The sequence below is a fragment of the Ranitomeya imitator genome, chromosome 7 (assembly GCF_032444005.1).
Source record: "Ranitomeya imitator isolate aRanImi1 chromosome 7, aRanImi1.pri, whole genome shotgun sequence".
NCBI classification, from domain to species: Eukaryota; Metazoa; Chordata; class Amphibia; order Anura; family Dendrobatidae; genus Ranitomeya; species Ranitomeya imitator.
In genome coordinates this window covers 195,420,083-195,492,171 of record NC_091288.1, presented here as the reverse complement: position 1 = coordinate 195,492,171, position 72,089 = coordinate 195,420,083, and the positions used below count along the sequence as shown (strand labels likewise).

At 44.6% G+C, this 72,089-nt stretch overlaps 2 protein-coding genes and 1 non-coding gene across 3 annotated transcripts; 2 read left to right on the top strand and 1 right to left on the bottom strand.

Moving 5' to 3' along the window:
* The first annotated feature begins 28,342 nt into the window (after nt 1–28,342).
* Nucleotides 28,343–31,269, top strand: PSMG3 (proteasome assembly chaperone 3). Its single transcript, XM_069734322.1, has 3 exons — nt 28,343–28,460; nt 29,548–29,779; nt 30,965–31,269. The coding sequence occupies exons 2-3, from the start codon at nt 29,549–29,551 to the stop codon at nt 31,115–31,117; spliced, it is 384 nt and encodes a 127-aa protein (XP_069590423.1). The 5' UTR covers nt 28,343–28,460; nt 29,548; the 3' UTR covers nt 31,118–31,269.
* Nucleotides 31,270–37,464: 6,195 nt separating this feature from the next.
* Nucleotides 37,465–66,580, top strand: TMEM184A (transmembrane protein 184A). Its single transcript, XM_069734321.1, has 9 exons — nt 37,465–37,646; nt 54,899–55,157; nt 57,383–57,548; nt 58,119–58,209; nt 58,298–58,373; nt 60,995–61,086; nt 62,612–62,781; nt 63,399–63,596; nt 65,207–66,580. The coding sequence occupies exons 2-9, from the start codon at nt 54,900–54,902 to the stop codon at nt 65,452–65,454; spliced, it is 1,299 nt and encodes a 432-aa protein (XP_069590422.1). The 5' UTR covers nt 37,465–37,646; nt 54,899; the 3' UTR covers nt 65,455–66,580.
* TRNAV-UAC (transfer RNA valine (anticodon UAC)) lies at nt 59,623–59,695 on the bottom strand. The gene has a single exon. It is a non-coding gene; the product is annotated as a tRNA-Val (tRNA).
* Nucleotides 66,581–72,089: the final 5,509 nt, after the last annotated feature.

Below are 72,089 nucleotides of genomic sequence, written 5' to 3'. Positions count from 1 at the left end.
AAGGGCCCAGGAAGGGGGACATTTAAAAAAAAAAGAGCACAGGATCGGGGCATAATACCATGAAGGAGCTCAGGATGAGGGACATTATACCCGGATGGGGAACATTATTACCAAAAGTGGCTCAGGATGGGTGACACTATACCAGGATGGGGGACATACAGTATATTACTTGAAGGGGCAAAGAATGGCGACATTACACCAGGATGGGGACATTATTACTGGAAGAGGCCCATGATGGAGTACATTATACCAGGAGGAGGCGTAGGATGGGGGACATACACTACTCACAAAACGTTAGGGATATTTACCTTTCGGGTGAAATTTCAGGAGTATTCTAAAATGCACTCTAACCTGTTCAGGTGAAATTAATATGACCATGTCTAAACTTTTGGATGCACATGTCTAACTGTTCAATATCTCAGTACTTTTGGCACAACTTGCTGTTGTTTAACAAGGAGCCTAATGGTAAAATTCACAACAGGTGTTTGATCCATGAATAACTCAATAAATGTTGGTCTTCAATTAGAATTGGTATTTAAACAGTTCTACACATCATGCATTTCACATTTTGACATCATGAGACCAAGATATGGCCAAGTGGACATCTTTTGGCCACATCCTACACGGTTGACTGCTTCACTGTGAACAATGCACTTTGGAACTGGATGATGAATGCAACACAACTCCAGGCATATTTAAGGGAGGTGAGAGGCACCCAAGTGTCACGTCAGACCATTCAAAATCATTTACATCAATGGGGTCTGTGTGGTAGATGACCTGCAAGGGTACCTGACAAGGCCACCATCGTCTTGCATGGGTCAGGGAGCATCTACGCTGGCCAAGGGACTAATGAGCCTAAGTGCTGTTCACTGATGAAAGTCGATTCAGGCTGAGCTGAAATGATGGCCGCCAACGGTGTTGGAAATGTCAAGGAGAGCGTTATGCCACTGTCATCACCAGACGAGCCTTTGGTGGTGGTGGTGGTGGTGGTGTTACAGTGTGGGCTGGTGTGTCTAGTCAATACAGAACTACCCTACACTTTGTGAAGGGTACAGTGAAAAGCCTCTACTACTTGAATAACATCATTAATCTAGTCATTGTGCCTCTATATGAACAACACAGACCTAATTTAATCTTTATGGACCATGCCATCAAGGTCCAAACATTCGGGAACAGCTGCTGGAAACTGTGGTACCTGAAACGGAGTGGCCTGCACCTTTTCCAGACCTGTATCCCATAGAAAACCCATGGGATCAGCTGAGTCATCATGTATGGGTTCGTAACTCTGTACCCCAGAACCTCAATGACTTGAAGACCGCCCCTTCAAGAAGAGTGGAATGCCACGCCTCAGATGGCAATAACTTGATTTGTGAACAGCATGAGATGTCATTGTCAAGCTGTAATTGATGATCAAGGCCACATGACAAGTTATTGAGACATTGACATTTTGGGGGGTATACCCACCACCGTTTTTGTCTTTTGTTTCAATAAATTGTTTGAGATGAGGAAATCTCCATTACATTGCATTCTTCTACTTAAATGCCCTACTTTCATAATACAGGATCACTGTAGTGTGAACTTTTTATGTTTTCCATAAATTTCAACCAAAAACCAAAAAACCCTAACTGTTTGTAAGTAGTGTACAATAGTGGCAGGGGCCTGGATAGAGTCATTAGGACACATTATTGCACGAAGGCTCACAGGATAGGGGTTCATAATCAGATGGGGCTCAGGATGAAGGACATTATACTAAGAATGAGTGACATTAATACAGTAATGGGGACATTACTACTGTCACAGTAATACCGCGACAGAGTTGGGTCAGATGATTGCAGAGTCTGGTTACACGATCTCCTTCACTAATTAGAACTGCTTCGCCTTCCTATTAAACAGTGCAGGTTTCCTTGCAGTTATGGCAAGGATTAATCAGATCAGTTGATCTCCTGCAGCTCTCCATCCTGAATTGTGTCAGCTGTTCTGTGTTGGTCACTCCCCTCTGATACATATGTTCATCACTGGCACTTGGGAATTGCCAGTGCTAGTTCTGCTTCATGGTTTGGTGGTGAAGAAGAAAGATCAGTGTTTGGAGTTGGCGGTTGGACCGGTTTTCTAGAGATTGCTGTGTGGAGTTGGTTTGCGTGCTTTTCCTTTTCCTCTCACATTTGGTTTCTCCCTCCTATAACTCCTCTGTTACCGACTTTTGTCTTTTGTGAGTGTATTTGTGTGATTGTAGTTTTCTTTTTTCCCTGTCATTTAACCCTGTTTATCTGGTTAGTGTTTTCCTATACACTTCAGCCTCACTGGCTGGGGGAATGATCAGATAAGGGTTAAGTTAGGGACATAGTTAGGTATGAGAACCCGGCGTCTCCACCTTCAGGAGTTATCCGGGAGACAGGGATAGACTAGGGAGCCCCTAGTTTGAGGGATTGTGTAGTTGCCCACAGTCCCTTGACACTATGTGACAATTACATTGTGAGGGGGCAACATGTATGTCTTTATAGGATCTAGGGCCCATGCATCTGACCAACATGCAGGTAGTGGCCCACGTCCAAATTTTTCCCCTGGCCCATAAGACTCTAGTTATGCCACTGTCCTTGTAGTCTCAGAATGACTGGTCACCTATGTAAGGCACAGGTTCTAAGCATTAGAGACTGCTTGTGCCGCTCTGAAACTGGATTACTGGATCCGGGACAGCTACTTCCCCCTCTACATTCCTCCCATGCTGCAGAGGCCACGTTGATAAGGAGAGTGCTCAGTTCGACGGAGCGGCACAACTGTGGTGCTGGTCTGAACCGTCAATCTTCAGGCTTCAGGAGCGCACTACTCTCAGAAAAACAGGAAGTAGGAGATCGTTGAGCGGTGCGCTCTTGAAAAAGTCAAGATAACCCCTGTATATAGCAATACAGACACAGCAGAGCTGATCTGTCATCTCTGATATAAAAATGTATGTAAAATACAGGTTACATATAATTATATGATAATTCACCTCCACTACATCTTACAAACATGGCACTGCTACATTGAGCCATGCTTTTGGCAATCTACGAATAAAATACAGCCATCTTCAGCATCACGCAGGGCTGACGATTGCAGAAAAGCGGCCAATGATTTTCACATTGTTGCTCTGCCAGGACATCCCTGTGAATAGAAAGGCTAATAGGCCTCTGCGCGCGTTTCTTTCCACAATCAACAAGCAACTCAAAATCACAAGGAGGGAAAGGTCACCATATCTAATTGCCCAAATAAATCTCACTTCGTCAGAAGCCTGCGGAGGATGGGGGTCCCCCTCCATAAGGAGATAACGTCACTCCGATGGAGACTATTTCATAAACACTAATTTGGAAGCCATGCTTGTGAAGTGACACTTAGCAATGGTTGGCACAGATATCGGAGATACATCCAATTAAATTAACCTCCAACTGATCAACACAACTAAACAAATTATGCCAGGGTCTGAAAGAGATTAAGGAGGCTGTGGATCTGGCCAGAAACGTTTGGCGCAAAGCTTAATTCCTTATAACAAGTTTTAGCCTAATCTCCAGTGTCGCTCTTTAGCTCTGGGGCCAAATTCTCTCCAGATCCTCTTCTGGTTCCTGGGAGCAGAGGATCACTTTGCATTAGGGAGGATGGCACGGCCTGCAGATATAAGGCAAGAAGCAAATAATTGCACACAGCGAGGAGAATTCGAGACAAGACCTCTGCCAGATGGAAACCAGTGCCCGATCCAATTCCAGCGGTTTAGCGCTGGATCCAGGTGTTTTGCAGCAATGTGTGACATTCATTTGGCAAACTTTACTAAAAGGCATTTATTGGAGCGGAGGAGGAAATGTGCAGCCGTCACTTGTTTCAGTAAATTAACATTCGCCTGCTTGTCGCTTTCATTAGACGAGAAGACGCAATGTTCATTAGCTGGGATGCAACCTGCGAGTCTGCAGCTGCTGTATGACTGCCTGACCCAGAACATGCTGCGACACCATGTGGAGATTTGCTAAGCAAAAGGCACCAAATAAAAGGAGGACATGCTATGCACCAATTATATGTGCTGTAGCTGAACCTAATACACAAGATAAAAAAGAGAGATCTGCAAGACTTCTGCCAGAGAATGCAGTGCTGACAGTCACCACTAGGTAGAACTGGCACTGATATTTATGGGGAGCGCTCTGCTGGTAGTACTACTTATTGGGATCACTCTGCTGTTAGTGTCATTTATCGGGAGCACTATTCTGGTAGTGTCATTTATGGTGACTGCTCTGCTGGTAGTGTTATTTATGGGGAGTGCTCTGCTGGTAGTACTACTTATTGGTAGCGCTCTGCTGTTAGTGTCATTTATCGGGAGCACTATTCTGGTAGTGTCATTTATGACGAGCGCTCTGCTTGTTGTTTTATTTATGGGGAGCGCTCTGCTGCTAGGGTTATTTATGGGGAATGCTCTGTTGGGAGTGATATTTATGGGGAGCGCTCTGCTGCTAGCGTTATTTATGGGGAGCGCTCTGCTGGTAGTACTACTTATGGGGAGCGCTCTGCTGTTAGTGTCATTTATCGGGAGCACTTTTCTGGTAGTGTTATTTATGGGGAGCGCTCTGCTGGTAGTGACATTTATCGGGAGCACTTTTCTGGTAGTGTTATTTATGGTGAGCGCTCTGCTGGTAGTGTTATTTATGGGGAGCGTTCTGCTGGTAGTGACATTTATGGGGATGGCTCTGCTGGTAGTGTCATTTATGGGGAGCACTCTGCTGGTAGTGTCATTTATGGCTAGTGCTCTGCTGGTAGTGTTATTTATGGGGAGCACTGTGCTGGTAGTATTACTTATGGGGAGGACTCTGCTGGTTGTGTTATTTATGGGGAGCGTTCTACTGGTAGTGACATTTATGGGGATGGCTCTGCTGGTAGTGTCATTTATGGGGAGCACTCTGCTGGTAGTGTCATTTATGGCTAGTGCTCTGCTGGTAGTGTTATTTATGGGGAGCACTGTGCTGGTAGTATTACTTATGGGGAGGACTCTGCTGGTTGTGTTATTTATGGGGAGGACTCTTCTGGTAGTATTATTTATTGGGAGGACTCTTCTTGTAGTGTTTTTATGGGGAGCGCTCTGCTGGTAGTGTTATTTATGGGGAGTGTTCTGCTGGTAGTATTATTTACAGGGAGAGCTCTGCTGGTAGTGTTATTTATGGGGAGTAGTCTGCTGTTAGTGTCATTTACACTCTGCAGGCACTGTTTATGTGAAGCACTCTGCAGGCACTGTTTATGGCGAACACTCTGCAAGTACTGTTTATGGGGTGTACTCTGTAGGCACTGTTTATGGGGATCAATCTGTAGGCACTGTTTATGGAGTGTACTCAGTAAACATTGTTCATGGAAAGCACTCTGCAGGCACTGTTTAATGGGTACACTCTGAAAGTACTATTAATTGGTGCATTCTATTGACACTGTTTATGGAAAGTGCTCTGCAGGTAGTGTTTATAAGGAGCGCTCTTCAGACAGTATTATTTATGGATTTCAGCATTGTGCTGCTATTTTTAATCAAGAGCACTCTGCTTGTATTTATGGGGGCCACACTCCTGACATTAATGTGGAGAACCTTGCAGGAATTATTTATGGAGTAACATTCTTCTGAAGCCGTTTATGGGGCAGCCATCTAGCACACTTACTGGATTGATATTCAGCTGCTACTGTTTATAGAGAGTCACTTTGCAATACATGCAATTGACCATGCAACACACTATAAACAGTGGCACAGAAATATTATTATCCCTGATTATGTATGATCTTAGCTTACATTTTCATATACATAGTGTATATACTGAATATACACATATGTATATGTACATGGATTGAGCAGCTATCTCTATGTGAAGAAGAAGAAGCAACTTCAGATATTACATGGAATGGTCGCGCTACGAGAGCTTCAAGTACAGTTTTCACTTGTGTAAAGTCTTTAATCCACCGTTCATATCTTTCGCTATGTAGCTCCAGCACATGGGAATAGCATCACTCATCACAGTCTCGTCTCCTTTATCTCTTGCCCTACAGCCATTGTTGGACTACAATCCCAATCACTCGTGGGATGATGGATGGTGTAACTCAACGATGTCCAGAAGCGAAAAGTCTGATGATTTTTTTCACTATATATAAGTCTTAATGTAGGAGCGATGATCTGTGCCGGGGGCTGGGGGTGGTCATCTTCACATTAAGCTCTTCTACATTCAAGTGGTAGAGAGGTCGTCAGGTGGACCTGGTCCCTAATGCACAATCTGTAACTGTGTACTATAAGATTCATTGGTAACTCTGGTCTCCTCATAAGGTTTCATCTGTGGTTTTCACGGAAAGGACTCGCACCTATGATTTTCCATGGGGCTGAGCACATGAAAAATCGAGGAGACGTGTCTGATTTTGATCCAAGGGTCGGATCAAAATTGGCAATGCAGGTCTAAGAATCCATGAAATTAAGAAATTATATCGTATGATGACATCTGAGTGAGGTCCAATTTTCATGGATATTCCTGGAACGCCCGCCATGGCCATGGGGTACTCTGTACCGAGTCCAGTACTTAAGGGGACATGACACAGCGGCGACCTGGTCCGTGGCCCTGGGCGCTCATGTAAAAGGAATATTGATTAAAGTTTATGTTCGTGACGCCACCTGTGGTATTCGGTCAGTAGGGACCGACAATGCTTGAAGGGGTCCTCTGGGGTGATGGTATGGCAGCTGGATGGTATAACTTCCCACAGGTGAAGTTGGGTGCCCAGGGCTCCCAGTGTATAGATGACAATGGTGAGTGGTTCAGTAAAGAACGGAGGACACAGGTTTGCAGTCTCTTTACCTGATTTACTGAAGCTTCAGGCAACCGCGGTCCAGGGCACCAGATCACAGGGCAGGCAGGGTCCGGCCTGCTTGGAAGCGAATCCAGAGTCCCCTTTGCCAGGTGGAGATGAAAGCCTTCCTCAAAGCACGGTGGTGTTGTAGTCCCTTACTGCCTATGGCTTCTGATAAGGTTCTCACAGTTCTTCTCTGTCCCCCATATAGGATAGGACACAACCCGTATGACAGGTGAAGCAAGGCTTTTTACATGGTCTCTATCATGACCCGGGCCCTATAAGTATCACTGTGCCTCCTGGGTGTAAAGGTGGACAGGTAACTTGAAGTTCAGCTGTCCTGCCAATTTCAGCTATGCCACTTAGAATTCAGCATGGCCTCGGTCTTGTGGCTACCGGAATCTGCGCCAGCCAGGGAGGTAGCCAAATCACTGCTCTGCTCCCCTGATGTCACTCTCCTGTGCCTTTTCTCTCCTGCACACTTTCCACAAGCTTGTTCGTTCTTTCTAAGTTCTCTTTTCTCCAGGAGCTGTAGTACCTCTGACTACATGGCCCCTTCAGACCTTCTGACACTCTATGTCTGTCTGCTCTCTTCTCTGTTCTCTGACAGTCTGCTCACTAACTCACTGACCCTTTCCCTCCAGACCAGAATGTATTAATGTATCTATAGGGGAGTTCACCCTAAACCAGGTTTAGAGCTTCCCCTTCTGGCCTGGAGTGCGAACGTGTTGTGTGGTATGTGATTACCTGGTGAAAGATATCCTTCATCGCTTCCAAGCATGACATCACTCTCCCCGAGGGGAAATCAATGCCATTGTGACGACCAGGACCCTGGGGCGTCACATTCACATAGAAGAAGGTGGACACATTTTTGTTTCCCACATACAAAAAAATGGATCACAGTCAGACCAAACTCTGATCAAAATAATTGGTCCATTTTTCTCGTACATAAGACAAAAAAGACGTCTGAATGAGGTCTTAAGTGTATGTGCTTCCTCAGTCCTTGCATAATAAAATGATGGGATACACTTTATGTCTTGATTCGTCACCATTTTCAAGATCACTGCTTGCTGCCCAATGAATGGGAACATGCTTTTATCACCCTGAGAAGAGCACATACTTCTCACCGCTGAGGTATTGCTAAAGCATTTTACAATATGCGATAATAATCCTAGTGGTATGCTACTGATACATTGTAACAGGGCTGCAGCTCACAGAGGATTATATACTACAGTTACAGGTATAAAACCCTAAGTTAAGAGATGGATTAAGTCTTGAAGAGTTTTCAGCCTCTGGATGTAAGCAACAATATTTCTGTTTACTCTCAGGTAGCAGAGATTTTGGAACTTTCAATATATAAAAAATATTCGATATTTACTAAATATCAAATCCTTTGACCTTTCCTGGTGCCCGATGCAGGAACACATCATCCACACGAAGCAAGAAGGAGGAAGCGCTGGATCAAGAACATCGGCACCCCTCGGACCGGACCACCCCGCAGGTGAGTATCATAAGTTATTTTTCTTCTCTTGCAGGTCGGGTTGGGGGTTATATACAGCATTATAGAATGTCGTATATCAGGCCTGAAAGGTGATGGACGTATCTCATATCGGCCAAACCCAGTGACAGGTTCCCTTTAAAGTTGACAGATCGATATAAATGAGATCAGCGAGGGTCCTACTGATGAGATCCCCTCTGGTTGCGAGATAGGGGACTTGTGTCTGTTCTCCCCTGGCCAAAAAGAATGGAGTGGCTGGGTCTGCATACATCGCTCCGCTCCATTCACCTCTACTGGGTCTTGTAGCCAAAGCATAACCAGGGTTAGGATGATCAGTGTGGGGTCCTAGCGGTGGCATCCACACAAAGCTGATATTGTCACCTGTCATACAGAAAAATTAAAATCCCATAAGACATCTCCAGAGAGGAGACAGCTCACCCTCACATTGAACATATGGGATTAATTATGGCTGGGAAATAAAGTAATTATAACTAGGGGAAAGAAAAACTAATTATAACCGAGGAAGAGAGAAACTAATTATAATTGGGGAAGTGAGAGAGAAAGAGCTGACAGTTCCATCTCCATTGAAGTAAGGGCCTCATGCAGTGACCAGGTAATTACAGCAGGAAGGTTTGCTGGGAAGAAGACTCCACGGCTGAAATTTGTTGATGCAGTGATGTGGAAGTCTTCCAAATCTTTCTTTGATCAAAGTACAGATTGCAGACCGGCTGGAACCAGTGGTCAGTGATAAATATTGCTGATTGCATTGATCTAATATTTATGGGAGATATATTTTCAGCATTGTAGTCATTCTAACCCCTCCAATTGAATAATGGACCCATGAATGATGCTATCCATGCCATGTTTCATTTCTATAAACAGATAAAATCGCGATAAGAAACATGAAAATATCTACCACCTGGGACCTCCAGGGGTAAAGACATTCTTAAAACTAGGGATCTCATAAAATTCTAACATATTTAGCACATGCCACAACCAGCCCCCATTTGAGCTTACCAAGGGTAGGTATGTGGGCATAACCAGTGTCAGACTGAAGAATATTGGGCCCACCAGAGGATTTGATTCTGAGGGCCCACCTTTCTCCCCCACTGAAGAGCCCCATAGCAACTGCAAGGTTTGCACTATGAACTCTCCTGAAGGAGAAGCCAGGGCCCACCGGAGAATTCTCGGGTTCTCTGGTGGACCAGTCCAACCCTGGGAGTTGAGCTAATAAAAATCAGTTTGATTGTCTGTCATTGCTCATTCTAGAAGACATAGTTTGTTGTGAGAGTGTTCCACTTTCCTAATCGGAGCACTTCCCTTCATAAAGATAAGAGCCGTTCCTGCAACTTCAAGTTTATTAATTTTATTTTGTTATCCCTTTTACTGCATGTACTTGTATATACTGTATTATTTTGTTCCCATTATCTTTGCATATTTTTTTCTAAACCCTGCCTAACTTTCTGCATTAAATATATAACATTTAATAAGATATGTGTGACCCCCACCCTGCTGTTATATGTGACATCACCTATCCAGTAGACAAGGGATAATATATTTTGACTCGGAATACCCCTTTAAGTCAACAGATCCTGAACATTTTAAAGGGATCCATTTAAAGTCTTTACTGCTATATAGTAACATAGTAACATAGTTAGTAAGGCCGAAAAAAGACATTTGTCCATCCAGTTCAGCCTATGTTCCATCATAATAAATCCCCAAAACCTCAGTTTAAAGGATGAGAATTTTTACCTGCCTGATTCTCACCCTCGATGGCCCGGTATCTATGTAATACCTAAATTCCCCTGTGGTGGCGCTGTGGAGGAAGTAAACCTTTTTTGAGTAGATCACTGATCTCTAGGGGATCCCTTATGAGAGGGAATTGTTACTTAGACAATTAGTAAGGGATCAGGAATGAGATGTCTTACAGACTCTGTCTGCAGTCCCGCCCTGCTTCGGTGGATTATTACTCCGTCTCCAGGACACAGTTATGTGATTGCTGGCGACATATGCAGTGATTGATTGACTGATTGATTCGCCTGGTAAAGTCACCCCTCAAGGACTGGTTGGGGACAATGGATTCCGCCGCGCTCCGAATCCCCGAGGTAATGTTACCCTTTCAGATCAACCAGAATTAATCAAATCCAACTTTCTCTGAATATTCCTTGTATCTATCCAGTGCAAGAATGAGCAGCCCGAGGCAGCCGAATCTGGAGCGCGAAGATGTATTATAGATCTACACGCGGAGGGACCAAGCCATGACACTAAAAAGGGGGCACCCCAGCATTAATCTGATACATGAAATGTGACCCCGTTATACATCCACTCACTACCCTGGATTAACTGCCCTGGATTAACCCTTCATTTCAAAATGTGTATGGTTTTATTACAGTTTTCACAGTAGCCTGAAAACCTGCTGTAACCATACATTATACCTGCCATTTCTTCCAAAGCGTCTGGAACATTGATAGCTGTAAAACCCCCTTAACTATAAAGCTTACAGATATATGCAAGCCAAATTCAAGATAAGATGATTAGGTTGTCCTTGTCCTAGAACTTTCAGTGATCAGCTCTGAGCCATCAGCAAGTGTTCACATTTCTTGCAGTGCCCCCATAGGACATATGAAGTATTGCATGAAGCATTTACAAACTGAATGTCCCTCAGCTGTCCCTGCTCCAGGCATCGGACTTTGCGTCCTTCACTTGCTGCTGCGCCTGGCTGCCTCTGCTTCTATGGTAAACCATGAATAGTAATTGATTGAATTGCTCCAGTTCGTCTTAACACATCATTTTTTTTTATTTCAAAGATATTTTTTATTTACAGAAATATGGCACTGCCATGGGTACGGCCTGTGCTCCCTCAAATGCAAACCTCTTCCTAGGATACTGGAAGCGGGGATTGTTTGGTGATCTATGGCACAGGTAGCCGAACATGCGCAGTGCTGGCTAAGGTATGTTGATGATCTTTTGATAATATGGAAAGGGACTGCAACTGAACTTGAGCAATTCATGGACCGACTCAATGAAAATCATTTTAATACTAAATTGACTTTTCATTAGAGTGCTGATAAAATTGATTTCCTGAAAATTACTATTGAGGTAGATGAACATCGTTATGTACAGACAGACATTTACAGGAAATCAACGTCTGTAAGTGCGTTATTACTGTTAGGGATGTCCCTGTTGGTCAATTCCTCAGAATGAAGGGGCTATGCTCATCAGATATCAAATTTGAAAACCAGGCTAAAGATCTCACGACTAGTTTCATGGAGAGGGGGTATACTAAAAGGTGCATACAAGAGAGAGCGAGGTCCACTCCCAAAAGCAAATTGTTGCAGTCAACAACAAAATGGAAAGATGGTCAGGGTCAACTTAGGTTCATTACTACTTATAACCAAGTTTGGGAAACCATGATATCTGTTCTGGAAAGGCATTGGTCCATGCCATTAACCGAATCGTCCTTACTTCCCGTGTATTAATTGCTCCTCTCGTCACGCAAAAACATTGAAAAAGCCTTAAAGATATTCTCATTGAAATCCACTATGTCCCACCACAATCCAATCCATTCGAATCTATGGGACACATAAGTGGGTGTAAACCATATGGCCACTGTCTGGCCTGCACCAATGTCTCTCACAGCACTGACTTCTCAAATGCATCTGGCAATCGCCAACATAAAATTAATCAATATATCTCATGTGGTAGTTCCAACATGATATATTACACAACTTGTAGTTGCGGAAATATATACGTGGGACTTACATCTAGGGAACTGAGAATGAGTGTTAGGGAGCATGTGAGAAACGGTGCGGTAAGGACGGTGGCCGACACAACGCTACTAAAAACAGTGCCACGTCATTTTAAAATACACCATAAGAGTAATCCCAGAACCGTCATGGTGCGTGGCGTGGACATCACTCATGGTGGAGTATGTGGTGGCAATATTACAAAGCTTCTTGCTCAAAGGACACAAAGTGGATCGTGGAATTGGGAACAATGGCCTGAATGGTCATGGTGAGACTTTGAGTTTCGCCTCCATACTAATCAAGATGGGAATGTATGGATCGTGATCAAATTGCTCGCATTTGTACTATATATATATCCATGTTGTCTCATTGATCCATCTACGTGAGAGCTCTTGGTGTGCGCATGTGTGCCATACTGCTCCGTACCCCCCTATTGCTCCTGGCTTCTGTATAGGGTCTGTGCATGCACGGGAACCTTGGAAACATGTCCTGGTTTCCTCGCCATGCGCGGTCCATCTTATATCTTTGCTGCACTTTCTTCCATTGGGACCTACAATCTTGTCACATTATATAACTTTTCATTCATCTGTCACTCAGGTATTGTTTTTTGTTTGTTGTCCTTTTTTAATCACCTGTGGGTGTTTTATAGGATTGTAAATTAAAGTGTATATCTTTTTTGCCCAAAACTAATTTCTTTCTTATTGCTATATATTTCGTGGTAAACCAGCTTGCACCTCCGAGCAGTGGGGTCCAACTTAATCTCCTGGAATCAGCCATGATGAAAGGAGAAATCAGATAAAGTGTCAGTCATTCAGCGAAGAGCCGACAAAGAGGAGTAATAACCATGGGGCGCAATAAACACAAGTACCAGCAAGACCCAACCAAAGCGAACACATTATAATGAGAAATGCCACAAAGAGCCCAATACTGTGGCACTGTCATAGTCATCAGACATGGGGCAACATAAAGGGAAAGGGCGAAATCAACACAAGTGCCAGCGAGACCCAACCGTCAGTCACTGTACAGGAGGAGGAGGTGAGCTGTGACATCATCTATTGTGAATGGTGGATCCTGTGTTATCTACTGTATATAGAGGTGTTATCAGTCATTGTACAGGAGGGGGAGGGGGTGAGCTGTGACATCTCCTATTGTGAATGGTGGATCCTGTGTTATCTACTGTATATAGGTGTTATCAGTCATTGTACAGGAGGAGGAGGTGAGCTGTGACATCACCTATTGTGAATGGTGGATCCTGTGTTATCTACTGTATATAGAGGTGTTATCAGTCATTGTACAGGAGGGGGAGGGGGTGAGCTGTGACATCTCCTATTGCGAATGGTGGATCCTGTGTTATCTACTGTATATAGGTGTTATCAGTCATTGTACAGGAGGAGGAGGTGAGCTGTGACATCACCTATTGTGAATGGTGGATCCTGTGTGATCTACTGTATAATATAGAGGTGTTATCAGTCATTATACAGGAGGAGGAGGTGAGCTGTGACATCACCTATTGTGAATGGTGGACCCTGTGTTATTTACTGTATATAGAGGTGTTATCAGTCATTGTACAGGAGGAGGAGGTGAGCTGTGACATCATCTATTGTGAATGGTGGATCCTGTATGATCTACTGTATAATATAGAGGTGTTATCAGTCATAATACAGGAGGAGGAGGTGAGCTGTGACATCACCTATTGTGAATGGTGGATCCTGTTCCCTACTGTATATAGAGGTGTTATCAGTCATTGTACAGGAGGAGGAGGAGGTGAGCTGTGACATCACCTATTGTGAATGGTGGATCCTGTGTTATCTACTGTATATAGAGGAGTTATCAGTCATTGGACAGGAGAAGGAGGTGAGCTGTGACATCACCTATTGTGAATGGTGGACCCTGTGTTATCTACTGTATATAGAGGTGTTATCAGTCATTGTACAGGAGGAGGAGGTGAGCTGTGACATCACCTATTGTGAATGGTGGACCCTGTGTTATCTACTGTATATAGAGGTGTTATCAGTCATTGTACAGGAGGAGGAGGTGAGCTGTGACATCACCTATTGTGAATGGTGGATCCTGTGTTATCTACTGTATATAGAGGTGTTATCAGTCATTGTACAGGAGGAGGAGGTGAGCTGTGACCTCACCTATTGTGAATGGTGGATCCTGTTACCTACTGTATATAGAGGTGTTATCAGTCATTGTACAGGAGGAGGAGGCGGTGAGCTGTGATATCACAAATTGTGAATGTTGGATCCTGTGTTATCTACTGTATATAGAGGTGTTATCAGTCATTGTGCAGGAGGAGGAGGTGAGCTGTGACATCACCTACTGTGAATGATGGATCCTGTGCTATCTACTGTATATAGAGGTGTTATCAGTCATTGTACAGGAGGAGGAGGTGAGCTGTGATATCACCTATTGTGAATGGTGGATCCTGTGTTATTTACTGTATACAGAGGTGTTATCTTTCATTGAAATCCTGTATGTGAAGATGAGTTTGATTTTCACAAACTGTTAGATAGAAGTTGGAAAACCTTTTTATTCCCACATATAAGAAAAAATTAAGAAAATTGGACCAAAGTCTGATTAAAATCACTGATGAAACTCAGTCCAAAGTCCTCGTACATGAAAAAAAATGAGGGCAGAATAAGCCATTATACAGATGTTAAACCACCTTGTATGAAAAAGTATCAGCTCTGCCTGTTCGAGCAGAATAGTATTTACGTCACTATATAGCACCCACCTGCTCACAGCGCTGTATACAGATATGGTACCTAACAATCCCTATCTCAGAAACACACTGTGGCCAATTTCATTGGCAGCTGGCATTGTTATTTACTGTCCTCAATATCAATCATGGGCGGGGGGTCACATATTCTGAATGCCCATTGTGGATTGATCTTTATTCTACATGACATATAAGCTGCCCAGATACCCTGGGTAATATAAAAATCACCTTATATTCAGAAACAGATGAGGGCAACTAGTCTGTGCTCTCACTAATATTCTCTACCTGCCTGCAATCTAAGACCACGCGGAATTATTGATTGCATCCACATGACACCCGCGGGCTGTCAGATCATCTAATAGAAGGAAACCCAATGCTGATTTCTATTATGGTGCTCTTCTGCCATCTAGTGGTAAACTTATGGAATGCAATAAAATTACACAGCTGCAGTTTTAAGTTTCAGGTTCCCAAATCAGACCTCATACTTTGCACTGACGAGGGGCAATACCCCAAAACACCACATCTGCAAATTGGGATTTTGGTTTGGCTTTAATCCTAAGTCATATCGCAAGGCTCGTTAAAGGCTAGATAATGACTTGTATGAGTGCTACTTCCAATAGGTGGCAATAGAGTTTAAGTCCTCTTCCTCTCTGAAGAGACAATTTGCATATTTAAGTTTCATGTTGACATTTTTCACATTGAACCAGACACATGATGTAATAGTGGCTGCAGAGCAGAATAAAATATTTGTTTGTTACGGAGATATCATCAATCAAATTATTTGGCACCTAATTAGTTAACTTTTTTAAGTCCAAGGGGGTGTTATCAGTCAGTTTTCACTGGGGGTGTGTCCTTCTTCTCCCTATATGATGCTGACCAATCCTAAGCAAGCAACAACACTCAAAGGAAAGAAGAACACGCCCTCACCATAGCTTAGAGTAGATCTGTCACAGTTCCACCCCTCAGTGTGTCTGCGATGCAGTTACTGACCGCTCGGCCATCCAATCCGGTACAGGGGTGTGTGTGCTGAAGCTGTCAGTACTTTGATTGACAGCTTGGCCATCCAATCCGGTACAGGGGTGTGCTGAGCTGTCAGTGTGTTGATTGACAGCTTGACTATCCAACCTGTCATTGGGAGGCGTCAGCTTTCTCCAAGTGTTCACTACCCGGGTGATTGCCATGCTACTTAACTGAGGTGCTTCTCCCAGACCTCTGCCATGAGTTCTGTATGCTTGATCTGTTGCTGCCTGACCTTGGACTTCGTTCTGACCATCCGACTGTTTAACCCCTTCTGCTTTGATCTGTTATCCTCCTGGTATTCTGACCTCAGAATATTACCTGACCACATTTTTGTCCTTTCCTTCTGTTTATGATGTACTCTCCTGGCTCCTGACCTAGGACTCATTGACCATTCTGACTCACGGCTTGGCTTGGCCGTGAGAAGTGATTAGCGTCACAAGATCTCTCAGTGTGTGAGATGTAAGGATACAGCTCTCATCTCCTGGTCTAACCTCCTGCATGAATCAATGTGGTGGAGGGGCAGCACAGCTGAAATGAGTGGTGTCATATTACAAACCCTTTAAACAGCTCTCCTGATTACTGAGTGTATCAGTAATTACAATTGTGTCTCAAGCAACTTATACTTGTTCTGCAGTGAAAGCTTTCATTACATCTCACACAGGAGTAACCTGTCTGTTCTGACCTACTCCTGTGTGAGATGTAATGAGACTCCGCTCTCCTCTCAATGCAAAATTATTAGCAGTTGAGCACAACAGACATAAATGGGATTACTGACACATTTCCAAACATGCAGTGTGGGGGATGTGCAGTACAGCTGAGCTGAGAGAGCTAGAAGGGGAGTTGATAGAAGGGTTTGTAATGTTAAAAACAGCTAACATAGAAAAAACTCAGAAAAAATACATACCATGAGATACGGCCTTCCCAAAACCCTGTCTGATGACAAATGCACACTAAGCAGGATGCAGCAGGCCTCCACTGATAAAGGCTAGGGGCGGCACAGGTGCAAACTACTTGATAAAAACAGCCACCCCAACCAAACATTACCCCTGCAATGTTTGGTTGGGGTGGCTGTTTTTATCAAGTAGTTTGCACCTGTGCCGCCCCTAGCCTTTATCAGTGGAGGCCTGCTGCATCCTGCTTAGTGTGCATTTGTCATCAGACAGGGTTTTGGGAAGGCCGTATCTCATGGTTTGTGATGTTACACATCTAAACACAGCTGTGCTACCCTTCCATCTCCTTCCCTTCTGGGACCTTATCTGAAAGGGGTTAGTCATCTGTGCTTTCTAATCATGTAGGAGGTTAGACCAGGAGATCAGGGCTGTATCCTTACATCTTATACACTGATAAATATGCTTTATATTATGGTGAGGGGGTGTTGTTCTTTGAGTGTTAATGCCTGTTTCTGATTGGTCAGAATCACATTGAAATCTATCTGTTAACATGTTAACACATTCTTGGGCTTAAAAAATGTTAACTCATTTGGTGCCAAATACCTTGATTGCTAATATCTCAGTAACAGAGAGGTGAAATAATAAATACATAATTTTACTCTGTTCTGCAATTATCTCTGGTGTCCCGAACAACATGATAAATGTTGATAGATATATGTGGTCCACATACTTGTGCTAACAGCACTTGTGCTGACCTTTATGGGGTGTGAAGAGTAACACTGATCTGATAATACTGGCCTATTCTAAGTATCAATAATCTAAGCCTCAAGGCACTGAGTCAAAAATTACTGCTGGCAGATTGCTGCTATTTATTCTGTAAAATTGTGAATGCAGCTGTTGGCTGCTGTTGATGATGAGTATTATTATTATTATTATGATACATTTTTATAGCTCCATTTATTCCATGGCACTTTACATGTGAATGGGGCAAATTTAGACAAGTACAATAAACATGAGTAAAACAAGGCACACACAAGTACAGGAGGAGAGAGGACCCTGCCCGCGAGGGCTCACAGTCTACAGGGGATGGGTGAGGATACAGTAGGAGAGGGTAGAGCTGGTCATACGGGGGTTCAGTAGACTGAGGATCACTGCAGGTTGTAGGCTTGTCGGAAGAGGTGGGTCTTCGGGTTCCTTTTGAAGGTTTTCGTGGTAGGCGAGAGCTTGATTTGTTGGGGTAGAGAATTCCAGAGTATGGGGGAAGCACGGGAGGAGTCTTGGATGCGGTTGTGGGAGGAAGAGATGAGAGAGGAGTAGAGAAGGAGATCATGAGACGTATAAGATAGAGTAAAGAAATATTAGATCATTTTCACTTATCCAATATTCTCATAGTGTTCTATCCATTATAAACAAGTACTCATTATAGTCTATGGGCATACTCACATGTCCAGCTTTTTTTATAGTTAAATTGTCCCTATCCGTGTGGCATCATAATGCTGTCCAGTGTCCACTGTTCAGTGTCAAATAGGTAGAAGTTGGAAAATGTTGATCTTTTTCAATCCTTTCAAACAAAAACCCCCTTTAATGGTAAAAATGTACATCGTAACCAAAAAAATGAAAAAAATTGTTTAAAAACCATTGACCTAAATGTATCCATATAAGGGAATAGATATGATTTCTCATTGCCGTTCTTGAAGAGAAACACTTCTCATGAACCAGACACCTAAATAAACACTTGAAGAAAAGCTATAATATCTGACGGTATCACAAAATGTGTCAACTTAAGGAAACTAAATTTTAAAATGCACTCCTCTTAATATATTGCAACCATCATATTATACGGCACTGTGTACTTACAATTGCTCATTTTTCCCTTCTTCCCAGTTAATTATTTTCTTTTCTATTAGGTCTATGACATCATGTGAGTACAAATAGACTAGCTGAATCCTTCTAAGCTCTATGTAGAAACAGGAAGCCTCTCTTCCCTGCATGAGTCATCATCAGAACTACCAATTCTACATCACGTGATATAGAGCTAATGGAAAAGAGATTAATTAGCTGGGTAGAAAAGCAAAATGAGCAATTGCAAGTACACTGAGATATACAATGTGATGATTGCAATATACTGTATTAAGAGGGAAAAAACTTTCAAAAAAGTTTCCTGAATAAATGAGATTCCATGCTGCCATCAGGACACTATGTAGGTCTGTTACTGTTTTACAAATTGTATTTCTTGCATCAATGAAGTGACTCCGGATCGGTGCTTTATGTACCTGATTTAAATGCATGGAGTAATTCAATTCCCCTGTGTTACACCCTTCCCAATTTGCTGTCCAGGAAGGAGGCAACCACGTCCAGTCCAGCGTTCAGTTGTCCCTTGTCAGCATATATGTCTGTTCACAAATTGTTACTTAGATAGGGCATATATATTTGTTAGCACTTTACATTGTCCGGTGCTGGACAAGGACCATTGCTGACTTTTAGAGGCTCCTAAAGGAGACTTGTGTCTCTTTATTAAACTGTCGCTTCCCTTACATTTTCTAAATTTTGGTCGAAAAAAAATGGTGATTGGGTATTGGCCGGTTTCTGTACATTTTAAGCAGCTCTAAGAGTCTGGGTTAGCCACTAGAGGGGGCATTGTAGCCCACTGAGATTAGAGATAGGAACTCAGGAACAGTAACAGTTAACTTAGGAGGGGACAACTGTGGGTAAGACAGGAAGATTTCCTGGTCTTGGGTCAGTCAGGCTAGAGAGCCCAGGCAGGTCAACTGTGCCTGGGGGCACCCAGCTAAGCAGTGGGCTACGTAACGTTAAGTGTGGAGCCCAGTTGTCCAGGACAGCAAAAATGAGAGCAGAGGTGATAGCAGAAGTCACCGTGTTAGGGCTAGCGGAACGCACCAAATAATTAGAGAAAAGGAATAAGGTGCGTTCGCAGCCCGGGGTCCACCGTGCAGAGATGGTACCTGCTGCTAAGCAATGACGGACTATATGGCGGTACAATGAGGATATACATGGATTAGCTTCACCCTGTGTGAAAGAAGCGAACCCTGTTGCGTCACAGGGCCGCAGTACTGCACGTAACAAAACTAATAATAAAATAGCACGAGAGTGCGAACTGTGCCGTACTGGCGGACGCCACTAACCACCCAGACTTGGGCTAAAGAAGCGCTCTATTGGCGCGTGGCGCCATACTGGCGGTCACAGCAGTAGACGCTGTTTCGTGTGTTAATGCTGTGAGTTCAGCCGGGCGCTAGATTGCAGCCATACACCTTACGCGAACAGTCATACACAAGGGATGGGTTTTTTAAGCGACGACTTGCACTCATCAACACACACACGATTACAATTGTATACTAGCGCATGGCCGTGCGGCCATGCAAACCTTTTATAGCTGCAGTATGTACAAGACCTTCCTAGAAGGACCAATGAGAGGCTGCCACAGAAGTTGAGCACCTTCAGGACCTTCCTGGAGGACCAATGGGATCTGCTGCAGTTTCTGAGCATGTGACCCTCGATCTCCAACGGGAGATCTTGCCCTGAGCATGCTCAGAAGGGGAAAAGCAGGACTTAGTCCCAAAAGCGTCTGCTCACCGCTGCCCAGCACTGGCTTCAATGGCAGAAGCAGGAAAAGCAGCAGTAACCCTTTGCACAGAGTGAGAATGAGCAAGACGCTGGGACCGACGTCTCCGCTGAGCAGGCTCCACTGCGGCTGATGCAGAATGAGAGACTGCAGCAGACATGGTTCGAGATTCCCCCTGTGCAGCGGCGGGAACTCGACTCCTAACACACCACAGAACAGAAATGCAGGTCGCTCCAAAATGTGGCAGCTTTCAACTTGGGCAGATGCCCTTATGTCTAGCACGAAACAGACAAGGGAACACCTGATCGTCTGATCGTAGCGAAGCTGAACAGGGAGTATGCTGCAGTACCGGTCAAGACGAGACAAACCGGGTACAACTTAAAGGACATAGGGAAGAGCACAGGGAAAGCGAAGGATGTGAACTGTGCAGAACTCTGTGTTGATGCTGTAACTTATGTGTAAGTGCTGCGATTGGAAACAAGCAAACTTCTACATTTTAAGTTGGAATTGGAGTTTGTCTCTTTATGTGAAGAAGTGTCCCTGCATCTAAGGGAGGCCTCTGAGAACCAGGCAAGTGAGACAGTGGGACTGTATATATGTGATGTGGGTGGTCGGGGCACGCTAAAGCAGACACCTATGTGGGCCATGACAACGACCCTGGCCGCCGCTCACAATACAGCTCTTATTCATATCCATAGATTGTCAGTTACTGCAGAGCATAACAGCCGTCCGGAGGCAAGAGCAAGACACGTTCTCTGTAACCACACTGACCACGAGGATCATGGACAAAGAACACCCCTATATTCCTTAGTATTCTACAAGACACCATATCAAAATGTTTTGTTTTTGGGATTTTTGTGCACTTTTTTCTTAGCTGGACAACATCATAATTTAGACCACAAATTCTCTCCCATTGGCAACAGACTTGTCTCTCATCTCCCGTCTCACAATCAGTGAAATTACCCTCTAGGGCTATGTTTCTACAATGTTATTTGGTGAGATTTTGATGCTGTAGATTTCCTGCAGAATTTCATTCTTCAAATGATTAGGCTATTAGTGTTTCTTTGTTGCCTTTTGAGTGTTTTTTACATGCTTTTATTGCATTTTTTTTCAGTTTCGCTCTTGCTTCTTCTTGAATATAATTTTTTAATTAAAATTACTTTGTTTTGTAAACTTCCTGTTTGCTGTGAACTTTGATAATGCTTTATTGATAATGTTATGTGTGCATGTGGATTACAACCATTTTTTTGCTGCTGAAATGTAATAAAAACTCATATGATTTTTTTTATATGCGAATATTCGGCATCTCATTAAAGTGTATTGGGAAATCCCACAAATAAAACACATATAATTCGTAAGATTTCAAAAATTAAACACACCTCAATTTTTGTAGTAGTAAAAAAAGTAAACAAGTCCAAGAACAGTAAAGGACCCAGCTTCCAGAATATAATTTTTTAATTTAATCCATTAAAAAAGTGAAAAAATATACAAACTTTGCAAAAGGTTGAAGTGAACACTTTCTATAAAAACCAACGCGTTTCAAATTTTACAACATTCTTAGTCCTGGTTCGAAATGCGTCGGTTTTTATGAAGGGTATTCAGAAAGTGAAATCTCTGTTCCCCTGTACTTTACACACTCTCCCCTGCTCCAGGGCTGAATCTCTGGTGCCACCCATGGTATCTGTTATTGTCTGCAGCGCTGACTTCACATTGGCAGCGCTGCAGACAATTAGTGAGCTCAACAGCTTATGATGTCAACTTAAGCAGAGTCACTGAGCTAAGTTACTGACTGCAGCGCTGTCATCGATGTAATGATGAAGTCAGTAAGGATTTACAGCACTTTTACATGGCGATATTTTGCTTCAGTATTTGTAGACTCCAGGAGTGGATCTGCAGCGCCCCAGAGACCTGGTCGTTGCAGTATGACACTCTGCCACTAAGGGGAGTGATGGTACGTCTGATGGCACTAAGGAGTTCTCCTGACCAGGTATCACCAGAACACATTACACTTCACACTCCGGCCACTAGGGGGAGAAAAAGGCTTTATTTATTGGGCCACTCCTCACATTGGTAAAACTAGGGGCTGGGGAGGAAGTTAGTCAGAAGCTGACTGGGTTGGATTCAGGCAACATCCCATGGCAGGGGGTGTTGCAGGGAGAAGGCACAGGGGGGTCCCTGTCAGGCGTGGGAACCTGGCAGGTGCCTAGCGAACAGAACAGAACGTTACGGAGCCGCGCCTGCACCTCTTGCGGCGGCATCCTAAGAGAGAGACACGAAGGGAAGGATATTGTGGAACAGTGTAAACGAGATCAAGCACAAAGGAGAGCCAGTAGGAGTCGTGCCGAGAGACAGAGGCAACATCCTACTGAGGCGCGTAGTCGGTGGCCGGAACACCGCAGGAGTAACTGACTTCAGGCCTTACTTCAAACTCCGCCGGACAGTTGATTATAGGTTGGCTGTCTACCTTACTACACCTACGAAGACATAGGGGGCAACGCGTGAAGAGGGGCGTCTCTAGGGTCCCGGAAGAGCTCCGAGCCTTCCCGTCATACGGGTGGCGTCCTAGCCATAACATACCTGGGGGATGTTAGAAACTAGTAACATCTGGAACCAAAGAACGAGAGAGCTGTAGAGAAGGAACGAACGAGAACAGCAGTTGTGAGGACTATTCCGAATGCTCAGCAGGGTAGGACTACAACACACAGGCGCTAGTGGTAGGCAACGATTTCCATCTGCGAAGGAAACTGGATGTGTCCATCGGACCGGCCGGTCTCTGAGAGCCCTGTTAAACGTACTCTGGATTGAGGACCCTGAAGCCTTCAGTAAAGAGGTAAAGAGACTGCAACCTTGTGTCCTCGTTATTGACTGTACCTCACACCATCACCATCCACCTTACTGGGAAACCCTGGGGACATACTTCACCTGTGGGAAGGTATACCATCCAGCTGCCATTTCATCACCCCAGCGGACCCCATAGCAGCGTCGGTCACCCTGACCGAACACCACAGGTGGCGTCACGAACCCCTGACAGACTATATCTCCACCTTTATTGGACGCCCCTTAGCAGGGTCGCGGACCGGGTCTAGCCACCGTGATAGCCTCAGAACCGAACCAGAGAGGCCCGGTACCGAGAACCCGTGGCCCTGTGTCTGGGGGCGCTCCAGATCCAAAACACAGAAGAGGTGAAAGTCATTCAGTTATTATTTTTCTCAGTGTTTGCTCCTGTCTGTTTTTTTTAAGCTGACAAATACTGATGTAAAATACTGGCCAAAATACTCACTTTGTGAATGAGGCGAGGAAGCTGCTTGTAATCCTGCTGTAATACAAGTTCTTATTCCAATGATGATTGCACACTTGCTTGTCTTCTCTGCTCCATGATATTCAGCAGAGCAGGAGCAACACCTGGGGCAAAACTGTGACCGGCAGATGTCCGGCGCTATGACACAGTGACATGTGATGGACCCCAACTCCCAAACAAAATGAATCACACAGACGCACACAAAATAAATACACAAAGCATTGTAATTAGGTGTCAAACTTTCTCAATTTTATTTACATTCACATGACACCAAAAATGGCACAACCCCTGACTCACGAAGAGTCACCCTCCAGCACTCAGGAGAGGAAAAAACCCCCTGTGGTGGAAACCTCTAGGAAGCCATGGCTGGGGGATCGCCGTTCCCTTGGGCTTAGAGAGTTAGTGCCGATATATAACAAATGTAACAAGTTTTAACATTTGAACATTTTACCAGATTTACAGAGAACGACATAACAAATATAGACTATAAATGTGATAAACCGGATGTGGGAGAGATCTGGCTGCGATATCGGTCACCACATTGGTTGTTAGACCCAATTTAGTTGATCTGATTGCCCAGATGGATGAACCATTTCTTCCTTACAGATCCAGGTCCACCTCTCATAAATTTAGACTACTGGTTACCGGGATTGATCATAATGGATAACCCGTAATAGGAGAAATACCCCCTCCCCCTTCTCCCATCCCAATTTATCACCCATTAAAGTCATAGGTGCTTCCATGAACTCCCAAAGGAGAGCAGCTCTTTGTAGAGGGTAACAGAAGGGGATCCAGTGCTGGGCACCCCCCTCGGTTACCATCCCATGCCCTGTGGGTGTCTAAAGCAGACAAACCCCTTCCCTGCTAGAACCTCCAAATTTCACCAAGGTCGGCACATTACGTGGGGTGGTCAAGCTCAACGTCCTCAGGCGCATCACTAATGGCGCCGATTGTGGCAGCATGGCCTTCTATTATGGAATCTTCTTTATCACACTTGTTTATGACCTCATAACAGATGTCATGGTTACTGCAGGGGCTATTACTGAGGCAGGACTCAAGTATTAACCCTTTTATCATTGGTCATTCACTTCATTATAGAGGCAAATAACTGCACTTGTTACCAAGCAGGCGCCTATCATTATGGCTTCCCTTAGGCACCATAAGAAGTACAGATTAAACGTGCAAGTAGTGTTGAGCGATACCGTCCGCTATTTGAAAGTATCGGTATCGGATGGTATCGGCCGATAACCGAAAAATATCGGATATCGCCGATACCGATATCCGATACCAATACAAGTCCATGGGACACAAATATCGGAAGGTATCCTGTAATGGATCCCAGGGTCTGAAGGAGAGGAAACTCTCCTTCAGGCCCTGGGATCCATATTCATGTGTAAAATAAAGAATAAAAATAAAAAAATATTGATATACTTACCCTCTGACGCGCCCTGGTCGTCACCGCTGCAACCGCCTTGCTTTCATTCCGAAGAATGAGCGCGTAAAGGGCCTTCGATGACGTCGCGGCTTGTGATTGGTCGCTGAGCGTTCATGTGACTTTTTTTCCAAAGTCCATAAAATAATAAAAAGAAATCTATACATGTTGGATACTGTAGTAACCATGCTGACCTGAAGAATTGTGTTCCCTGCTATTTTGTTACGACACAACTGATGTGACCAAAATTGAACTGCCCTAAAAACGATGCCGCTTTTTCACCATTTCATCATAGTTGAAATTTGATTAACCTTTTTCCTGTACATTATATGGTAAAATGCACGATGTATTTGAAAACTACAACTAGTCTCACAGAAAACAAGCCCTTACACAGGTAGGAAAAATGAAAAAGAAAAAAAAGTTATGGCTCTGGGAAGAAGGGAAGGAAAAAATGAAATAGCAAAAATGAAAATTGGTCACATCCTTAAGGGGATAAAGAAGTGATGACCCTTAGGAGATAATCCACTTATCAGCTCCCAGGTCCTAAAGGCAAATCAATGGTCATTTGCTATTGATTTCCGGGAACAGAAATTTCTGAGACGTCCCCAAGGAGATCAATCTCCACAGAGCCCTGGGGATAGTCTGAGACAGCAATGTGATCTCTTTCAATGCTAGACTACAAGACCTTTTATAATACTCACCTACAGGGCGGTCAGGTCTGCTGGGCATCGCTGTCTTTGCCCGGCGCCTCCCTTCTTCCTGGGATGCCGTCCTCTTTCTTGCTTCGTGTGGATGATGCGTCCTGCGTCATCCATACAGTCTCCTCGGCACAGCGCTCCGGCGCAGACGTAGTTCTCTTCCCTGTCGAGGGTAAAGTACTGCAGTGCGCATGCGCCGGGAAAGGTTAAAGAATGTTGGAGCATGCACACTGCAGAACAGAAGTAGGCCTGTAAAGGAGCGCGATCCCGGGATGAATGTGTGGATGATGTAGGGATGTGTCATACATAAGAAACCACAGAAGGAAGACGGCATCGCAAGAAGAGACGAGGCACCGGACCTAACCCTCATCATACCCGATTGCCCCATAGGTGAGTATCATAAAAGGTCTTTTTCTTGTTTTGCAGGCAAGATTAGTCGCAGATATACAGCATATTAGAATGCTGTGTATCAGGGCTGAAAGGTATTGGCCTTACCTCATATGGGACAAACCTGGTGACAGATAGAGATGAGTGAACCTTTTGACGTTCGGTTCTGTTTGGCAGACATTTAAATGTTCGCCGACTTGTTCGACTAATGGTTTGACGAACGTAACCTAACGTCAAAAGCCATGCCTCCCCTCCCGCACCTTTTCAGGCACATGACAGCTAATCTGATCAGCTGACATGTGCCCCTAACAGCCGCAGGTGGAATCGCGATCCACCCGTGGCTATTAACATGTTAAATGCCACTGTCGAATTCCGACAGCAGCATTTACCATTCACGTGCCGGAAGCGCATCACAAACCACGACCATCGGTGCCTCTGTCACATTACCGTGGGGCGCTGATGAGTTGGCATGACAACCCGGGGTCTGCCGGAGACCCATGTGATTGTGATTACTGATCTGTCAGATGACAGCGTGAGTTTACCTCCGGTCACAAGCGTCGGACGATGTGACTACTGCTCCCATCAGCATACACCTGCTGCAGCTGATAACAGATAGAGCAGGTGCCGCTGATGGGATTATTCATCAGCCGGTGCCTGCGTTATAAATAAATGAAAAAAAAATGACGTAGGTTCCCATGTATTTTTGATAACCAGCCAGGCAAAACTGGCAGATGTGGGCCGCAACCCTCAGCTATCAGTTTCAGCAAGGCTGGTTATCAAGAATAGCGGGGTCCACACCGTTTTTTTAATTATTTATATAATGTACAAAAACGGCGTGGGTTTCTGCCATTTTGACAACGACACAAGATAAAGCAGACAGCAGGGGCTGGTATTCTGAAGCTGGGAGGTGGCCATGGATATTGTCCCCCCCCCCAGCCTACAAATTTTGGTGCTTTGCCCGGCTCTTCCCACTTGCCCTGGTGTAATGACAAGTGGGGTAATAATTGGGGGGTTGATTTCACTTTTGTACTGTCAAGTGACATCAAGCCCAGAGGTTAGTAATGGAGTGGCATCTATAAGACGCCCCCAATACTAAACCCATAGTCATATTGTTTAAAAACAAAAAAACAAATACCACCAGAATAAAGTCCATTCATTGAAATAATGACACAGGCTCCTTTAATGAATCTAAATTAAACGATACTCATGTCATCGCCCAGTCCACTGAAGCCATGGTCATGATAAAACACTGTGGACCTACACCAGCAGATGACATGGCTCCCCAAACCGTCACTGGTTATGGAAACCTCACACTAGACCTTGGAAATGAAGGTTCCCGAGTCTGGAGGAAGAGTGGAGGCCACAATCCAAGCTGCTGGAGGTCTGGTGTGAAGTTTCCACAATCAGTGATGGTTTGGGGAGCCATGTCATCTGCTGGTCCACTGTGTTTTATCAAAACCAAAGTCAGCGCAGCCGTCTACCAAGAGCACTTCATGCTTCCCTCTGCCGACAAGCTTTTTGGAGATGGAAATGTCATTCTCCAGCAGGACCTGGCACCTGTCCACACGGCCAAAAGTACCAATACCTCGTTTATATGCAACAGTATCACTGGGCTTGATTGGCCGCAAACTCGCCTGACCTTAACCCCATAGAGAATCTATGGAGTATTGTCAAGAGGAAGATGAGAGACACCAGACCCAACAATGCAGACGAGCCGAAGACTGCTAACAAAGCAACCTGGGCTTCCATAACCTCTCAGCAGTACCACAGGCTGATCGCCTCCATGACACGCCATATTGATGCAGTAATTGATCCAGTAATTGATGCAGTAATTGATTTCGTATTGAAGAACTGAAATAAATTAACTTTTTGATGATATTCTAATTTTGTGAGAAGCACCTGAATGTCCGCCCCTGCCCCCACAGCAAATTGTGTATATACAGCAAGTACAGTCATTCCTGGCGCCCCCAAGCCATGACTCGTAGACAGCCGCACTACAGTCAGTCACAGCTCTGAGAAATCCCTCTGTTTTCCCCTTGTACTACTTTTAATCTATCACAGCAGCCTCCACAGAAGTCACAGGGATCTTCCCACAAAGAAATTGCTTTCCCGAGAGAATTTACATCGACCACTGAATTCCACCAATATCCACTAGGTGGCGCTGCGACGCTTCTTTTGGTTTCTCCAGTGTGTTGTTCTTTCCGTAACATTTCCATAAAGCTACAGGGAATTGAAGATTTCAGCGCAAGTGTTCATGGGATTCGTAGTTCGGCGGCCATATTTTGCTGTACTGTTTCACGTATGAGGCTGTGAGAGAAGGAAGCCTGGAGTCCAGAAGCTGGGAAGTGTGGCCGAAGGGAGGTGGAGCTGGAGGTGAGCTGACCCAGGGATGAGGTGTGGGCCTGGTGGTCTACCTTACACGTCAGCACGGAAACTACATATCCCAGCATGCTGTAGCGCAGAGTGTGCTGGGAAATGGTGGCTGAAGCGACCTGAATTTCTTGGGATAGTTGCTTACACTGCAATCCCCTGATATGTTGGAAGGATGTTTGGAATTTGCTTTAGTATAAAGATCATAAAAACTTTCCAATAATAGACATCTTGTTGCCTTGGAGACCGACCACCCCTGCTAGACGGCAGAACATGCGCGGAGCTTGCCGACTTGTTTCTTTTCAATGTTTTGAAGCTGGAGGACGCTTTTACCTCCTAATCCCCCACTAATACTTACATGTTAGACAGCAGCGGTGGTCGGTCTCCTAGGCAACGAGCTGTAGACAAAAGAAATCGTGTTAATATCTCAAGAACGGCTGGAAATTTTAAGACGCAGTAAACTGCAAAAGTGCTTGTTTTTACAAGCTCTATCCGACTGTATCACATCTGTGAAAACTGGAATTACCCTTTAAATGTCACGATCTATCTTGGGCAGTAGAAATATCCAATTACGAGTCTGTTCCAGCCTGCACCGTGACAGCCAGAGACTTTCTAAAGGGCCCCATTCATCGCCATGTTTGTGCCCCCATAAAAGATAGATGTAGTTGGTATCATCTTGACCATAAAAGTCCAATCTCATAAAATTTAAAGGGGTTGTCCGCTACTCAGACAACACTTTGCCAATCCCTATGTATCCCCCTTGTAAAATAATAACACTTCTACTCCCCTCAGGTGCTAGTGCTGCTCCTGCAGTGTCGGCACTGATTCTCCCAGGGCTTGCGTGACATTATGTTATGTGATCCCTGCTGCCAACCCCTTTAACCTGTTTGGTAAATGGAATTAGCCTCTTGTCTCGTTAAAGATCTGTGACGCAGATGGTTCCTGGCATTTGGGCCGGGCTTTGTGACCGTATTACATTTGTAGGACCCTCGGCTGGCCTGAGCGTGCATGTGTAAGGCTGGGGGGCCGTCAGGAGGTCTCGCCTGAAGTTCTGAATTATTTTTTATTTTTCTATCTCTTTTTGATACAGAATGAATACACCCGCTGCGGACGTGAAGCCGGTCGTTGTGTCCAAGCAGGCAGAGGAGGTCATCAATGGAGTGGTGACCCAGGTGGTCTGCACCGCGTTCACTGACCACATCCTGGTGGTGGTCACTCAGTATGGGAAGATGGGCACACTGGTCTCTGTTACTCCAAACATGGTGTCCGGTGACCTGGGGAAGCCTACGTTGACCACCAAGGTCCTCCTAGGATGTGACGAGGTGAGCAGTATGGGGGTCTGCAGGTTTGTCGTATTCCTTGGTGGCTCTCTGAAGGTTCTCCTCTCCTGACTTTCCTGCACTGATACATTGTAGCAAACTATCATTAGCATTGCTGATTGGATTTGGCTTTGGTAGGATTGTTTAGACTGGACGCAATTGTAGCAAACACTCAGCTGTAAGAAGCATTAGAGGTTTTTAAAGGGTTTGTGCCAAGTTTGGAAGCTATCCCTTATTCTTTGGATAGTGAATATCTTCCCAATCGCTGGTGGTCCGCACCCATCCTGAGAAGGTTGCACTGAGGAATCCCATCTGGGTGGAGCAGAGGCCGAGCATGTGTTTGGCTATTTCCAGCAGTCCCATAGAAGATAGCTGGAGCAGTTATGCGCATGCTCGACCTCCATTCTGTTCAATGAGGCCCTGTTTTCACAATGGCTGGCACAACCCCTTTAATTGAAACCAAGCTCCTACCAGGTCAGGTCCTCTTTTGGGACTCCCAATATATATATAAAAAAATAGTTAAAGGGGTTTTCCACTTTTAAAGAGACCATCTTCTGTATGTAATAAAGCTAAAAGGTCAGTATCGCCCTCCCAATGTTCAGTGCCGGTTTTCCGCCGCTGCTCTGGTTTGTGTTTTGGTTTCAGCAGTGACATTACTTCGACCACTCACGTCACCGCTGCAGCCGAATACTGAGGTCAGCAGATTGTGCCTATTTTATCAGCAGAGCTGATGAGCTCAGTGATTGGCTGCAGCGGTGATGTGAGCCGTCACTGCTGAAGCCAAAACACTGAGACCGGAGCAGCGGCGGAGAGTCGGCACTACTCCCGGGGAGAGGGAGTACCTGCAATGTTTGTTTCGTACATAAAAACATTTTGGGTCCACTTTTCTTAAAGTGGAAAACCCCTTTAAGAAAAATGTTTTACACTATTAAAAACAAAAGAATAAAATAATCCGAATGAAAAATGCTCCATTATGTCATTGCTTGCCCCGATCACAGCAGGTGATGTAGGGCGCTTGTGTCTGTATGTGGAGGCCTTGGGTATACCGATGTGGTAAGGACGGCGATGTAGCTCCTGTAGCCACGTTTCCTTTACGGATCGCTCTAGGGCCGCTTCGTAGTAGACTCTTCCTCCAGAAAACCATTCTGGGGCAGATATTCATTTCGTCTGACTTTCGCACTTCCACAGCCCGTCATTCACGTCTGTGCCAAGAACCTGGTGAGCTTCGTGTCCCAAGAATCCAAGAACAAGCCGGTGCTCCTGGCGGTGGCATTGAAGGACAAGGATGCGGACTGTATCAGGACCCTAAAAGAAGTGATAAAGAGGTGTCAGGTCTGGTGACGCGGAAGATCCTCGGAGCTGGACGGACACATTTCACGCCTGCGCCCAGCGGTGCAGACTGGGGATAACGCCGTACACTGATCGGTTTCTAGACTGATCGATTACCGTGTGATCACTTATCTTTGTTTTTGCATTAAAGGGAGTTTATTTCACACGTGATCAAGTTTACTGCCCGGTATACAGCCGGGGGCATCTACGTTCTGCCCGTCCTCAGCGAGGTGACCAAAGTCTCTGAGGGTAGATTGCAGTACATTTCTTCACCTTTGCAGTGATATAGGCTCGTTTAAAACTGCCTTTCTACAAATGATGAAGGCACAGATAGTGCTGCCTTTTTACCTCTCTCTGTAAACTATGTAGAAACAGTAAGTACTGCTCCATTTGTCTTTGTGTAAATGTCAGCACAGATCGTACTGCTTCCTTGTCTCTCCCAGTAAATAGTGTCAGCACAGATAGTGCTACCTAATTGTCTCCCCTGATAAATGATGTAACCACAGATAGTACTGTCTCTTGATAAATGGTGTAAGCACAGATGGCCCTGCCTCCCTGTAACTCCCAGTTAATGGTGTAGGCACAGATGGTACTGCCTCCCTGTCACTACTAGTAAATGGTGTAAGCACAGATGGTACTGCCTCCCTCTCACTCCCAGTAAATGGCGTATGCACAGATGGTACTGCCTCCCTGTCACTCCTAGTAAATCGTATAAGCACAGATGTTTCTTTCTCCCTCTCACTCCCAGTAAATGGCGTATGCACAGGTGGTACTGCCTCCCTGTCTCTCCCAGTAAATGGTGTAAGCACAGATGGTACTGCTTTCCTGTCTCTCAGTAAATGGTGCAAGCACAGATGGTACTGCTTTCCTGTCTCTCAGTAAATGGTGCAAGCACAGATGGTACTGCTTTCCTGTCTCTCAGTAAATGGTGCAAGCACAGATGGTACTGCTTTCCTGTCTCTCCCAGTAAATGGTGTAAGCACAGAAGGTACTGCCTCCCTGTCACTCCCAATGAATGGTGTAAGCACAAAAAGTACTGCCTCCCACTTTATATTGGTGTAAGCGCAGGCAAGTGGAGTAGGTACAGATAGTACTACCATCTCGTATCTCCCAGTAAAAGATTTAGCCACTGATAGTTTCTCCCTTTAAATGATGTATAGTTCTGCCTCATAGATGGACGGCAGGTCAGATATTACTAGTTTTACAGCTCTCTGTAAATGATGTAGGTACAGGTGGCATAACCGCCCTCTTTCCTTGTAAATCATTTAGCCACACATAGTACTGATTTCCCTTGGCTCACTCTAAATGACATAGGTACAGATAGTGCTACCTCCATGTCTCTTCCTGTACATGATGGACATGTAAATGGTACTTTCTTTGTGTCTCTATATGAAAACGGTGTAAGCTCAGATAGTGCTGCTTCCCTGTTTCTGCCTTTAAATTATGTAGGCTCAGATAGTACTGTCATCCTATCCCTGCACCTCCTATCACTCAGTCACATATTTCTACCACAAAAGCCTTAACTGTAACATAAAGATGCGAGTGAGGAAATCCACTTTGGGGGCATTATGCTGTGTGGGTGGGCACTGCGGGGACATCATATTGTGTGGGAGGAGGAGAATGGAGGATTTGTGCTGTGTTGAGGAGCATAGTGAGGGCATCATATTGTGTGAAGGAGGCCTTGTGTTATGTTGAGGGGCACAGTGGGGGCATCATTGTGTGAGGGAGGCACTATGGAAGCATTGTGCTGTGTTAAGAAGCAACTTATTGTGTGGGGGACATTGTACTCTGTTAAGGGGCGGCACAGTGGAGGCATCATTGTGTGAGGGAGGCACTATGGAAGCATTGTGCTGTGTTAAGAAGCAACTTATTGTGTGGGGGACATTGTACTCTGTTAAGGGGCGGCACAGTGGAGGCATCATTGTGTGAGGGCGGCAGTATGGGGGCATTGTGCTGTGTAGAGGGGCACAGTGGGGGCATCGTCTGAAGGAGGCATTATGCCCTGTTGAGGGTCATCATATTGTGTGGGGGGCATTGTACTGTGTAAAGGGGCACAGTAAGGGCATCATATTGTGTGGGGACATTGGACTTTGTTAAGGGGCGGCACAGTGGAGGCATCATTGTGTGAGGGTGGCAGTATGGGGGCATTGTACTGTGTAGAGGGGCACAGTGGGGGCATCGTCTGTGGGAGGCATTATGCCCTGTTAAGGGTCATCATATTGTGTGGGGGGCATTGTAATGTGTAAAGGGGCACAGTGGTAGCATCATTGTGGGAGGGAGGCACTGTGGAGGCATCGTGCTGTGTTTAGGGTCATATTGTGTGGGGGGCATTGTACTGTGTAAAGGGGCACAGTGGTAGCATCATTGTGGGAGGGAGGCACTGTGGAGGCATCGTGCTGTGATTAGGGTCATATTGTGGGGAGCATTGTACTGTCGGGGCACAGTAAGGGCATCATATTGTGTGTGGGAGTCACTGGAGGCATCGTGCTGTGTTGAGGGGCATACTTGCGGCCTCATATTTAGGGGGGTGCCTTAGCGAGCCAAAAAGTTTGTTTCCATCGTTGGAGTTGGGCTGTATTCCTACATCGAGGTAACAATAACTTCTGATGTGTGATCCCTATGCAAAATAGGGCAGAGCGATTCTTTTGGGTGACTCTTCGGCTTCTATACCCTCAATGGTTACACCCCAGGCTCCTTCCCAGTATAAGACCCCTGTCTTCTGGTTGGTGTCGGGGAGGAGGGTCAGGTTATTCCATAATGACGGCTTATACTAAGGATCCCTTTATATGAGCATGTAATACCGTCACATGAATACTCATCTACATCCATAATAAACCCCATTACCTATAAAACACAAAGAATTAATCTCCTGTGATTGTTAAATAAAAAAAAATGTTTGTATTTCTTTTTAGTTTGTTTTGTTTTTTTTTTCCTTTTTTTTTCGGTGGGAGAAAATGACAAACTCATAAATTGCCCCTGATGTCATTTTGTACTTGTCAGTCGCGGCTTAGCTGAGAAAAAATGTGAATTTATCTGCGATCCGCGCGGCGTTTGCACTGATACATTTTAAGGTAAATAAATCAGGAAATAACTTTGTGTTTGTTGGGGGATAATTATACTTTACCGTCTCACATTTGCATATAATCTAACCTGTTTCTGTACTGGGGAAATAAAAAATAAATTGTTTTCCGCCAGACAATAAATGGGAGACGCAAAGTGAATGATGAACCAAATCTACGGAAATTATAGCAGGGGAGGAAAAATAAAGTAAAAGTAGAAAATATAAAGTAATCATAGAAAATGAGGTTTAATGCTTTTGTCATTGCAGCTTGAGGAAATGATTAGTGAGAGCAATGTAATGCGAGCGAGAAGATTCAATGAAGAAGGATTTCTCTCCGCTCAGGGAAGAAAAAGCAGAAAGATTAAAAAAAAAACATAATTAAAGGGACAGGAATCTTAGAATAGGACTTAAAAATATAAAAATATATTAATCATTTACAAAAAAAAGATATTTTGAAATAGTTATTGAGATCTGTAAAGAAGTATTGTAGTTTTAATATTAACCACTAGAGGTCAGTAGTAGAGTCCCTGTTGCAGTGGATCTCACTTTTCAACTGCTGCGCACAGCACATGGTGGTGACAGTGATATCTAATTTATATATATATATATCATTTACATGAGCCAATTATTTTGACAAATTGCTTGTTTACGAGCGATCGTGATGGCTGGCCATTGTAAATTAAGGGAATGTATTTTGGGGGAATACAATTCACACTTGCATATTACAGATCCACATTAATTCTGTTCCTGGTGTGATATTGAGAATGAGACAAGTCGCTTATTTAAAAAAAAAAAGTGTAATGATAAAGTTTTTGGTGATAGTCATGTCCTGGGGGGTGTCCAGAGCTGAGCCAGTTCCATAAACAGCTGGCACCTGGCTCTAATGGCAGCGATCAGATCTAGCTCCGATCACTGCAGCCAAGCACAACGACGCCACCTAAGTGGTTACAGACAGTCGGGTCCCTACAGAAAGCCCATCCGGTGGCCCACTGAAGGCCCCTGTGCCTGCCATCTATACAATACGCTGCAAGACAGAAGAGTCCGGTGTATCGTCCCTGCAACCAAGAGATGGCAGGTTAGGATACACTAGAGCGGACCTGGGCAGGAGGCCTGTGAGCCCCAGGAGCCCCCCTGTGTTCCAGTGTGACCCATGGACTGGTGTGTGGATATCATTACTATGTAAGAGGGCGGTGTGGGGAACATATTGTGTAAGAGGACTTTGTGGGGACATACTATGTAGGGGGGCAGGCTGTGAGGGGTTATCATATTACATGGGGGTGCTGTGTGGGAACATGTAAGGGGGCTGTGAGGGTATATATTATGTGGGGGGCTCTGTGGGGCCTTCATACTGTGTGGGAACATTGTGTAGGTAGCTTGTGAGGGAATATACTACTTTGTGGCTCTGTGGGGACATACTATGTAGGGGGCAGGCTGTGAGGGGATATCATATTACATGGGGGGGCTCTGTTGAGACATCATGCTGTGTGGGAACATATGTAAGGGGGCTTTGTGGCAACATACTGTATGGGGGGCAGGCTGTGAGGGGATATATTATGTGGTGGGGCCTTCATACTGTGTGGGAACATTGTGTTGGGGGCCGTGAGGGGATATCATACTACTTTGTGGCTCTGTGGGGACATATTGTGTAGGGGGGCTGTGAGGGGATATCATACTACGCTTGGGGCTCTTTAGGGACATCATGCTGTGTGGGAACATTGTGTAGGGGGCTGTGAGGGGATATACTACGTGGAGGGTTCTGTGGTAACATATTGCGTAGGGTGGCTTTGTGAGGACATACTGTAAAGGGGGGCTGTGGGGAATATCATACTGTGTAGGGGGGATTTTGTGAGGACATAGTGTGTAGAGGGGCTGTGAGGGGATATCATTACATGAGGGGCTCTGTGGAGACATACTGTGTGGAAACATTGTGTAAGGGGGCTTTGTGGGGCCATACTGTGTACGGGGGCTGTGAGGGGATATCATACTACGTGAGGGCCTCTGTGGGGACATCATACTGTGTAGGGGCTTTGTGGGGACATTGTATGTGGGGGGGCTGTGTCGGAATATATTATGTGGGAGCCTGTGGGGGACATCGTACTGTGTAGAGGGGATTTGTGGGGACATACTATGTGTGGGGGCTGTATTGCGATATCATACTACGTGGGGACCTCTGTGGGGACATCATACTGTGTAGGGGCTTCGTGGGGACATTCTATGTTGGGGGGGCTGTGTCGGGATATCATATTATGTGGGGGACATCATAGTGTGTGTGGAGACTGTAGGGGCATCATATTGTGTTGTGAGATGTTGCTGAATAGTCGGAGCAGAATAATTTGCTCTTTTATATCTTTTTATAAAAAGCAGTAAATTACCGTATATTTTTTTATTTATTAGCTGATACAGGGTAGAACACCTTACATGTATTAACAATAGCTGCGAGTCACCAGACCTAATTATGTGATAAAAATTGATATAAAACAATAATATAATAACGAGCAGAATAAAGTTCAGCTGATTGGATCGGCCCCCCACAACAGTCACAGCCTCTCTTGTGGCCCCTTGGGAAATGAATTACCCGCAACTGCACTAAAGGGAATAATAATAAAAATGGAAAAAGCAGTTGAAAAAAATTCTCACACTTTCCCCTCCCCCTCTTTATTTTTTCCACTCTTCAAATTAAAAAAAAAACTTTAAAAAAGTTGAAAATATACATTTTTAGTATCGTCAAGTCGTCAAGTCCAAAAAAAGTGTTTTTGTACAGTAAATGATGTAAAACGATAAATAGTAGAATTGCTGCTTTTTTTTTACCTTGCTTCACTTTTTTTTCTGTGCTTTTTTTTTTGTTTTTTTAGTTTGTTTTTTTAGCACATTATATGGTAATGTGAATGGCGTCATTCAAACCTGCAAGAAACAAGCGCTCATACGTATGATAATGGACAAATAAAAAAGGTATGGCGCATAGAAGAGGGGATAATTAAAAAAAAAAGAATTTGGGAGGCGTTAAAATTCTGTTACACGTGACTTATTGTTATGATCTAGACATCTCCAACCCATAATAACAACAATCTAATATAAATGCATAAAGTGATCAAAACTATCATTTACGGTTGATTCCTGCTTTATAAATCTTAGAGTCTCCGTTGTCTTATGTCTTTCTGTCGCTTTTCAGAAACTTCTGCAAAACTTCACAAAAGAAGCGAAGAACTTTGCAGGGGGCGTGGCCAGTGTGGAGTGGGCGTGGCTAGTGTGCAGGTGACAGCTGAGCTGCCTGCCCGCTGTCCTGTAGAGCAGGTAATACAGATCAGGGCGAGGAGGCGGAGAGAGGACAGACAGGAAGGGAAGACTCCTCACTTCGGATCCCTGGAAGATCCATGAATCCTATTTGGCTCCAGGACTCCGCAGAACAAACGTTTCCGCTCTGGGATTATTAAGAAGATCTATTAACGAGGCTCCGAAATCTGGATAGAGGGATCCGCAGAGGTACAGTATCCGACTGCTACGTGTCGCCTTTTATACAAAGCCTATAACTAACCAATACTTGTCCTGCTGGTTTTCCTGCCTTCGATAACTAATATCCAGGGCGAGAGTCTTATACCGGGAGTGTCGGGTCTTATACCGGGGGTGTGGGGTCATATACCGGGAGTGTGGGGTCTTGTAGGGCCGTGCGCCATATATACATAATCGTAGGCTTGAGAAGTAACTACAGCTGGTATTGAGCTCGCTGACGATCCCAGATCTGCTGGATCTGAAGTCGTTGAAGAACGACAAATTCTGTCTTGGTTTATCAGCCACCTCCTGGCATTGAGGCTAAATAGTAGCTACAGAAGGCGATAACATGATAGATGTCTGATCTTTGAAGATCTGACCCCTGATCCCAAAAACTCGTCTCTTTTTATAATCCCCAGACACAAAATCTAAGAACGTGGATCTGAAGTTGTTGTGGAACGACAAATTCCTGCTTGCTTTATCAGCCACCTTCTGGCATTGATGCTAAATAGTAGTTACAGAAGGCGATAACGTGATAGATATTAAAGACACAGATAGATGTCTGATGTTTGAAGATCTGACCCCTGATCCCAAAAAGTCAGCTCTTTTTTATAACCCCCAGACACAATATGGAAGAACGACTATACATTATATGCCAACAACAAGGGGCATGGATTCAGGGTGGATGGGGGTCCAATGGGTCAAACCCAACAACCTCACTAAACCCTTTTACCATACCCTTATATCTGCTTACGGATATGTTCCCTCGCATCCCCCATAAGATGGGATTAGTCAGGCAGCCATATTACTGCCATACTCGCACCCCCCATAAGATGGGATTAGTCAGGCAGCCAGGTTACTGCCATAGGGTAATATATACTATAAATATACATATATACACATTTATATATAAGAAGGTGCTAGACACATCTGACTCCTCTTTCATCAGAAGGAAACAATAGGTCAGATAACATACGGTAGACCCAACATCCCAGCTCTCCAGGACTGGAGATAATGATATTGTATTCCGATCCCATTATCTATGATCAGGAATACTATGAATATTGTGTGAGTTCCCTGACCGGACATTGTAAAGCCTTTAAAGGGTTATTCTCCATCTTCAGAAATGTGTATATCCTGATAGTGCTCGCAAAAACAAATACTTTTGCAATTCACTGCTTAATACAATTTTCAACCATTTTTGAGATATTAACATTTTACTTTTGTTTACATCTTGTTACCTTGGAGACCGACCACCGCGGCTAGACAGCAGGACATACACAGTGATTACAAGCTCTTTTCTGTTGAGCTTGTAAGTACTATTTTGAAGATGGCCTGGATCGCTGGAGCATGCCGTCGCCTACTAATTCAAGGCAACTTCAGCTCATGGCTTATAAGCTATACCGCAGAGGTGGTCGGTATCCTAGGTAACAAGCAATAAACAAAGTAACAGTTCTAATATCTGATAATTTTAATAAGCTGTAAATTTCAAAAGTGCTTGTTTTTACCGAAAGTGACCATCTATCGAAAGAGTAATACATTTTAAAGGTCTATAAAATAATATGAGAATTGGCTGAATTTCATGGCACTGACTGACCGTCTTATGTGTATGGCGACCTCCCGACTCTTGCTCGACAGATGATGCAGAAAAGAGAAGCATTGGGTAGTTGGAATTCTGTAGCTGATCTGTTCATTTTCAGGGGAGAGAAGCAAATCCACATGATTGTGGACACCCAACGCATCGCCTTCTTGTGTCAGCGCCTCAACACATCACATTCTGGTGGCAGCGCCCCAACGCATCGCATTCTCGTGGTAGTGCCCCAACACATAGCCTTCTGTTGGCAGCACCCCAGCGCATCGCCTTCTGGTGGCAGTGCCCCAATGCATTGCCTTCTGGTGGCAGCGCCCCAATGCATCATCATCTGATGGTACCGTCCCAACTCATCACCTTCTGGTGGCAGCTCCCCAATGCATTGCCTTCTGGTGGTAGTGCCGAAACGCATTGCCTTCTGTTGGCAGTGCCCCAACACATTCCCTTCTGGTGGCAGCACCCCAGCGCATCGCCTTCTGGTGGCAGTGCCCCAATGCATTGCCTTCTGGTGGCAGCGCCCCAATGCATAATCATCTGATGGTACCATCCCAACACATCACCTTCTGGTGGCAGCTCCCCAATGCATCGCCTTCTGGTGGTAGTGCCGAAACGCATTGCCTTCTGTTGGCAGCTTCTCAACGCATTTCCTTCTGGTGGCAGCGCCCCATCACATCACCTTCTGGTGGCAGCGCCCCAACGCATCGTCTTCTGGTGGCAGCACCCCAACGCATCGCCTTCTGGTGGCAGAGCCCCAATGCATCATCGTCTGATGGTACCGTTCCAACACATCACCTGTTGGTAGCGCCCCAACACATTGCTTTCTGTTGGCAGCATCCCAACACATCACATTGTCTTCTGGTGGCAGCGCCCCAACGCATCGTCTTCTGGTGGGAGCTTCCCAACGCATCGCCTTCTGGTGGCAGCGCCCCAGCGTTTCACCTTCTGGTGGCAGCACCTCAACGCATTGCCTTCTGGTGGCAGCGCCCCAATGCATCGTCTGATGGTACCGTCCAAACACATCACCTTCTGTCGGCAGCGCCCCAGTGTATCACCTTCTGGTGGCAGCGCCCCAACACATTGCCTTCTGGTGGCAGCGTCCCAACGCATCACCTTCTGGTGGCAGCGCCCCAACACCGCCTTCTGGTGGCAGTGTCCCAACGCATCACCTTCTGGTGGCAGCGCCCCAGCATATCTCAGTCTGGTGGCAGCGGCCCAACGCTTCGCCTTCTGGTGGCAGCGCCCCAACACTTCGCCTTTTGGTGGCAGCGCCCCAACACTTCGCCTTTTGGTGGCAGCGCCCCAACGCTTCGCCTTCTGGTGGCAGCACCCCAACGCTTCGCCTTCTGATGGCAGTGCCCCAACGCTTCGTCTTCTGCTGACAGGCGCCCCAAAACATCGCCTTCTGTTGACAGTGCCCCAACGCATCGTCTTCTGGCGGCAGCACCTCAACACATTGCCTTCTGGTGGCAGCGCCCCAATGCATCATCGTCTGATGGTACCGTCTCAACACATCACCTTCTGTCGGCAGTTCCCAATGCATCGCCTTCTGTTGGCGGCGCCCCAACACTGCCTTCTGGTGACAGTGCCCCAACACATCACCTTCTGGTGGCAGCGCCCCAGCATATCTCATTCTGGTGGCAGCGCCCCAGCATATCTCATTCTGGTGGCAGCGGCCCAACGCTTCGCCTTCTGGTGGCAGCGCCCCAACACTTCGCCTTCTGGTGGCAGCGCCCCTACACTTTGCCTTCTGGTGGCAGCACCCCAACGCTTCGCCTTCTGATGGCAGTGCCCCAACGCTTCGCCTTCTGATGGCAGTGCCCCAACGCTTCGTCTTCTGCTGGCAGTGCCTCAACACATCGCCTTCTGTTGACAGTGCCCCAACGCATCGTCTTCTGGCAGCAGCACCTCAACGCATTGCCTTCTGGTGGCAGCGCCCCAATGCATCATCGTCTGATGGTACCGTCTCAACACATCACCTTCTGTCGGCAGCGCCCCAGTGTATCACCTTCTGGTGGCAGCGCCCCAACACATTGCCTTCTGGTGGCAGCGTCCCAACGCATCACCTTCTGGTGGCAGCGCCCCAACACCGCCTTCTGGTGGCAGTGTCCCAACGCATCACCTTCTGGTGGCAGCACCCCAACACCGCCTTCTGTTGGCAGTGCTCCAACGCATCGCCTTCTGGTGGCAGCGCCACAGCATATCATTCTGGTGGCAGCGCCCAACGCTTCGCCTTCGGTGGCAGCGCCCCAACACTTCACCTTCTGGTGGCAGTGCCCCAACGCTTCATCTTCTAGTGGTAGTGCCCCAACGCTTCGCCTTCTGGTGGCAGCGCCCCAGCACTTCGCCTTCTGATGGCAGTGCCCCAACTCTTTGTCTTCTGGTGGCAGTGCCCCAACACTTCGCCTTCTGGTGGCAGTGCCCCAACGCTTCGCCTTCTGGTGGCAGTGCCCCAACACTTCGCCTTCTGGTGGCAGTGCCCCAACGCTTCATCTTCTAGTGGCAGTGCCCCAACACTTTGCCTTCTGGTGGCAGCGCCCCAACCCTTCACCTTCTGATGGCAGTGCCCCAACACTTCACCTTCTGATGGCAGTGCCCCAACACTTCACCTTCTGATGGCAGTGCCCCAACTCTTTGTCTTCTGGTAGCAGCGCTTGTTATTGGGCGGCTGCTGGCAGCTATATTGTCGCTACCTGTCACATGAACTTCTTGTATTTATAGAATAGGAATACTTGTTATTGTATTATTATACTGAACGTCCAGATGCCAGGAGCAGTGGTGGCGGATGGGAGGGGTGATTCTAATGTCTTCCTTGTTTATGTCGGCATCAGCTTTCATGTCAGCTTGTGTGCTCCTGCCGGAGGTTTGGGAGCTCCCGTGTGAATTTATGTTGTGGTATCACACATCAGTCAGGTGCAGCCGCCCCATAATCCACTCCGGACTATCCGGCATTACAGAGAGTTTTATGGGATTCTATAAAGAAAACTAAAATAATAGTTATACGACTCACACATTTTAGGTCTAAGGCTTTATTCACACTTCAGTGATCTGTACGAGGACACGTTATGTTCCAGGCTTATTCAGAATTCCATTTTACAGACATATCTTTATTTTTGCATATTGATGGTCTGCAGAAAAAAAAAATATATATATATATACCGTTCATTCAATACATTGGTCTCCTTGGGGAATGTGACCAGTGTAAAGTGGTCATCTGTAACCTGCGGCAAAACTACCACTATCTGCAGGCTGGGAATGGTGGTTTTACAAAAACTGGTGTAGAGTCTGTCATCACAAGATGACTGTTCAAACCAAGCACAGGCGCTCGGTGCACCCTTGGTGTGGCCGAACAGTTTATTGCAGGTGGAGGTCTCTGTAGACCACCAGTGAAACCATTCATTCCTAATGGAAATGTCGACCAGCTGAACGCTCGGCTATCTGTGGTGGTCCCATGGAAAATGAATGTGCGTGATCAGCCATCGCTCCATCTGAGCCCTGGTTCTCGGAATCAGTGGGGGCCTCAGCAGTGAGACCCCCACAATCCGGACGTTATCCACTCAGTACAACCCCTTTAACTGAACGCAGCGAGCTCCTAGTGCAGGCGTCGGGGAGATCGGATCAGCGTCAGGTTCACCTTGAGAACCTGTACGGTGAACTTTACACTTTGATAACAGAAAAACTTTGCTAAACTGGAAAAAAAACTCTTTGGGATCAGCATTTGTCAGATATAAGATAGTGGCTGAAAGGAATTGTGGAAGGAGCTGAGATGAGCAATGATACGACATAAGTCCAGCCAAGCGGCTTTTCCTCTTTCGATAGGTTTTTCCATATTTCATTATTAAAACATTAAAATTAGTAATCTTGCAATTCTCGCTCTGGCCACTAGGGCTTTTTTAGACTTGTACTTGTAATGCTTTGTCCAACGCCCCCGCATGGTGTCCCCTTTCTCCTTCCGTGCAGGGATGCCGGTTGCACCACTCTGGTCCTCGGCGCGGTCCCCGGTGTGCTTCCTTCTTCCTGCTCAGTTCCAGTTCAAAGCAGCGCACACACTCCCTTGCTCTTAAAGGGGCAGTTCATGCATATAGTAAATGCCCTCAACTTGTGGGCATCTGCAAGATCACTCCCAGACAATTGCTGGGAGTCATCCTGTATAAAAGACTCCCTTTCCCTTAGGGAGTCACCGAGCATCGAATTTAGTCTTGAGGTAGTTGGTGTTCTACCAGTGCAGTTGTGAGGTGCCCTGGTCCCGGTGTGCCCAGGGTCCTGAACCCGAATCCCTGGTCCCAGTGCTGCCAATTCCAGAACATTGTCCTCTGGTCCTGGTGCTGCCAAACATGTTCCCAAAGTCCCCTGGTCTCGGTGTGGACAGTTCCTGAACATTTCCCCCTGGTACTTGAAAGGCCATTCCTGAATCCGCAGTCCCCTGGTCTTGGTGCGACTAGCCAGTCCTGTTTCCAAAGTCCCCTGGTCCCGCTGCAGCCAGAGCCTGAACGTTGTCCCTGCCCATGGAGCAGCCAGTGCTGAATCCGCAGTCCCCTGGTCTTGGTGCGACTAGTCAGACCTGTTTCCAAAGTCCGCTGGTCCCGCTGCAGCCAGAGCCTGAACGTTGTCCCTGTTAATGGAGCGGCCAGTCCTGAATCCGCAGTCCCCTGGTCTTGGTGTGGCTAGCCAGTCCTGTTTCCAAAGTCCCCTGGTCCCGGTGCAGCCAGAGCCTGAACGTTTTCCCTGCTCATGGTGCGGCCAGTCCTGAATCCGCAGTCCCCTGGTCTTGGTGCGGCTAGCCAGTCCTGTTTCCAAAGCCCTCTGGTCCCGGGGCAGCCAGAGCCTGAACGTTGTCCCTGGTAATGGAGCGGCCAGTCCTGAATCCGCAGTCCCCTGGTCTTGGTGCGGCTAGCCAGTCCTGTTTCCAAAGTCCCCTGGTCCCGGGGCAGCCAGAGCCTGAACGTTGTCCCTGGTAATGGAGCGGCCAGTCCTGAATCTGCAGTCCCCTGGTCTTGGTGCGGCTAGCCAGTCCTGTTTCCAAAGTCCTCTGGTCCCGGGGCAGCCAGAGCCTGAACATTGTCCCTGGTCATGGAGTGGCCAGTCCTGAATCCGAAGTCCCCTGGTTCCAGTGCGGCTAGTGCCTGAACATTGTCCCCCTATCAGTGTGCTGCTAGTCCCTGATCCAGTATCCTAGACCGGTGTGTCTGAACATAGCCCTAATCAGTTAGAGTACCTGACCCCAGGGTCAGAAGCTGCAGTACCGGATCTGTCTAGGAGTGGTACCTGGTGACTACCTGCAGCCCAGGCTTCTCCACCATCAGGTGCTCCACTGAAGACAAGTTATCCGCTTAGCTATGCTCCTTCTTAGGCCGGTCAGGCCCTGTGGCACAGTGGGTCCACAAATCCACACTGCTGGGCATAAAAGTACTTCCTGTCGTTTCAGGAAGAGTTTTCAGCAGGCTCCTTATCATCAGAGGCAGGATTACAATGATAAGTGAAACCTCTATACGCAGCTGATAACACAGGATCAACCAATCACAATAGATTATTGTCTACCCGTCTGTTTTCAATGACACTCATTAGATGCCTCAATACAAATTATAGGGTCAGAACGTTCATTGTTGAGGTTGTTGGAGCTTGTCTGGTTACTAGGGATACGCTGCCTAGTAACAATTGTCTTTATCGTTGTTCAATCTTGACCCTAGCAATCATTCTCTGACCTCTCCAGATATTGCAGCGCTTATCCCATGCTTTTCCGTATCACTGACCACTGTATTATAATAGTCCCTTAAAGAAACATAGAAAGTGCACAAAAAATATCATAATGTCTCATCAATTCCTCCCATAATCTCCATTTTTCTATCTTATTTTGCCTCATATTCCAAATAAAACTGACTGATCAATAAAGAAATCTCCTTGTCTCAGATCTGCCATCTATTTCATGAGGTTGTAGAAAAAAAAAAACAATTGACTGCAGCAGGAGCCTCCCCCCTCAGATAAAATGTTATGAAGCCACACCCCCTTTTACAAGGGGCGTGGCTTAAGGTGGTCACCTGCTGGAAATGGAACTGATCAGCAGGAGGTTAACCCCTTTTGTTCTCTGCAGGATTTCTATAATACTGCCCGTTTTTCTGACTGACAAGCAGCGCGGGCGACTCCAGTCTAGAAAGTGATTATTTGCAGTGAGCAGATAGCCTTCATCTTCGCCGTGTAAGCCTAACCAAACACGGCGTTATTTACCCTCTCCGCTCACTTGCAGATCCTGTTAACACTCATTTAAAAAAAAAAAAATTATCGTGCATGATTTGCTGTCAAGCTTATTGGAGCATTTTAAAGCTTTTCTGGCAAGTCCGTGACCACTGGTATTAAAGCCCCACGCGCGTTGCCGCTAAGTGTGAGGGTGACAGCTGCTGCAAAGATTAGCCGCCTCCGCTAGTCAATAACAACATGAACTGTGTGTCACGGAGGGCGGAAGGGGCACCCAGGACTGGAATAATGTTCCCTAGACAGTCCTGGGAGACTACCAAGACTTTGTAGGGTATAACTTTTAATTTTGGAAATATCCCTTTAAATCTGTCAAAATTTGCAATGGAGTTTTCAATGCAAAAGTGATCAGAAACCAAATCTGTGTTCAACTGTATGCATATGTGCATGCTCCAGAATGACTTAAAGGGGTTGTGCCGAGGTTAGAAGTTATCCCCTATTGATAAGATAGGGGTAACCTCCCAGTCTCCTGGCAGGAGCATCAGGTGACCACTGCAGCCACTTAGAAACCATTGATTGGCTGCAGTCACAGTCACATTCAATCTGAGCCAGCAATGAGACCCCCATTTATTCCGAGTTCTCAGGTTCTGACCAGTCTTGATTCCCCCCGTTCCTTCATGCTACATTCCCCCTCGGTGAATAAATTTGATCACCCAAGTAAATGGTAGATGGTCTAAGGATGATCAGCTGTTTTTTTTTTTTGTAAAGACAACCCCTTTAAGTGCTACAGTATACTTGTAATCTATAATATCTTCTGCAAATGATAATCCAGCACACTTAGTCTTGGGACCGGCAAACGTCCAGTTTATAGGACAGAATTACATTGGGGTTGGAAATGAAAACCAAGGCTCGGGAAGATGAGTGAACTGAGCCCTTTAAGGCCAACTTTTTTTATTTCTAGAATATAAATGATGAATCCGGGCGATCGATGCAACTCCGGTGGACGGTAGAATGGTAGAAGAGGCATGCCTGGAATGTACAAACATATCGACTCAATATTGTTGTCTTACTATTTAACTGTATCTGACAGTGCAAAATGTCACCCACTACTCAAGACGAACATCAAAGACGACCCGATCTATAAAAAGCCAAGAAAGATCCTAAACACAATGGAAATCCACTAAGAGCCTCTTCTGGGGGTTTATCCATTAACTAAACACCTTCTGGATTGATTGCATCACTTAGATGTCTGCCGTACAATCAATCCCCGGATCTTCTCACTGCCGGGAGAAAAGTATCACAACAATGCAGAAAGTTACTTGTCACCATCTACAACCTGTCTCCTTGCTTTTTCTTCTGGCTCAGATGGAATGTGACTGTGACCGCTGCAGCCAGTCAGTGGTTTCTAATTGGCTGCAGTGGTTCCTTGATGCTCCTCCCAGAAGAGAAAGCCAAGAGACTGTTAGGGGATAAGGGTAGCAATATTGAGCGTCAGGGGTCCGGTAGGTATGTTCTTCACATAGGGGACTTTGGCCCATAGTGATCTGTGGGGGTCTCGGCAGCTTAACCTCAGCAATGATACATGGAAAGCATTTTTTGGAAAACCTCTCTTTAACTACCCCCTTATTTCTGAGTGACGCCACTATTCGCTTGCCCTTTTAGGGCCTTGACAAGTGAAAGGGGAGGTATCACTTTATATGTTTGCCATTCAGACACCAGGTCTGGGGAAAGCTGGATGACACTATAGATTGTCACCCAGTTTTCTCCAAAAAATACAATTTAACATGACATGACCCTGGTTAGGGGTTAGTTAAAGAGAACTTTTCACTGGATTTACTCATATAAACTGAGTATATCCCCCAATTACCGCTCCTTCACCGTTTCTGGAACAGTTTTTCTTTTTCTTCTGCGCCCCTCCATTCCAAAGTTATATCCCCGGATAATAATGGTGCAAATTGTCCCTTTAAGCAAATGGGTGTATACCACAGCACTTCTCTGTGGGCGTTTACATTTTATCTACTGACTCTGACCAATCAAAACACAGCCACGCCCTCAGAGAAGTTCTGTGGTACACGCCCCCAGGAGGTTAAAGGAAAAACGTGCTCAATTATTACCGGGGGGTATAACTTTGGAACGGAGGGGCGCAGAAGGAAAAGAAAAACTGTTTTGGAATCAGTGGAAGAGCGTCGACTGGGGGAGATATGTCCAGAAAAAGGTGAATGTCAAAGGCAATCTGCATTTATTACACAGGGACAGAGCGTCAGGACAAGTCATCATCCTCCGCCATGTGGGAAAAATGATCACTGATGAGATACAGACAGAGACTAATCCATTATTTATAGGACCGACCTGGAGCGGGCGATCGCTCAAACATTAATGAGGCGTATCTGGACTCTTTATAACATGAGCCCAATCTGCCCGAAAGCGTCCCCCGTCCTCAGCCCGCGGGTGTCACCTTCATGATGGCGTTACAGATATCTCCCTGCTCTTGCCTTTGGGCGGCCAACATTAGTACATAACTGGCAATTCCGCCACATGCTGCCGAGGCGCTGCTTGTCCCCCTAGGTCTGTGCCCACTACTGATGATGCTGGACAGTCTGATGTAGAACCTCATATTACACACCTCAGCTGCTGCAGACCTTCTTTGGCGTATTTATATCAAGCAGTGGTTCTGCAGCCGCGGATGTGTGCAGACAAAGGCCTAATGCACCCCTATTATATACTATCTTGTGGTCACCTTTCAGGTGTGAGACCTGGGTTATTCGGTGGGCTCTGCGTTCTCTCACTTTAATTGTGAACTGATCTTCTCTCTGACTTGTATTGGTATATATAATATATACTGTATCTGTGCAGTACTGGGCAAACGTTTAGGCAGGTGAAAAAAATGCCTCAAAGTAAGAATTGTGTAAAAAAACAATAGATGTTTATACAATGTAAAGTGTGTGTGTACAGTATATAATGTACATATGTGTGAACAGTGTATAGTGTGCGTATATACAGTATATAGTGTTTGCGTACGTTTGTGTATTTACAGTATACTTTGTACATGTGTGTACAGTATATAGTGTGGGTATATAAATTACATAGTGTATATATACAGCATTGTGCTTTCACACTCGTGGTAGTGTTGGTTGTGCTTTCACACTCGTGGTAGCGAGACGGACTCTACAACCCACACAAGTGGCTCAGGTAGTGCAGCTCATCCAGGATGGCACATCAATGCGAGCTGTGGCAAGAAGGTTTGCTGTGTCTGTCAGCGTAGTGTCCAGAGGCTGGAGGCGCTACCAGGAGACAGGCCAGTACACCAGGAGACGTGGAGGGGACTGTAGGAGGACAACAACCCAGCAGCACGACTGCTACCTCAGCTTTTGTGCAAGGAGGAACAGGAGGAGCACTGCCAGAGCCCTGCAAAATGACCTCCAGAAGGCGACAAATGTGCCTGTGTCTGCACAAACGGTTAGAAACCGACTCCATGAGGATGGTCTAAGTGCCCAACGTCCACAGATGGGGGTTGTGCTCACAGCCCGACATCGTGCAGGATGCTTGGCATTTGCCACAGAACACCAGGATTGGCAAATTCGCCACTGGCGCCCTGTGCTCTTCACAGATGGAAGCAGGTTCACACTGAGCACATGTGACAGACGTGACAGAGTCTGGAGACGCCGTGGAGAGCGATCTGCCTTCAACATCCTTCAGCATGACCGGTTTGGCAGTGGGTCAGTAATGGTGTGGGGTGGCATTTCTTTGGAGGGCCGCACAGCCCTCCATGTGCTCGCCAGAGGTAGCCTGACTGCCATTAGGTACCGAGATGAGATCCTCAGACCCCTCGTGAGACCATATGCTGGTGCGGTTGGCCCTGGGTTCCTCCTAATGCAGGACAATGCCAGACCTCATGTGGCTGGAGTGTGTCAGCAGTTCCTGCAAGATGAAGGCATTGAAGCTATGGACTGGCCCGCCCGTTCCCCAGACCTGAATCCGATTGAGCACATATGGGACATCATGTCTCGCACCATCCACCAACGTCAAGTTGCACCACAGACTGTCCAGGATCTGGCAGATGCTTTAGTCCACATCTGGGAGGAGATCCATCAGGAGACCATCCGCCGCCTCATCCGGAGCATGCCCAGGCATTGTAGGGAGGTCATACAGGCACGTGGAGGCCACACACACTACTGAGCATCATTTCCTTGTCTTGAGGTATTTCCACTGAAGTTGGATCAGCCTGTAACTTCATTTTCCACTTTGATTTTGAGCATCATTCCAACTCCAGACCTCCGTGGGATATTAGTTGTTATCTACATTGATCATTTTTAGGTTTTATTGTTCTCAACACATTCCACTATGTAATGAATAAAGATTTACAACTGGAATATTTCCTCAGTGTTATCTAGAATGTGAGATTTTAGTGTTCCCTCTATTTTTTTGAGCAGTGTATATAGTGTGTGTATATATAGTATATAGTGCGCGTGTGCACAGTTTATAGTGTGTATATATACGTTCCTCCTTTGGTCAGGCCTCATCTGGAACACTGTGTCCAGTTTTGGGGCGCCACATTTTAAAAAAAGACATCAACAAACTGGAGCAAGTTCAGAGAAGAGCGACCAGAATGGTGACCGGTCTGCAAACCATGTCCTATGAGGAACGGTTACAGGATTTGGGAATGTTTATCTTGCAAAAAAGAAGACTGAGAGGAGACTTAATAGCTGTCTACAAATATCTCAAGGGTTGTCACATTGTAGAAGGATCATCTTTATTCTCATTTGCACAAGGAAAGGCCAGAAGCAATGGGATTAAACTGAATGGGAGGAGACAGATTAGATATTAGAAAAAACTTTTTGACAGTGTGATCAACGAGAGGAACAGGCGACCACGAGAGGTGGTGAGTTCTCCTTCAATGGAAGCCTTCACACAGAGGCTGGACAGACATCTGCCTGAGATGGTTTAGTGCAGGGGGTTGGACATGACGACCCTGGAGGTCCCTTCCAACTCTACCATTCTATGAGTATATTGTGTGTATATGGGTATATAGTGCGTATACAGTATATAGTATGTGTCCAGTTTATAGTGTGCATATACAGTATATTGTGTGTATATGGGTATATACAGTAGTGTGTGTATATACAGTATATAGTGTGTTTGTGCAGACTATAGTCTGTGTGTTTACATACATGTATAATGTGTTGTGTGAACAGGCTGTTTCTGATCCGTTTCACCCCACACATTACAGCAGTGTCGTTACTTTGTGCTTTGTAAACACTGTAATGTTGCATTGCGGCTCCCGACACCACAACATACATTGATTGTCAGTTCCGCTATTGCCCAATGCAAAGAATCAGATGAAAGTTGAATCGGGAGTGGAGGTGAAGTTGTCAGGACGGGATCCTGTATTATGGATGCAAAGCAAATACACAAAGTGAAAAAGCAGCAAATATTTGCCCAGCTTTACATCTCCCCGGCCGCCTACTGACGCTGTGCTGGTAGAGACCAGTGCTGATACCGCTCCACTATCCCATTCTTGTCCTGTCAATTGTGGCCCCCGAACTTTGATCCTGGGCTGCCAGATTGGCCGTGTCTATATATCTGTAATTCAATAAACCAGACAAACCTCCAAACTTTAAAAGAATAACAAAAAGTGCGATGTGACAAATGTTTGTACTCCCACAACAACAAAAAAAAAAATAGTGGCCCTAGTGACGCCCCTTAGTGTTAGCAACCACTATAATAACCTTTCCGAGGCCCCCAGACAGCATAACGTCCATCTGGGCGATTATCTCGTCATCGGGACAGATTTTCATCTTCTTGTATCAATGATAATTTTGTATTCAATGACGGCAAGCAGAGATCTTGAAAACTACAAGGAATTGATGCCACAAAATATTATAAAATGATGACGCTTTCCACTGGTTACGGGGTGTTATGTGGGTGATTGGGTACTTTTCTCTCTCTGGCCTGCGGCGGTCCGCCATCATGCCACCACCGTGCCCAGCATCATCCAGTATCACCTACATATGATGCATATTTGTCATCATCTGTGATATATCTGCTGCGATCCGGAGGTGTAAAGTGAGTTAATATTAGTCCTGAAGTTAAATATTTACCACCTAGGAAAAGTTCCTGTCGACAGCTGGCACCGGGGCGGTGGGTGCTGGGCGAGGGCAGTAAGACTGGAGCGTAATAATAACATCCGCTGGTAAACAGGCACGGAACGCCGAACGGAACCCGTCCGACCGGTGAGACATTTCTGACCTTTTCCTAGAAAAATCGGCTGTTACATCCACCCCAATGTGCAGCACAACCGGTGTAGCGAGCAGATGGTAGCTCCTCTGTTCTTCTTTCTTCTGCCGTTTTTTGCCGGTTTGTAGGATTGGGAACGCGCTGTAAAAATCCATATTTGGTTTAGCTCCCTCTAGTGGTAACCGTCAAAAATCAGAATGGTATCATTTAAAGGGAATCTGTCATCAGATTTTTGTTACCCCATCTGAGAGCAGCATAACGTAAAGGCAGAGACCCTGATTCCAAAGATGTGTCACTTACTAGGCTACTTGCTGTAGTTTTGATAAAACAAAGATTTTATCTGCTGCAGATCTAACTGTTCTCTAAATGCTGAGCCCTGTATAACCCCGCCCACACCACTGATTGGCAGCAGTACACTGTGCATAAGCAGAAAGCTGCCAATCAGTGTTGGGGGCGTGGCTGGACTACCTGGAAGCAGGTTATCTAGTCCTCTAGTGAGAATCTACAGCAAGCAGCTCAGTAAGTGACACATCGATGGAATCAGTGTCTCTTTCTCTACATTATGCTGCTCTCAGATTAGGTAGTGAAAACCTGGCGACAAATTCCCTTTAACCCCTTCACGACATGCGCCGTACTATTACTGCGCATGTCGTGTCTCCCCCTTTGATGTGGGCTCCGGCGGTGAGCCCACATCAAAGTCGAGACATGTCAGCTGTTTTGTACTGCTGACATGTGCGCGCAATAGCGGCAGGTGGAATCGCCATCCATCCGCGCTATTAACTAGTTAAATGCCGCTGACAGCGGCATTTAACTACTGCTTCCGGCCGCACGGAATCGCTGACACATGATCGGGGGTCGGTGAAGCGTCGGTATGACAACCTGAGGTCTCCTTGAGACCTCTATGGTTACTGATGCCGGTTTGCTGTGAGCGCCCCCCTGTGGTCGTTGTTCATAGCAATCCTGTAATTCAGCTACATAGGAGCGATCTGATAATTGCTGCAATGTAGCAGAGCCGATCGAGTGGTGCCTGCTTCTAGTCTCCCATGGAGGCTATTGAAGCATGGCAAAAGTAAAAAAAAAAGTTTTAAAAAATATGAGAAAAATAAAAAAAAATATAAAAGTTTAAATCACCCCCCTTTCGCCCCATTCAAAATAAAACAATAAAAAAAAATCAAACCTACACATATTTGGTATCGCCGCATTCTGAATCGCCCGATGTATCAATTTAAAAAAAATGATTAACCTGATCGCTAAACGGCGTAGCGCCCAAAAAATTCAAAACGCCAGAATTACGTTTTTTTTGGTCACTGCAACATTGCATTAAAATGCAATAAAGGGCGATCAAAAGAACGTATCTGCGCCAAAATGGTATCATTAAAAACGTTAGCTCGGCGCGCAAAAAATAAGCCCTCACTTGACCCAAGATCCCAAAAAATGGAGACGCTACGGGTATCGGAAAATGGCGCAATTTTTATTTTTTTTAGCAAAGTTTGGAATTTTTTTTTCACCACTTAGATAAAAAATAACCTAGACATGTTTGGTGTCTATGAACTCGTAATGACCTGGAGAATCATAATGGCAGGTCAGTTTTAGCATTTAGTGAACCTAGCAAAAAAGCCAAACAAAAAACAAGTGTGGGATTGCACTTTGTTTGCAATTTCACCGCACTTGGAATGTTTTTCCCGTTTTCTAGTACAAGACATGCTAAAACCAATGATGTCGTTCAAAAGTCCAACTCGTCCCGCAAAAAATAAGCCCTCACATGGCCAAATTGACGGAAAAATAAAAAAGTTATGGCTCTGGGAAGGAGGGGAGCGAAAAACGAAAACGCAAAAACTAAAAAGGGTTGTGACTTGAAGCCAACCTGTCAAAACGATCTAGTTTTTGCTCTAATTTTATTCTCGCTACTCCCCTGAGTATTCAGTTTTTTGTTTCTTTTTTTCATTTTGCAATACGTTTCCAAGCCTTTTAATTTAGTGCTTATTTTTACAGTCTTTGCAAAGTGGGCGGTGCTCACAGGGAAATAATACAAAGCGGTCTAAAGACACGCCCCCGAGGATCCAGTAAGCACCGCCCACTCGGAAACACCATAAAAATTGGAGCTAAATAAAAAGGCCCACATCTCTGGAACCATAGTTCGAATATAAAAGAAACAAAAACAAACCAGAATACTGGGAGGAGCAGGGGTCTAAAATAGGAGCAAAAAATGGAGTTTATGACTCTTTTTTTCTAAACTCCTTTGCGCTGATTTACAGTCGCAGATCACATCATTGTTTCAGTTGAACTTTTGATAGATGCTCAGAAAACGCAGATAAGGTCTGTGACATACGGCCCACGCTCTGATGAAAATCTGACGAAACACTGATCATAAACACCGATAACACTCAGACCGATCCTCTCGTACCAGAAAATCACTAACCTGCACAGGGACCCATGGGGGCAGTCCATTTGGGTTAGGAGACCCACCGGTGGTGAGCGGAGCATTGCCATTCAAGTGTAGACCGTACATCACAAGCGCTCACTGATGGATTCTCAGTTAACTCATTCTGCAACCAGGAATGTGCCAGGAAAACAAAAGGGCTTGTTAGAGCCAAACGGTGCAACATTTTTAATGGGATTTTTTATTTTAGACAAAATAAATACTTCTAAATAAAAAAAGTATTCCCTGGGGAGGCATCCTTATCTTTCAATTAAAAAATTAAATCAAAGGGGTTGTTCAACATGCTAAAATAATTTGTCAGCTGCAGTGATTGTTCCTGGAATCACGTTTAACTGCTTAGACGCCGTGGTCACTGTCCGTCATAGCATCTAAGGGGTTTTACTGCTGGGATCAGAGGCAGCTCCGATCGCTGTAGTCTGTTCATCCCTTCAGTGGTCTCGGCAAGTGAACCTTCTCTGTCCATCTCTTCTTGTATAATGAATGATTAGATTATACATTTTTCTGCATATTGTAAATGCAGTGTAATAGGACTACTGATAAGCACTCGTTCACAGGGGCGGCCCACCGGAGGATTTACCGGTTGTCCCGTGGGCCAGTCCGAGCCTGCCTACGATTGCAGTCGGTTTAGCATACTTACCGTGAATTGTGTCAAATAACAAACCCAGCTCTGCTGCGTCTGTCCATCACCTGCCCCGTGTATGGGACTATGCTGTACACTCCAGCGCTCCTCCCCTTGTATGCGTCCGGGGCAGTCATGTGTCAGTGCATTTACCTTTGCACCTTTCTGCCTGCGCACAGAATGAACAATACGACGACGGAAGAGACTGGAATGATGGAGTCCAACGTGTCGCTGTCCACTCAGAGTCCCACGCCGGTGGGTAACAGCACGCTCAGCACTCTGGCGGCATTATTTACTATGGACATTAATAGTGCCGCTGAGCTCCGGACTGCGTCCAATACTTCTGTAGATGGGGATCAGTTGTTTCTGACAACCGCCGCTGCCCAGGGCATCTCGGGGGTCTTCGTCTGGACGGCTCTGCTGCTTACCTGCCACCAGGTAAGAAACCTTTGTACTTGTTCATGTAGATGAAATCGTGGCCATAATGGCTGTTTTAGATTAGGTTATTTTTCCATTTTTTCCTGCTTTCGTTTTTTCCTTTTTTTTTTTTTTTTGCTGGACGAGTTGTAATTTTGAACGACAAATATTCATTTTACCGTATAATGTACCGAAAATCAAGAAAACAAAATTCCCAAGAGTCGTACAACGTTCACTGTGCTGTAAAACCAGCCTGGCGACCTAATTCTCCAAGTCAGCGCAACTACGACAATGCCAGACTGTGATAGCATTTTAATGTATTTATATTTATTATTATTTTTTTATTTTATTTTTTTGTTATTATTTTATTTTAGTGGTTTAAAAAAAAAATCAGATTTCTGCAAAAAACGTTTGGATTGTATCACTATTTCCTGAGGCCCATAACTCTTTTTTTTTCCATCAATAGAGCTGTAAGTAATGTCCCCCACTGTCAAGTGACATCTTAAAACCAATAAAGCGCTGAGTAACGACTTCAAATAAATGATGCCCCCCTGAGTGCCGTCTTAAAAAAAAAAATCATCCCCGACGGCCCCCGGAAAGTAAATAATGCCCCCCTATTCACCCTTTTAACTAAAATAATGCCCTTAAAATTAATATTGTGCATGAGTGTGCCCTTAAAGGGGTATTCCCATAGCCAAGATCAAAGGTGTAATAATAATGATATTAGCAAATACCTCCAATCAGAAATGTAGCATAGTTCTTCTGATTAGCTATGTCTCTTTCCCCATGTGCAGGCATTGAAGGACCTTAGGTATCCATGGTTTCGGCCACTGATATAATGTCACTTAGCTAGTTGATAGTGGTCATAACCATGGATACCTAAGGTTCTGCAATGCCTGCACTTGAGGAAAGCGACATAGCGAATCAGAAGAACTATACAATATTTCTATTTGGAGGTATTTGTTAATATTATTACACCTACTAGGTATTGGGACAGGATCTTGGAGATGGAAATTCCCCTTTAAAACCTATAATGCCCCCAGAGATTGGGAACACCAAGGCTTGGTGCAGTGCTCAGTGATTGCCTGCTATTATCCGTATCTAGTACTGAATATCGGGCATTCTAAACATGTGACCCAGATGACATCATCACCCAGATGACATCATCACTCACCTATTATAACCAGACGCGTTATTCATCTTTTATTACAATGGCGGCTGCCACGTGAGGGACAGTCAGACTCGTCACCAGGTGTCGTCGTAACCTGGAATCACGCACAATGAGGCCGAGGCGCTCCCCCGATCCCGGGGTTTATGGCCGGTTACTCCTGTAGTCATAGCTACAGCGATATCTCCATCTGTCACTAACCCAGATGATATTTGATCAGGGAAGTGACCCTTGTACCGCGCTCACTGACTTGTGTCTCCCTCTTCCCGTTTGCTCGGCCTCAGGTATTGATTGACCTCCAAACCCTAAACTGGCTGGGTCATTCCTAACACACCTTTTCCTACCGTGAACATAGAAAGTATTTTTATTGATTTATTTTTTAATATATTATTTATTTTGTATTTATTTATTATTTATGTATTTTTTTAATTATTATGTATTTATTTTTTTAATTTATTAAGTTATTTCCTAACGTGAACATATAAAGTATTTTTATTGATTTATTTTTTAATATATCATTTATTTTGTATTTATTATTTTTGTATTTTTTTTATTTATTATGCATTTATTTTATTTTTTTATTATTTATTAAGTTATTTTTTATTTGTTTATTTTTTTTGTATTTATTTAGTCATTTTTTTGTATTTATTATTTAGTCATTTTTTATGTATTTAGTTATTTTTTATTTATTTTGTATTTTTTTCTTTATTATTTCGTTATTTTTCATTTATTTATTTTTTTGTATTTATTATTTAGTTATTTTTTACTTATTAGTTATTTTTTATTTATTTATATATTTTACATTTATTATTTATTTTGTATTTACTATGTATTTTTATGTATTTTTTTTATTTATTACCCTATTTAGTTATTTTTAATTTATTTTGTATTTTTCATTTATTTATTTTTTGCATTTATTATTTAGTTATATTTTACTTATTAGTTATTTTTTTTATTTATTTATATATTTTATATTTATTATGTATTTATTTTTGTATTTATTAATTATTGTTATTTTTTATTATTTTTTTGTATTTATTATTTAGCTATTTTTTAAAATTATCTATTTTATTTGCAGATTTATCTCCATCTCCGAAATTACACGATTCCCAACGAGCAGCGTTACATCATCCGGATCCTCTTCATTGTACCCATTTACTCCTTCGACTCCTGGCTGAGCCTCTTGCTCATAGGCAATGACCAGTACTACGTGTATTTCGACTCGGTCCGGGATTGCTATGAAGGTGAGGACGGTGCAAGTATATGAGGTTCCAAATCAGTGGTTTCATTAATCATTTCCAATATTATTATATTAGCACTGTCTGCTGATAACTGCAGAATGAGTTAACTGAGAACCCATCAGTGAGCTCAATCTGATAGTCTGAGAGTATGCAACTCTGCATTTTTTTTTTCCAAGGATAATAAATGCTGCATTTACCACCATCAACAACATGAATGAGATCTCTGAAATCTCATGCACACGCTGCTTATTTTTTTTTTCCTTGGCGGATTTTAACCATGAAAGCATTTTTTTTTTAATCAACTCTGCAGCGTGTCAATTCTTTCAGCGCTTTTGCAGCGTTAGAACTCGGAAAAAAAGACAAGATGATATAAGTTACAAACAATTCCATCCAAACGAGCTCGCTGATGGATTCCCAGTCGACTCATTCTGCAGCCAGCAATAGAAAAGCTGTAGAAGGCAAACAAACCGGACGCATGGAGAAGACTATGACAATGAACGGCATTTAGTATGCTTTCTGCTTTTGTTTTCTGTTATCAGCCTTTTCACTTTCTCCAATATTTTCCTTCTGCAGCCTTTGTGATATACAGCTTCCTCAGCCTCTGCTTTGAGTATCTTGGTGGAGAAAGTGCGATTATGAGCGAGATACGAGGGAAGCCGGTAAAGTAAGTGGTTTGGATCCGTCTATTGTGTGCAGGGGGCTTACGTTTCTGCCCCGTCACTTGGCTCATGGCGCCGCTGTCTTTCCATCAGATCCAGCTGCTATTACGGGACCTGCTGTCTCCAAGGAATGTCCTACTCCATTGGGTTCCTCCGGTTCTGTAAACAGGTGAGGCCAAACGTTGGAACGGGTCAGACCCTGATGTTGGGGAGATGTTCTAGCTCAACCCAATGGTGTTGGATGAGATGGAGGGTCCAGGCCCTGTCGTTCCTCCATCAAACTCCCCCCCAACCTTGTGCACCGGCGGGCACAGTCATGAGGAACATAAATGGGTCTTCTCCAAACTATCTCCACAAAGATGGAAGCTACAACTGTCCACAAGGTCTCGTCCTTAAGATTTCTTGACTGGAACTAAGGGGCTGAGACCGACCACTGAAAAACAACCCCATGTGTCCTGGCATTCACCCAACCCAGGCTCCGCCATCAGACGCCAGATACAGAAGCGTGATCCTTCAAGTTTCCTCCAAAATCCAGTGTTGGCAGCTTTACACCACTCGATCCGACGCTCAGCATTGTGCTTGGTGATGTACGGCAGCAGGCAGACGCTCGGCCATGGAAGCTCATGCCATGAGTCTCCTGTCACATTGCCTATGTGACGTCAGGCGAGGAAATCAGACAGTGAGCTAATGAGGCTCGTGCAACCTCGGAAGGCTGAACCTTGGGAAGTGCTCGATCACGCCCAGAGCACTTAATGCCTCATTTACGTAAAAAGGCTAATTTCTCGGGAATGCAAAAACATATAGAAAATATATAGGTGTCATCGAATTTAGCTTTCAAAGACCTGCAAGACTGTATATGCATTTTGGGGGGGATAATGGGGTGTAATTTTGTTGTCCCACAATAAGTGGGTGAAGGCCCCCAGAGTCACCACTTATGCATCTTGGGCTCAGTCTCTTTCCTAGGACAGGACACTCTCCAGGCATCTGCCGGTATGAAGCATACCTATAATTAGTGAGGGATTCCAGAGCAGGACAGCGCCAGACGTGAGTCTGCGCCAGACGTGAGTCATCACTCACCGCAGCAGTGCCTCTTCCCTTCTGTTTGCAGAGCTGTCGCCTGCCGGAGAGACAATACTGAGGTTTATTTATGAAAACAGCAGCAAATAACGGGATCGGAACCAATCAGATCCATCCGGCGACTTCCTAATCGCTGCCAGACAAATAACTGGTGGAATCTGATTGGTTCCTACAGACGAGTTCACAGACTATAAACATTCATTTGTATATGTCCCCGACGCCATCGTTTCCCGAACTGCTGGGATAAATTTATCCCTGGGAACGTTTCCTTCTTTAAAGGTTTTTGCTTTAAATAATAATTTAAGAATTTAATGTTAATTATATTCGGGAGGGATAAAAAGTGGTTCCACTGGGGCTCGAACCCAGGACCTTCTGCGTGTAAAGCAGACGTGATAACCACTACACTATGGAACCCTGTGCTGCTACTCCTGTCCGTGTAGAAATCAGACACAATGTTATGGATGGGTGGGACCTGTGTAGGAGCTTGTATAGATCCCTTTAAAGGTCTATGGCGAGAAGGTTTCCTTTAATCCTGATATTTGGATGGTGGGAATGACAGATTATCTCTCCAGGGTCTACGCTGTTGAGTTGCAGCCTTGCATAGCGCCATTGCCGGACTGGTGTGCCAAGGGCCCACCAGTAATATTGACTCTGCTGGCCCACTGCTCAGCTACATGCAAATGTTACATTACCCTCATTCACAAATGTGCCTGTGTTTCTATATAATAGAATTTTCTGCACATAGAGAAACAAACGTATTGTGCCAACTAGCTCTCTTATGGGCGGAGAGCCCATTCCTCCATGGGGGCCCACCGGAGAATTCTTCTGTTCTCCTGTTTGCCAGTCCGAGTCTGCATGGCGTCTTCTGGACACGATCTCCTTGATCCTAGAGTCATAAATGAGCTCTCATTAGTGACTCTCCAATAAAGGGGGCCCCCGATATGACTTCCATATGTAGACACTTGGATAGGAGTTTGACTTGAGCAGTTAGTTGACCACCAGGGGGTAACATTCTCTAATAGGACAATCCCTTTAAGAAATAAGACTATACTCTTAAACGAAAAGTTTCCGACATGTGTCACGCCCCCCTTAAGACCTGGAGTTAGACGGTCAGGTCAGGTCATGAATCGCAGATCTTCCTTAGAGATGGTGTGATTTGTGTCCCATATTAAATGGATTTAGTTTCTTCTGGTGCTGAAGAGGTTAACAACCCTTTCTATGCTGATCAGAAACATGCAGCTCCATTTCAGCTGTTGCTGATCTGGTCATTTCCTCTTCCTATATAAACCGGTCAGACCTTCTTGTCCCTGCCGGTGAAAGGTTTGTCTTCCTGTGCTGTGTGCTAAAGCTAAGTGGTTGGAGTAGAGTTGTTGTAGTAGTGACTGTGATTTGCTGTAGTACGTGTGTGTTTAGCTCCTGGTCCCTGTTACCATTTAGTTTATTCCTCCCTGTCCCTATCCTCCTCCCTATTGTTGGTTAGTGCTTTTGTATGATAGTGCCTCATGTGGTGGGTGAGGGGACAGATCAGGGTTTAACAGGAGCATGGTAAAGTTGGGGACTCAGGCCTCTCTACCTTCAAGAGTACCCCCAGGACAGGGATAGTTAGGATCCCAGTTCCAGTTATCGAAATTAAAGTGCACTATTACACAATGGGAGAAACATCTGGACAGTTTTATACATTATGTATCATGGCGGTATTCTCTGTTTTTACAGGCAACCCTGCAGTTCTGCATAGTGAAGCCCATCATGGCCGTTGTTATAATAATATTACAAGCATTTGGGAAATACCACGACGGGGATTTCAAGTGAGTGATTATTATTAATAGCATTTTTTTTTTTTTGCTTTTATGAAACTTTGAAAATGATAACTCACATAACCCATTAGTGACATCCGCCATATATTTTGCCCAATGTGCGCCATCACTGTATGGAGCGGGCTCAGGAGCTGACCCCGCTCCATACAGCGCAGGTCGCGGCTCAGTCACTGCCGCAATCATCGAGGCCTGTAACTTCCTTAGATGCCTCTGACCATTGCGACAGCAGCATTTAGGGGGTTAGGAATGAGAGTAAGGGGCTTTATAGGTGTGACAGGGTTGGGCTTCATGGGAGAGCGGTAATTATTTATATTGCACCGTACTGTGTAGATAATCAAGTGACCACAAGTCACCTAAGGGAATCGTTAAAACAAAAAAAAAGTATTTTAAACAAATACGGTATATAATAAAAAAAACATAAAATATGAAGTTAAACTTGCCCCAAAATGCAAATGTCTAAAAAAAAAAAAAAAAAAGTACAAAAAAGTTTGGTATCATCCTTTAATATTGAGATTTTACGACGTAAATGGTAGTTATACACATACGTTAATGTACATCTATACACACCAAGCTTTAGAAGGTTTGTTTTTTATATATTTTAAGGGGGCTGGCTTATCTCAGCAACCTCTTTATTTGCCCCTTTAAGACATATAGACATTATACATGGAGTAAACTACTAGATCAGGAGCAAAGAGGACAAACAACTCTTGGCTGTCACTGTCCTGACCCGGTTTGTACACTTAGCACTTGAATGACTGCATGTAATACTACATTCCTCCAGTAGTGGCCGCTGTAGGGGGAAAAAAATGGCAAATACTGGAAAAAGAGGAAAATATCCCCCAATCCCTCTATAAGAGGGTGATTCGCCAGCTTCTTTATAGGGAAGCAGGGAACAGGTCAGACAAATATAATAATAAGTAGCAGGCTGTGATTTTATGGTACTTTGTGTGATTTGTAGGGGTACCCATATATATCTTTATGAATGGGAGATATAATATTTACCGTATATATACTGTATCTAGATAGATAGATGTCTGTTAGGGTGGTTTGGATAGCAATATATTGTTATATGATATATTATTATTTATTATTGTGTTGCTTAAAATATATATTAAATATAACAAAAAATAAACTAATAATAAAAAAATATATATATTTTTTTACATTAATATAATTTGCAAATTAAGCACAATTCACATATCTGGCTATATATTAGATTGTATTTAATGCACGGCGTCTGGATTTTTCACCCCGCACACTGCGCTATAGATGCCACAAGCCAGGCTCTCTGTTTATAAAACTGTATTAATGTGCTGCCACCTACAGGCCGGTGATTGAGATGCACGCTATTGTAACACTCTTAAAGGGCCAGTAAACATCTTGCAACAAGTATTTCTGACAATTTCTTACTGGAAGTATTCAAAGACACGAGTCGGTGGTTTATCCCATATTACTATGTTACAATCGATGCTGGGCTGTTACCTAATTTTCCCGTTCTGTGATTTTCTCCTTGCAGCGTTCAGAGCGGTTACCTGTACATCACCATCATATATAACTTTTCGGTCAGCCTGGCCCTCTACGCCTTATTTCTCTTCTATTTTGCCACCAAGGAGCTGCTGCATCCCTTTGAGCCTGTGTTGAAGTTTCTTACCATCAAAGCTGTCATCTTTCTATCATTTTGGCAAGGTTGGTATGCGATACCCCATCGGTGATGGACTTTGAAGAGGGTGTCAGAGTTTCAAAAAGTTACAAAAACCAAAAGAATTATTATAAGATATAAAAAAAAAAAAAAAAACACAATCACTTCTTTATTCCTTATACAGTATATTATTTTTGTCTGGAGGATCCTTATATAATCTGAGAGCAGCATAATGTAGAGACTGAGGTCCTGATTCCAGCGATATGTCACTTACTGGGCTTCTTGCTGCAGTTTTTTATAGAATCCCTGTTTTGTCTGATGTACTGTAGATGTAGCGACTTTAGGCTTCTGGGCTGTGTATAACCCCGCCCACAGATCTGATTGGCTGCTTCCTGACTACATGGTCAGCAAGCTGCCAATCAGTGGTGGGGGCGGGGTCACACAGATTATCCTGACTGCTGTGCAGGTGAGACCTAGTCCTGCAGTGATATAAAACACTGATTGTATTGAAACTACAACACACAGCCTAATAAGTGACATATCCCTGGAATCAGGCTCTCGGGCCCTATATTACGCTGCTCACAGATTGAACCACAAAAGCCTGCTGACACATTCCCTTTAAGACCTTCCCTATCTGATTGTCCCTCTTACCTTATTCCTGTAGGAATGCTCCTGGCGATACTGGAGAGATGCGGTGTCATTCCTGAGGTACAGATCATTCATGGTAACACGGTTGGTGCGGGGACAGTCGCTGCCGGGTATCAGAACTTCATAATCTGCATTGAAATGCTGTTTGCGGCCATTGCGCTGCGCTACGCCTTCACCTGCCAGGTCTACCGGGAGAAAACTGAAAACTCAACAGGTAAATGTCTCAGTTTTGGGATATTAGAGTGAATCGTGTAGGCATTACTGAGGGATCCCCTCCGCCTGTCTTACCACTTTGATGTAATTGTTGTTACTGACCGCTGCTTCCTAGGGGATTAAATGACCAGATTGGAGTAATCTCCAGTCCCGGCAGTTACAGCAGTGTTACATACATATACAACTGAGCCTATTTCACACCACACACTTCTTGTTGCCTTCCGCCATCAATAGAGGACTGATGACACCAAGTGATTGTGACAACCACTTTCTTTATCAAAGAATATAAAGTATGGTTGTCACAGCTTGTCTATTGGCCCTTCTCCCAGCATGATTGACAATACTGGATCTTCAAGAATCTGGAGATCTATTTGTCTTCTGCTAAGTAGTGGCTTCCATTATAAGGAAGATCTGTTCGAAGGGGTCTTCAGCTTCAAAAATTGCCTTAAAGTGAATTTGTCACCAGGTTTATGCCACCTAATCCAAGAGCAGCATAATGCAGAGACAGAGACTCTGATTCCAAGGATGTGTCACTTACTGGGCTGCTTGCTCTAAAGTTTTGATAGTTTTATCAGCAGGATATTATCACTAGAAGACTAGTAAACCTTCTGCCATGTAGTCCTCCATACTCATAAGCTCGGTATAATGCCGCCCCCACCACTGATTGGAAGCTTGCTGTCGATGCACAGTGTACACAGAAAGCAGCCAATCAGTGGTGTGGGCGGGGTTATACAGAGCTCAGCATTCAGAGAACTGGTAGAACTGCAGCAGACAAAATAAGGATTTTATCAAAATAACAGCAAGCAGCCAGGTAAGTGATACATCCCTGGAATCGGGATCTCTGCCCCTACATCAGATGAGTGTGTGAAAAATCATCCTTTTTCAACCAGAAAAAAAAAAAACAGAAGATTTTTCATCCATATTGTCATCCGTTTACAATCCACACATCTGTTTTGCACCTCCGTTTCTACATGGAAAATTTCATAAATAATAAAAATCCAGAATTTGCCTATGCTAATATTTGGAATGAATCTGTGAAAAATGCCTGACATATGGATAACTCATATCTGATCCATTTTTTTTGCCTAATAATGGGCATCTGAAATAAGGATCAAAGTAGGAAGTTACAACTTTTTTTTACTATTGGTCCTAGTGTAAAAACGTTCATTGACTCGCGTTAGTCCTCGTACTGTCCGTATGTTACCCATTTTGCATATGTGTAGCACACAGCCGCTTAAAGGGAACCCGTCAGGTCGGATAATGCTGTTAACTTGCAGAAATGGGGTTAATTTGCGGGATAATAGTGTTATGAAGCTGCACCGAAAGTGCGGCTCTCGAGAGAAAATTAACTTTATTCCTCTCGGGAGCCGCCGGCTTTCAGTCATTAAGTGCTCCACTGCGGCTACAGTTACCACTGACAGCAGTAAGAGCGGCTGCTTTAAACAAGCCCCGGGACTGACTGGCGCACTGCTGAGCCGGCTGTCAGTCATTGTGCAGGGAGCCACCACTCATGGTGACGGAGGCCACACCTGTATGACTGAAAGCCGGCGGCTGAACATCATTCGGGTGCCCATTGACTTGCCGATTTGTGATCCGACCCTTTTCTTACAGCAAATGTGGCGCCCATGCAGAGCATTTCCAGCGGTTTGAAAGAGACGATGAGTCCCCACGACATCGTGCAAGACGCCATCCACAACTTCTCACCAGCGTACCAACAGTACACCCAACAGTCCATGCAAGACATGGAGCGGAAAGCTCAAGGACAGAACGGGCACACAGTTGCCACCAATGGACATTCAAGCAAGAAAAAGAAACAGAACGAGAAGATGATGCTCATTGTATCCGATGACGAGCTCTAGGTGTTCACCCAAGACTTATGGCTCCTGCCCCGGGGACTATAGCTGCTTTGGTTTACCAATGTTTCTGACTTGTGGGCGTCTTAAAGGACCCATTCGACGCATGGGCTTGATGTCCGCCCCAAAAGAAACTCTCATATTGGTCTGCATCAGGTCATGACCTTGCCAAGGATGGAGCAACTTGACTATTTTGTTAGCATCTTTAGCCAAATGCCTTCTTTTGTCCTCTTTGTGCAGAGTAGATAGTTTGTTATTTTTTATGTTGTTTAGTGTTTTTTTTTTATTAATTTTTGCACGATGCCAAATTTTTCTTTTTTTTTTTTTTTTTAAATTAAATCTTGTTCCTGCAATCCCAATGCAGATATCAGAAACCCACCACGGCTTAATTTGTAAGTCCAAGGTCAGTTTTGCAGACAGTCGTCTCCTCGTTAACAGTTTACATTGATATTCTTCTCACACTCAATAGTAACAGATGCAGAATAAAGATGGGACAATGCGTCAAAGTCATTTCAAATAATACGGTGAGTGTACGGGAAGATAGATGAAATCATTTTCTGGAAAAACCATGTGGAATTTTTTTTTTTTTACCCTTTTATTTCTCTTCCGGATTAATACAAGACGGTTGATTTGGGGATTTTTTCTGTAAATTTTCGTCTAAAGGAGTACATTAAAGATGTGGATCTTAGAAAAAAAAAACTAAAGTAAATTATTTTTTGTGGTTTTTTTTCTAGTATATCATTAGAGACATAATTCGAGTTTTATTGTGATTGATCAGCCAGATAAAAATTGTATCAATTCACTGTATGTCATGATCCATTGATTTTCCTTCCCGTGAAAATTGGAGGTGCTGAGAGTGATGTTTAATCTGGGGTTAATACCGGATGGATACCCTCTTCATCCCCAAAAATTAAAAGATGACTGATGATGACGTTATGAGCGCCAAACCACAGACCCACCATCTGGAATGATGACACTTGCGCGGGATCTCATTTCCATAAAAGTTTGGATGGATTTCTATAAAGGTGCAGTTAAGCAGCCGTATAAATCGGAATAAAATCAGAACGCAGTGTACGGACTTAGAGGACCTGTCACTTGCCATAAATGTATTAAAAAAATGTCCTAGTGTAAACGCTGAATCCGGCCTTGTTTTTCTTTAGTTCTTGAGCTATCGCCCCTTCTTCTGTACTTCCTTGCGAAAGTATTCAGATCCCTGGAACTTTTCAACCTTTTCCCACATACTGTATATCATGCTTCAAACATAAAGATACCAAAATTAAATTTTGTGTGAAGAATCAACAACAAGTGGCACACAATTGTGAAGTTGAACAAAGTTTATTGGTTGTTTAAAATTTTTGTGTAAATTCAAAAACTGAAAAGTGGGGCGTGCAATATTAATCGGCCCCTTTACTTTCAGTGCAGCAAACTCACTCCAGAAGTTCATTGTGGATCTCTGAATGATCCAATGTTGTCCTAAATGCCTAATAATGATAAATATAATCCACCTGTGTGTAATCAAGTCTCTGTATAAATGCACCTGCTCTGTGATAGTCTCAGGGTTCTGGTTGAAGCACAGAGAGCATCATGAAGACCAAGAAACACAACAGGCAGGTCCGTGATACTGTTGTGGAGAAGTTTAAAGCTGGATTTGGATACAATATAATTTCCAAAACTTTAAACATCCCAAGGAGCACTGTGCAAGCGATCATATTGAAATGGAAGGAGTATCATACCACTGCAAACCTACCAAGACCCGGCCGTCCCTCTAAACTTTCATCTTTTCAAACAAGGAGCAGACTGATCAGAGATGCAGCCAAGAGGCCGATGATCACTCTGGATGAACTGCAGAGATCTACAGCTGAGGTGGGACAGTCTGTCCATAGGACAACAATCAGTCGGACACTGCTTAAATCTGGCCTTTATGGAAGAGTGGCAAGAAGAAAGCCATTTCTCAAAGATATCCATAAAAGTGTTGTTTAAAGTTTGCAACAAGCCACCTGGGAGACACACCAAACATGTGGAAGAAGGTGCTCTGGTCAGATGAAACCAAAATCGAACTTTTTGGCAACAATGCCAAATGATATGTTTGGCGTAAAGGCAACACAGCTCATCACCCTGAAGACACCATCCCCACTGTCAAACATGGTGGTGGCAGCATCATGGTTTGGGCCTGCTTTTCTTCAGCAGGGACAGGGAAGATGGGTAAAATTGATGGGAAGATGGATGGAGCCAAATACAGGAACATTATTGAAGAAAACCTGTTGGAGTCTGCAAAAGACCCGAGACTGGGACGGAGATTTGTCTTCCAACAAGACAATGATCCCAAACAAAGCAAAATCTGCAATGGAATGGTTCACAAATAAACATATCCAGGTGTTAGAATGGCCAAGTCACAGTCCACACCTTAATCCAATCGAGAATCTGTGGAAAGAGCTGAAAACTGCTGTTCACAAACGATCTCCATCAAACCTCACTGAGCTCGAGCTGTTTGCCAAGGAAGAATGGGCAAGAATTTCAGTCTCTCAATGTACAAAACTGATAGAGACATACCCCAAGCGACTTGCAGCTGTAATTGCAGCAAAAGGTGGCGCAACAAAGTATTAAAGGGGCCGAATAATATTGCACGCCCCACTTTTCAGTTTTTGAATTTCCACAAAAATGTAAAATAACCAATAAATTTTGTTCAACTTCACAATTGTGTGAAACTTGTTGTTGATTCTCCACCAAAAATTTACATTTGTTATCTTTGTTTGAAGCATGATATGTGGGAAAAGTTCCAGGGGGCCGAATACTTTCGCAAGGCACTGTACATTCAGGTCCTATTGGTGGGATCATCTTCTACTATATATTTATGCCATAAATGCACAAGATAGGAATACGCTTTTAACGTGCCCAAACACTCGGCTATCTCTGCCGACTTATCTGTGTAAATTGTTGAGATGGGAGTAAGCAGCTGCCAGACATTGCTAGAGTGAGCGAAATACTCTCTTGTATGCCTTTTGAACTCCAAATTAATAAGATTTGTTTTACAAGAGCTCGAGAAGTCAATACAGTACGGCCTTGTGTGGTGTACCCAGGGTTTCTGGTTTATTAGCACATGTAGGTACTTTAAAAGATCCCTCTGAGCTATGAGCCAATAGGAACTTTAGGGGCGTGAATATAAATGTTAAACTTCCCCACTTTCTTGATCACTATGACAAGAGGTTATAAGACCAAGATGGATGCCATCGTCACAAAATAGATTCTTCTCACACTAGTGTCAGCATTTCCCCCAGTGAATAAAAGGATCGGGTGATGAAATGATTAAATACTGACTGTCGGATTCTTTTCATCGTCTGTCGAAGATATGTTTGGAGGTGTCCGTTCATAACAGGAGGTCCTGCCCATAGCAGGTTTCACCTACTTTAATGTCCATAGTGGCCTTTGGACACAAGGAAAGGACAATGGCAAAACAGTTGCTGAACAGTGGAAATAATGATACTTTCTTTTTACTTTTATTCCTAACATCCATGTAAAGTGGCTTGCAGAAGTATTCATCCCCTTGGCATTTTTCGTGTTTTGCTACCTCACAACATGGAATTTGTGTGTTTTTTTTTTGAGGGTTTGTATCAGTTCATGTAAAGAACATGTCTACGACTGGGAACATTTGTTTTTCTTTTTATTGTGACGCAACCAGCAAATAAGACAAAATAACTGAAAACTTCAGTGTGCATAACTATTCCCCCTCATAAAGTCAGTACTTTGTAGAGCCTCCTTTTGCAGCAAGTACAGCTACAAGTCACTATGAGCTTTCCACATCTGGCCACTGGGATTTTTGCCCATTATTCAGGACAAAACGGTTTCATCTTTTTCAAGATAGATGGTTTCCGCTGATGAACAACAATGTACAAGTCTGATCACAGATTCTCAGTTGGATTAAGATCTGGACTTTGGCTAGACCACTCCAAAACATTTACACCATTCCCCTTACACCACTAGAGTGTTGCTTCAGCAGTATGCTTTGGGTCATTGTTTTGTTGGAAGGTGAATATCCATCCCAGTCTAAAATCACTGACAGACTGAAGCAGGTTTTGCTCAAGATTATCCCTGTATTTTGCACCATCCAACTTCCCCTCAACTTGGCCAATTTTCCCTGTCCCTGCTGCCGAAAAACATCCCTACAGCATGATGCTGCCACCACGTTTCACTGTGGGGATGGTGTTCTTAGAGTGATGACCTGTGTTGGTTTGGCACCAGACAGAGCGCTTACCTTGGTGGTCAAAAAGTTCAATTATAGTCTCATCTGACCACAGCACCTTCCTCCATACATTTGGGGAGTCTTTTGGCAAACTCAAAACAAGCCTTACATTTTTTTTGCGTGTAAGTAAAGGCTTTTTTCCACCCACTCTTTCATAACGGCCACCTCTGTGGAGTGTACGACTCATTGTGGTTGTATGGACAGATACTCCAGTCTCTGTTTGGGAACTCTGCAGCTCCTTCAGGGTTACCTTTGGTCTCTATGCCGCTTCTCTGATTAAAGCTCACCTTGCCCGGGCTGAGAGTATCGGTGGGCGGCCCTCTCTTGGGAGGTTTGTTGTTGTACCATGTTCTTTCCCTTTGATAATGGATATGATGGTGTTCCGGGGGATCATCAGATACTGGGAGATTTTTTTAAATTTTTTATTACCCAACTCTGACTTGTACTTCTCAACAACGTTGTCCGTGACTTATTAGGCAATCTCTTTGGTCTTCATGGTGCTGTTTCAAGATGTTGTTGGTCTCCATGGTGTTTGGTTAGTGCTGCTTCTTGTTAATAGTTTTGCAGCCTCTGTGGCCTTTCAGATAAGGTAACGAGTATATACTGACAGACAGGTGACACTTAGGCTGTGTGCACACGTTGCGGTTTTTTCGCAGTTTTTCCCGATAAAAACGCTATAAAATCGCAAAAAACAGCATACAATAAGCATCCCATCATTTAGAATGAATTCCGCATGTTTTGTGCACATGATGCGTTTTTTTTTCCGCGAAAAAAACGCAGCATGTTCATTAATTTTGTGGGTTTTTTGGCCGATTTCCCCACTACAAAATGCATTGGGAAGTGTCCGGAAAAAACCGCGGCAAAAACGCATGCGGTTTTTATGCGGATTTCTTGCAGAAAATGTCCGTTTTTTCTCAGGAATTTTCTGCGAGAAATCCTGAACGTGTGCACATAGCCTTAGATTGCACACAGAGGGACGTTATGTCACTAACCATGGGACTTATGAAAGTAATGGCTTGCAGCAGAATTTTTTAGTGGCTTCGTGGCAAAAGGGGTGAATACATATGCACATGACAATTTTTATTTTATCCCGTAAATTTAATTTATTCCTATATTTTTCTCATTTCACCAACTTAGACTATGGGGGCGAATATTTTGGCAAGCCACTGTGAATCACACATGTCCCTTCCATGTCACCATGTTTGTTGTTTAGCGGAGAGTTCTGGTGATCATTGTATGTATCAGTTTTCCTAAGCCGAGCATTAGACATCCCACTAACATGTCTTATGGGTATCCGCTTTCACATCCAGCAGATACAGTGGATTCCACAACCTACTGAATGTAACACACTGCAAACCGAGCCACCGAAGAGGCCAACTCAGCAGATGTCGGGGCGGACAGAGAATGGCTATGGACACACGGACGTGTTAAAAGATCGCTCATATGGGACTCTCCAAGTCTCTTACTCAGCGGTTTATATACCTTTTAAATACTGCATGGAGCAGCTTAGCCCCCTGCTCCCACCACTGACGTGAGGGCTGGATGGAAGACTGGGGGGCCTTGCTCTAGTGACTGGTCAAGGTTCATGGTTGCGATAGGCTTTGTAGTGTAGAACTGGTCCCACGAATACAGGAGGCAGAGAAGAGCGGAGATAGAGGGAAAACAAGTAGGTGGGAAGGTGCACTGACCAGCTCGACCACACAGAGGGTGCACTGATCAGCTCGACCACACCAAGGGTGCACCGAGTGCCCTTGCTTGGAAAGAACAGTCACTCTGTGCCCACAGACCCTTTAAATTCAATGGCACCAGTGGAGACGAGCAATTAATGGAGTGGCAGTACACGTGCTCATCCATCACGCCATCTATTTGGTATACACTGGACCCTCACATGGTGTCTTCTGTATTAGTAGAGGGTCTCAATCAGGCAAACTTTTGCTACACAACCCAGCACAGTAATACTAAACATACAGTATTGTGTGTATGAGGTTTGTTTAGGAAACTTAAGGGGTTTTCTGAGACTTCCCTAGGACAAGCTATAAATATAAAGAACTAGAGAGGAGGACTGGCAGCGCACCCAACCAGCTGACTGAAGGGGCGGCGGTGCTCCAGAATCACACATTTTGTAATAATGCGCCTGGTACTGCAGCTCAGTCTCACAACAACTGGACAGAGAACAGACACTATAAAATACATAGCCATGCCACGAAAAGTTGAGTCAGCTACAAAAGGTATGAAGTGGTGCCACTGTTCCCACAAAAGTTCCGCAGTCGTGCAATGGCACCTACAGTCAACTACAAAAGGTATGAAGTGGTGTCATGGTACCTACAGATGGTCCGCAGTCGTGCCGCTGCACCTACAAAAGGTCCGCAGTCGTGCCGCTGCACCTACAAAAGGTCCACAGCCG

Coding starts and splice junctions, on each gene's coding strand:
- PSMG3 (XM_069734322.1), top strand. CDS start 29,549: ATGAATACACCCGCTGCGGACGTGAAGCCGGTCGTTGTGTCCAAGCAG. Junction 29,780..30,964: donor TCCTCCTAGGATGTGACGAG/GTGAGCAGTATG, acceptor GCACTTCCACAG/CCCGTCATTCACGTCTGTGC.
- TMEM184A (XM_069734321.1), top strand. CDS start 54,900: ATGAACAATACGACGACGGAAGAGACTGGAATGATGGAGTCCAACGTG. Junction 57,549..58,118: donor GGTCCGGGATTGCTATGAAG/GTGAGGACGGTG, acceptor TTCCTTCTGCAG/CCTTTGTGATATACAGCTTC. Junction 61,087..62,611: donor TACCACGACGGGGATTTCAA/GTGAGTGATTAT, acceptor TTCTCCTTGCAG/CGTTCAGAGCGGTTACCTGT.